Source organism: Brachypodium distachyon, chromosome 5 (genome assembly GCF_000005505.3).
Source record: "Brachypodium distachyon strain Bd21 chromosome 5, Brachypodium_distachyon_v3.0, whole genome shotgun sequence".
Classification (NCBI taxonomy): Eukaryota; Viridiplantae; Streptophyta; class Magnoliopsida; order Poales; family Poaceae; genus Brachypodium; species Brachypodium distachyon.
The window spans coordinates 6,594,710-6,649,747 of record NC_016135.3 but is presented as its reverse complement, the minus strand read 5'-3'; the positions used below and the strand labels follow the sequence as shown (position 1 = coordinate 6,649,747).

Genomic DNA, 55,038 nt, shown 5'->3' with positions numbered 1-55,038 from the left:
TTTAATTCGTGATATCTTTCTGTAGCAAGCTCCAAATCATCTGCCGTTTGATTTGTTGGAAAATATACGTGATAGGCTTCACCTTGCATCACCCGCTGCATGCTATTACACCGCATCTTCACTTTGGACTTATAGAGTTCCATAAGATGCCTGCATAACAAAATCACATAAGATAGCAGCTCTTCCTCTTTGCAAATAATATATTGGACACAATTCATAATTGAATTCACCTGATTATAATTGTTATTAAGTACTCCGATAAATAGGGTTCTAATGGTGGTATCCATGGTGATCATGTCGATATCATCCTCGCTGGACATCTCCGCCGCTCGCTGGCTTGGAAATTCTTCCGGGTCGTCATTGCGGCGGAGAACGAGCGTCGTGCACTCGTGCTCGGGCGGGGTCTCCCAAGCCTCCTTTCTTCGGGTGGACCAGGCGGAGGTGGCCGCAGGGAGGCGACGGCGCTCAACGCCCACGGGACGATTCAGGCTCGTCCTTGATGAGGTGCAGTGTCGGCGTGCACGCCACCGAGGAAGAGCGGGAGGAGGAGGACGCGCTGGACCGCGCCAACCAGCAGTGGTGACCGGGTGGCGGGGGAGGAGGCAGCGGCAAGGTCTCTAGCCGGGGCACATTGCCGGCGGCGATGTGTGCCATCACCGCCGGTAGCGTGCTGCCCGGCTTCCCCCGAGAACGCACGCCAGCCGGCGATGTTGTTCCGGGACAGGTCGTAGTCGCGCTGGTCCTCGAACCATTGCGCTCAAGCGCGGCCGCTGTGGCGGTCCCACTCCGGCCGGGGCCGCTCCTCCTCCGCCAGGCCGTCGAAGAAGTGCTCGGTGATGGCGGCCTGGCGACGTGCTCCCCACGCTCGCCTTCGCGTGGATTGAGTTCGGCCTTGGGAACACGGCTATTTTATTGCTGGAGTTGCTCCTAGGGTTTCTTTGATTCGCATGACAGGAAAATTACAGGAATCAGAAAATCGTAGGATTGCAATTTCAGGTTGGAGTGGATGGAAAATTTCCTACAAAATGTAGTGCGATGGAATCCTTAGAAAAATTTCCCATGAAATTGAATCCTACAAATCAAACAACTCATATGGAGAAAAATGAAAATCCTTTTTACTAAAGCAGCCTATGAAAGCATAGGAGTAGGAACAAGAAACTAAACATAGGAAAACATCACCAGATGTGTTTAGACGGCCGATAGGAAAAGCTTAGGAATTATGCTTGACGTGAACAATTACTCCATCAATAATTTATTTATATTATTCGCCTCAAGGATGCAGCCACGATCTTGTTTTTAATTTGGACTGCCAAACCTGATTTGTTGGAGCGAGCCCCCTTTGTCTTCCACAAAATATAAAATAAAATAAATCATGAGTTCTGGGTGGACATTTTCATTCCTATAGAATCGGTACAGTTAGGGAAAAAATCCTATGGAACACTGTGTACCTTTCTTGTAATCCCAACTGAACAATGTTACTATGAAAATCCCATAATTCCTGCAAACCGAGAAACATCTTTTGATGTGGTGGTGTCGTGGATGCATGATTCCACTCAGCAGGGTTTAACTCTTGATACTCATAATTATGCAGTAGAGGTTTCTTGTACGGTTTTTCCATTAAAAAACATCCTGGGCCCTAACTAGTCTGTGTGTGCAATGCGCAAAAACACGACCTCGATAAAATTTTGAGTTTTCTTTTTATAAAGTTGTTAATAGTTGTGCTAATTATTCATCTAACACACCAAAACACTCGCCACCCAATTGGCCCAGAAGTTAGGCCCGATGTGGAATATTTTGTGGGGGCCACATGTCAGTGTACTCTTATCCCCCTCCTCTTTTTCGTCTTTTGTGGACTCATGTTCTTGTCCTCCACTACTACTATAAAGCTCGTTGTCTTAACCAATCATCACCATCGACGATTCTTATAGGGACATGTCAGTGATAACTGTGCACAAGTCCTCTTGATAAGTCATCACTACCACGTCCCTAAAGGACCGCCAGTCTTGAAAAGTTTGTGCCACTCTCGTTAGCATACATCTGACATATTTACCTGGTCCGTGAAACAAGAACCATCGGTGTCAGCTCTGACGACTCACTGGCAACAAGGTCAGCAGTGACTGCTCGAACATTGACATGTATCCGGCCACACATCAGTGATAACTCTAGCTCGAACCACAATCCCCACTTACCTAGTGTGCGAGAGTCGCCATTGACGGGTCAAGTGTGTATGTACAGGTGTTTTCAGATGGGCAATAGGAGCTTTGCCCCCCCACCCCCCATTTAAGATTTAAAAATTGTGCTTACGTCCCTACTATTTATACTGCAAGCTAATTTTTTGTATTTTGGTCCCCTAGCCAATAATCTCTGCTTTATCCCTTCTTATAATTTTTTCCTTAGTCCGCCCTTCTTATAATTTTTCACTGCTTCTGCCCTCGAGTGTATGACCCGTCGTGAAGGCTTTGTCCTATATAAACTCATGACTTGGGTGAAATTCACCATTTCACAAGTTCCACGCCTCTCATTTAAACCAAAAGAAGCATGACAGCTAGATGACGACACATCAACCGCTCGAATGCTGGAGGTGCATGCAACACATCACAGATCATACTACGAGCATTGCGTAGCGCCTGAAGACTATTGAGCTAACATTTGCTCGTTACAATTTTTAGGATATAGCTAAATTAAGGATAAATTAACTATACATGAAACTAACTGTTAAGTCAGGATGGCACCCGTAGGGTAACGATATGGGTGGAGGCTCCTCGTATCTTTTTTTTCTTTCAAAAAGGGTCTCATGCACACAACCATTTTTATTGCAATGTGATCAAAAATCATACAATTCATTGATCAGCGATAGTCGATACAAAGATAAGCCAACGAAATAGCTCTAACAAGACGAAATTATGCATCTAGACGTCTAGTACACCGCCAGCCAGTCTGGCTGAAGATATCCCGAGTGACCATCTCCAGTCGGTTGTATCCAGTATCCAAAGGTTCCCGCAGACGCGCAGGAAGCTGGAAAGCCCACAGTCGGATCCAATGGGTTGCTCTGAAAACAACCTGCAAAAAATGTGGAACTCTGGTTCTATTAAAAACAACATCATTTCTGCAGTTCCAAATAGCCCAACAGAAAGCCGAAACTCCCATTCGAATATGAGCCTTAATTTTGTTGTCTAACCCATTAAACCAGTTGCCAAATAAATTAGTAATCGAAGTCGGTGGATGCAGATTAAAAGTAATATAAATAATGCGCCACACAATGCGAGCTAAAGGACACAAAATAAAGAGGTGATGTACAGTTTCATCGGAGTCACAAAAGCAACACTTTAAACTCCCCTCCCAGTTCCGTTTCGCAAGATTCTCTTTAGTCAAAAGAACTTTGCGGTCGAGAAACCACATAAATATCTTCACTTTTGAAGGAATTTTTAACTTCCACAGGTATTTCCGATGAAAAACCGTTTGTCCTTTCATAAAGTCTGCGTACATAGACTTTACAGTAAAAATGCCCGAGGAAGAAAGACTCCAAACAAACTTATCCGGCTCACCAGAAAATTGCACCAACATCAAACGCCGAACCAAATGCAGCCAACACGCCCATTTGTGTCCATCGAGGTTCCGTCTAAAACTTATATTCAGAGGAACCGACGCAAAGACCGTAGCAACAGAAACATTTTTGTGCTGTACAATCCAAAAGAGCGAAGGATATTGATGAGCAAGAGGTGAATTTTCTAGCCAGGTGTCCTCCCAGAAACGAATTCTGGCACCATCCCCCAGGATGAACATACCAAGGCTAAAAAAGTCATCTTTAACTTTCAGGAGCCCTTTCCAAAATGGAGAATCAGTAGGTCTAATAGACGTATGGGAAAGGGTGTCACCACGAAGGTACTTGTTCTGTAGCAGTTCTTGCCACATCCCTTCCTCATTAAGGAGCTTGAAAAGCCATTTGCTTAGCAAGCATCTATTTTTAATTTCCAACAACTCAATGCCCAAACCACCTTGGTCCTTAGGACGACAGATGATATTCCATTTGGTCAGCCTATACTTCCACCGATGCTCGTCAGACTGCCAGAAGAAACGAGATCTGTAGAAATCCAATCTCTTGCGAACCCCGACGGGTATTTCAAGAAAAGATAACATAAACATGGGCATGCTAGTAAGAACATAATTAATGAGAGTAAGTCGATCGCCGTAGGAAAGAAGCTTACCCTTCCAACACCCCAGCTTTTTCTCAAAACGATCCTCCACCGACTTCCATTCCTTATTAAGCAATTTACGGTAATGAACGGGGATCCCTAGATAACGAATTGGTAACTACCCCGACTCACACCCGAAAATGTTCTTATAGCTAGATTTCTCATCCTTAGCCTTCCCAAAACAAAAGATCTCACTTTTATGGAAGTTAATTTTAAGACCTTAGAGCTGCTCAAAAATGCTGAGTATAAGCTTCATGTTAATAGCTTTCGCTAAGTCGTGCTCCAAGAAAAGAATCGTGTCGTCAGCATATTGGAGGATGTAAACCCCTCCCTCAACCAAATGAGGAATAAGGCCTCCAACCTGACCATCCTTTTTTGCCCGAGAAATAAGGATAGCCAGCATATCGGCAACAATATTAAAAAGCAGCGGCGACAACGGATCACCCTGACGTAAGCCTTTCCGGGTCTGGAAAAAATGACCAATATCGTCATTCACCTTAATCCCCACACTTCCTCTCTGAACAAGACGAGAATCCAGTTGCACCAAATAGGATCGAAACCTTTCATTCGGAGCGACCGTTGGAGAAAAGGCCATTTAACTTTATCATAAGCCTTCTCAAAGTCAATCTTAAACAAGACTCCATCCAGCTTCTTCCGATGAAGCTCATGGATGGTCTCATGAAGCACAACCACCCCTTCCAAAATGTGCCGGCCTGGCATAAAAGCCGTCTGCTTAGGACTAATCACTTGATGGGCGATCCCCGCAATACGATTAGTAGCTACCTTAGTAAAAAATTTGAAGCTCACATTCAACAAACAAATAGGACGATATTGCTGGATCTGAATTGCATCCTCCTTCTCGGGAAGAAGAGTAATTACGCCAAAATTAAGTTTATAAAGAGGCAGCTCGCTCGACTGAAGCTGTGTGAAAAGCGCCATCAGATCAAATTTAATAACATTTCAGAAAGTTTGGTAGAACTCGGCCGGAAAGCCGTCGGGACCTGGAGCTTTGTTACGTTCCATCTGAACGATTGCATCGTGCACCTCGTCCTCCGTAAAAACAACCACCAGCATAGCATTCTCTGTCGGAGAGAGTTGAGGGATATCCTCGATCTGATCTTCCAAAAGAGAAAAAGAATTTGGGGCCGATGCACCAAACAATCTCTTGTAGTAATCGGAGATAAACAATTGAAGGTTCGCTTGTCCCGTAATTGTCCCCTCGTCCTGCTCGAGTTGGAAGATTTTTTTCTCTCCGTGCTTTCCATTAGCGATGAGGTGAAAAAACTTTGTATTATTACCTCCCTCCTGGACATACTTAACTTTAGCCCGCTGCCCCCATTTCGACTCTTCTTCCCGTCGGAGCTTAGATACGAAATCATTAGCCTCCTTCAGGGTAGACCGCTCGGCCGTCGAAAGGTCTATGGATTCAGCCTTGATATGAAGAGCGTCAATAATCTTTAAGAGGCGATCCCTTTCTTTCTTATAAACCCTACTAATATTTTTGGCCCAACCACGAAGGAAACGGCGAATGTGTCTAATCTTATTTTGCCAACGCTCAATAGGCGTGTTACCCGATGTAATAGACGCCCATTCAGTGGCGACCATCTCATAAAATCCATCCTGACTTAACCATGAGAGCTCAAATGAAAAATTAGCTTTATTACCGAGGTGAGCCTGATCGCCAGAATCAATAATCAAAGGAGTGTGGTCAGACCCTGAACGAGGCAGAGCATGAACCGACACTTGCGGAAATTTTTGCTCCCAACCAATACTAGAAAGTATGCGATCTAATTTCTCATAAGTCGGAGTCTGACGTCTACTAGCCCAAGTAAATTGGCGCCCCGACAGAGCAATTTCCCTCAAGTCTAAGCTCTCAATAATAGCATTAAAAATAAAAGGCCACCTAGCATTAAAATTATCATTATTATTTTCCTCACGACGGCGAATGATATTAAAATCACCACCAACCAACATCGGCAGGACTTCCGCCTCACAAATCCGAACTAGTTCGGCCAAAAATTCCGCCTTATGCACCACCTGGGCTGCCCCATAAACCGGAACCAAAACCCAGTCAAAACCATCCACCTTGGACCGTAGCTGGAATTTAACACAAAAATCCCCCGTGTCAACCCGATTGATTGACGTGGAGGGTTGTTGTGTTAACCCCAACGAGTATACCACCAGATCTGCCGTGCGGGGGTAAATAGTACCAAGCAAAGTCTAAACCCCTAGCCAAGTGATTCAAAAAGGGAGTCGAAAAATTGGAACGCCCTGTCTCCAAAATAGCCACAAAATCCATATGCTGCTCACGGACAATATCATGTATAAAGCGATGCTTAGCTGGGTCACGAAGACCTTCGCTATTCCAAAACATACCTTTCATCACGAATAACGTCTTATTTTTTTAATCCTAGAGCTCTGACGAACGGTTGAGAAATCGTAGACTTTCTTCTTTCGAGGGCGTGTGACTCTCACACAACGATCCGACTGATCATCCTCAATGACAACCGACTCATCATCTAAGTCTACACAGAGATCTGAAATCTTCGAGACAACTATATTGTGTAAACCATCTACATCCCCATTTGCAGTCCCAACATTCTTATGAAGTAAGGTAAGCGCTCTCTCCATCTCAACATCCTTCAGTAAATTAATCGATTCACTAACAGATGAAATAGTAGAACCTAGAGACACCCCAATACGACTAGCCCTCTCCATGATTTCAGAATCAGGTAGTTCAACAAACGAAAATTTTGAAAGTAAATTTGTACCTAAATTAAAGTTCTCGTTGCGGTCACGAGTCCGACGAGCCGCTCGCTCCAACTGGGTAGCGTCGCCATCCGGTTGGGCACAAAACCTTGCACTGGATCGCACCCCAGACGTCGCAGCTCCTGGATCCCGCCGAACGCAATCATCTCGGCCACCGTTGGAGTAGATGTCCCATTCGCATGTCCGCTGACACACGAACAGGAGCAACCGGAGCAGCGGGCGACTGCCCGAGCACAACAGCCGCCTGCTGTTGACCCCCGAACAGATGCAGCTCCCGCGTGACACCCGGCTGAGGAGACCCAGCCCGCACGGCCGGACATGGCAGGGAGGCAGCAGCTGCACCAGCCCCAACCGCAAGCTGGGGAGACGCACGCACAGCTGCAGCCCCGGCCACAGCAGCAAGCGACTGCTCTGCAACCGGCACCGATGGCCCGCGACGCAGAGAAGCAGCCACCGAGCCACCCGAAGCAGGCCCGCCTGCCGTTGCCGTCCGATCAGCAACAACAGGAGGGAGGCGACCACCACCAGCAGCAAACGGAGGAGCAGATGCCGCAAGCTCATCCTCCTCGACCATATCTGCCCACCGTCCGCTGGGCACTGCCGCTCCCACAGAAAAAGCTCCCACCGGAAAGGAACCGAAGCGAATGGAAGGCAGCAGAGAACAGGCTAACTGAGAGGTATGAGGTGACGAAACATCTCCCACGACCGGTGAAGAAGAACGACCATCAGAATTTGTTGTATGCTTGCCACTGCCATCCGACTCCTCGTGTGAAGAATTACCATTATCATTATTCCCGTCACCATCCGAATCAGAAACATCAGGCATAGTCGCATCGGCCGGCTGCTGAACCTCAAGCGGCGCCTCCACTTGGAAAAACAGCTCAAAACCTTCCCCTTTGATCAAAACAAACCTCCGAGCCGGAATGCGCTTATAATCCGCACAAGCAATACGGATACGCAAAACATTATGAAGCCGAGTATACACCATGTCTACCTCCTTTGTCACCCCAAACAATGACCCAAGACCCCACAGACCAAGAAAATCACGAAGCACCTCCGTGGGAATCCCTGAAACCAGAACCCAAACATCTTGCAGAGTCCAAACGGGTTTCACCTTTACTGTCCATTCCTCAAAAGTAAGCAAGCACGGACTACCGGGAACTTTGAAATTACCAAAACAAACCATCCGCTGAAGTTCCGCCTTGTTGGGAAAATGAACTTTAAAAACATCCTTCTCAGCCAGAGTGACATCCCAAATAAAATTCTCAGTCGGCACAAACAACTGCAATAAAGAAACCATCTCATCGAGAGATAAGCTCCCTCCTGAAATTGTGACCATCCCCACACGGCCACTGTCTAACTTGGTCCGAAACGAGCTAGTTAGCGGCATCTCAAACATGAGTAGCTCCTCATCAGCCACACGATACATAGTCATTTGAGGTTTAGGAGCATCCAGCAGAGGGCACACGACCGAAGCATGTTCTGCCGACTCACAGTGGTCACACAAAATAGTATCACAATCCATGGAAACGTGGCCTGCTAAATTGCAACGATAGCATCTAGCTCTTTTCTTTGCTTGGATCACAGCCCCACCATCTGTTGGGTTAGATGAAGTGCCCACATCAGCAGCCACAACAAACGGCAGCACTTCTGCTGCCTTTCCTTTCGCCGCAGCCAGGGCAGCCGAAGTAGGTCCTGGCCCTGCGGCGTCCTTCGCCACTGCAGGAGGCCGCGCAGAAGAGCGCCCGGTCGCCATGGCCATCGGCATCACAGGAATTGCAGACACCGCTTGCACCGATGATAGCATCCCCCCCGCAGGCGCGACCGGAGGGACAAATGCCGATGTCGAACCCACCAGTGGCGCAGCCGTGACCCCAGCACCAGGGGCCATCGAAGGCGCAGCAGCGGAGGTCACCACTGCAGCCGGAGTCGAATCGGCCGCAGCAGCCATCGTCGTTGCCGATGCCGAACCAGACGCCTGCACCGGGCCACTAGCACCGAGCGAAGAGCCCGGACCGCGCCCGCGATCCGTGGACGAACCACGACCGCGGCCGCCATCACCACGGCCAGCGCGGAACTCAAAACGGCGTCGATTGCCGGATCCAGTGCCACCCTGACGCGCATGGAAGCCACCTGCAGGCCGAGTGTTCCACCGGCCCGGATGGAAACCGCCACCACCATAACCACCTGCTCCCCGACCTCCACCACCATAACCGCCGCCACCATATCCACCGCCATAGCCACCGCCATAGCCATACCCAGGATTGAAACCTTGGTCCCCGGGACCCTCGAACTCGCCATGGCCACCATGAAAACTGCCGTCATTGAAACCACCCCCACGCCCGAAACCACCACGAGCCTCCTCGTATCCTTGCCTGCTCCCTTTGAGGTTACATGTTACACATGCCCGTACCCGCCAAATGGTATAAGTTTTTCCCATACCCATCATCCATTAGGGAAGATGCGTACTCGGGTAAAAATACTCATGTCAAAATTTGATCATATACTCGTAAACAACAACACATTTCTCAAAAACAACAGCAATGTTGTCATAAAATAACACTATATCAGCACATTGTAAATAACAACAAACACAAAAAAAACAGTATATTGTTAAAAACAGTAGACATAATGATAAAAACCGCAGCACATCCCTCTAAAATGAGCGAATCCCAAAATTGGGTGCATCTGGCTACAGGTTCACATCTAACGGTCGCTGCAGGGGTCCAGCGCCTGGGTCGTTCAACGTGAGGTCGCATAACCTAGTTTGGTTATGTATTGAAACAAACATCCAATCGAAACCCAGTTCACAACTCCACGCTACAGTCCCCGTGTCGTGCTCGACATCGACGCCGGACACCACTGGCTTCGGGACCCTCACGTGCTTCCACATCGGGAGCTGATCTCATTCGTGTCGTTTGTTTGTCGAGATGTGAAGATACGATTTCCCTTGTTGCATGCAACAAGCAACTTCAATTTTCCGGGCGTCAACGGCCAACGGATGCGCCAGCAAAGCCCGATCGATCATCCTGTCGATCTGGGACTGGGAGCACGCATCCATGTGGTGACGGCATAAACAATCCGCCATGCGCTCCATGCTACATGACCCAATCAGGCATCAACTTGCTGCCCCGTCTACGTCGTGGCCAAGAGCTGGACAAATGGAGGCCTGCAGCCAGAAGTCAACACTTAACGGCCTGTATTTTGTTTCCGGTAATCCATAGCAGCCCCCAACCGAGACTATACTGGTCACAGACTCACAGCCTCACAAAGGGCTGAGCTTGAACCCGGCCTAGATAACTCTCTGCCAACTTGCCAGTGTCCGCATCTGCACTGCACTGCCTCACAGCGCCCGGCAACGAGCAAGTTAAGTGAGCAGCAAGTCAACTGCCGGAGCTCCATAGATGGAGTCGGAGAAGAAGCCGCCACACGCGGTGTGCTTGCCGTTCCCGGCACAGGGGCACATCACGCCGATGCTGAAGGTGGCCAAGCTGCTGCACGCCAGGGGCTTCCACATCACCTTCGTCAACACCGAGTTCAACCACCGCCGCCTCCAGGGCTCGCTCGGCCCGGACGCCTTCCACGGCTGCCCGGGCTTCCGCTTCGCCGCCATCCCCGACGGCCTCCCGCCGTCCGACCCGGACGCCACGCAGGACATCCCGGCGCTCTGCTACTCCGCCATGACCACCTGCCTCCCGCACGTCGCCGCCCTCATCGCCAGCCTCAACGACGACGCCGCCGCCGCCTCCGGCGCGCCGCCGGTGACTTCCCTCGTCTGCGACGGCGTCATGTCCTTCGCCTACGCCGCCGCCAAGCAGGCCGGCCTGCCATGCGCCGCGCTCTGGACGGCCAGCGCCTGCGGCTTCATGGCCTACAACTACTACAAGGACCTCGTGGACCAAGGGCTCGTGCCGTTCAAGGACGAGGCGCAGCTCACCGACGGGTTCCTGGACGGCACGGTTCCCCACGACCCTCCGGGCTTGTGCCATGGCTTCCAGCTGCGCGACTTCCCGAGCTTCATCCGCACGACGGACCGCGGCGACATCATGCTCAACTACCTCCTCCGCGAGACGGCCCGGCTGCTGTCGCTCCCGGACGCCGTCATCGTCAACACCTTCGACGGCCTCGAGCGGCAGGTGCTCGACGAAATGCGCGCCCAGGCCCTCCCTCCGGTCTACACCCTCGGCCCTCTGCTGCTCCACGAGCGCCGCGTCGTGCCCGAGGGATCCCCGCTCGACGTCGCCGTCAGGTCCAACCTATGGAAGGAGCAGGTCGGGCTGCTGGAGTGGCTCGACGGCCGCGCGCCCCGGTCCGTGGTGTACGTCAACTACGGGAGCATCACGGTGATGACGAACGAGCAGATGCTGGAGTTCGCGTGGGGGCTGGCGAGCAGCGGCTACCCGTTCCTGTGGAACGTCCGCCCCGACCTGGTCAAGGGCGACGCGGCGGTGCTGCCGCCGGAGTTCCTGAGGGCGATCGAGGGGCGGGGGATCCTGACGACGTGGTGCCCGCAGGAGAAGGTGATCGAGCACGAGGCCGTCGGGGTGTTCCTGACGCACTCCGGGTGGAACTCCACGGTGGAGAGCCTCTGCGCCGGGGTGCCGATGCTCTGCTGGCCCTTCTTCGCGGAGCAGCAGACCAACTGCAGGTACGTGCGCACGGAGTGGGGCGTCGGGATGGAGATCGGAGGGGACGTCCGGCGGGCGGAGGTGGCGGGGAAGATACGGGAGGCCATGGAAGGGGAGCAGGGGAAGGAGATGCGCCGCCGCGCGGCGGAGTGGAAAGACATGGCCGCAAGGGCCGCTCTGCCGGGTGGGCCCGCAGAGGCCAATCTCGACGCTCTGGTCCAGGTGTTGCTCGGCAAGACGACGACGGGTCAAGCGCCTCCTCGTCTGGGAAATTAAGACTTCCCCGATGGGATTCTTTCTGCGGTCCGGCCAGAACTTCTGCGGATCCTGTTTACCTGTTTGAAGTTCAAGCGATATGATTTAGGTCCCGCAGGAAACTTCCTACCTCTGTATCAGTTTGCACTTGTATAATTGTATTCTACGACCAGCGCCAGTGGAAATCATTTTCCCTCCAAAGTATTGTTTAGATAAGCATCATATTAAAATACGAGAACACATACCGGTGCAATTCCATTGTGAATTGTAGTCTCAACTCTCAAATATGGTACTGCTGTCGTCTCAATTTACATTGTTATGAACGCGACAAGTAAGAACGAAGAACGAAAAAAAAATCACAGCACAAGAACACACGGATTTAACGTCGAAAACCCTCTCAAACAATGAGAGGAAAAAACCACACGCACCAGCCAGGGAAACTAAACTATATGGGAGTGTTTACAACGCCAGGGAGATTTCACGAACTCAACTCGTGCGAATTCTACCAAAAACGGCGGCATACAAGGGGTATATATAACAGGAACATTAGGGCAAGTCAGATCCGTAACGGGCACACCGGAAGTTCCGGTTGGAGGCCGGAAGTTCCGCATATTCTTGAATATCCGGAAGTTTCACAGCAAGTTTCACAATTTCCCGAATAGTAACAGAGAGCATCCGGAGGTTCGGCCAGAAGTTGGGCCGGAACTTCCAGCCACTGGGATTTGGATCACAATCAACAAACTCCACCTTGAGACAAATTCTTTCTTATAGCAAATTCCTCCTTGTAACATGAACATCAACAACTCTTGAAACAAAGAAAACACTTTCGGCGCCAATAGCCACTAGGGGCTAAACAGTTATACCCACTAGGGGCTAAACAGTTATGCCAATAGCCAATAGGAACAGGCTTTGTCATCATATCAGCAGGATTATCATGAGTGCTGATCTTGCATACGTCAATTTACCTTCTGCGACAATGTCGCGAACAAAATGGTATTTGACATCAATGTGCTTGGTTGTGCCTTCAAAGTAGTGATTATTTTCATGCTTTTGGCAGCAATTAACATATCATCAACATATAACAGCAAGTATGTAAATGATCCATCAACAAATTTAATGTAGACACAACTGTCATACTGAGATCTACTAAAGTCACGTGAGATCATAAATGAATCAAACCTTTTACACCACTGTTTAGGAGATTGCTTCAAACCATAAAAGGACTTCTTCAACTTGCAAACAAACTCCTCTTTACCAGGAACTATGAACCCTTCAGGTTGGTCCATGTATATTTCCTCTTCAAGCTATCCATGCAAAAATGCAGTTTTCAAATCTAATTGCTCAGCTCAAGATCATGCATAGCAACAATACCAAAGAAAGTATGGATGGAACTATGCTTACCACTGGAGAGAACACATCATTGTAATCAATACCTGCTATTTGACTGAAACCTTTTGCCACTAACCTTGCCTTAAACCTCATTGGCTCATTAGGAGACAAACTCTCCTTTCTCTTGAAAATCCATTTGCAGCGAACGGCCTTATTTTGTTTAGGCAAGGGCACAACATCCCATGTACCATTCTTCTCAAGAGATTGCATCTCCTCTTGCATGGCAGATAACCACTTCACACGGTCGCCGGAAACAACTGCTTCATTATATGTGGCCGGTTCACTATCATGCTCCACCTGTTCTGCACAACTCAAAGCATAATAAACAAGATCACACTCTTCAATTAAACGTGGGCGTGAACCTTTATTCCTCTTTGGGCGGTCAGCTGCAATAGACCGTGTGGGTTGCTGCAAAACAGGTGGTGAGGGTGGAACGATATCATCATTATTCACATCATCATTACCATGATCAACCTGAGCATCATCGTTGTCAACAATTTCATCAACGTGCTCCACCTGCACTCTAAGTCTCTCCTCTTCAATGCGAGAGGCATCAGTGGACAAAGTATCATGATACATAACTTTTTCATTAAAGACAACATTCCTGTTCAGCAAATTTTTTTAGTTTCAGGATTCCACAACCTGAAAGCTTTAACTCCAGAAGCATAGCCAAGAAAAATGCACTTAACAGCTCTAGGCTCTAGCTTTCCATTATCAACGTGAGCATAAGCGGTGCAACCGAAAACATTCAACTGTGAATAATCAGCAGGTTTACCAGACCATACCTCAATGGGAGTTTTCTTGTCAAGTGGAATAGAAGGTGACCTGTTTATGAGGTAGCATGCAGTGGAAATGCCTCAGCCCAAAAATGCTTGCCCAAACCTGCATTGGACAACATGCAACGGGCCCTTGATATGATGGTTCTATTCATGCGTTCAGCCACGCCATTTTGCTGTGGAGTACGGGCAACCGTGTATTGCCTAACCACACCATCATTGCTGCAAAACTCCTCAAACTCATCAGAAACAAATTCACCACCATTATTTGTACGCAATTTTTTACCGTCCTTTCAGTTTGCTTTTCTACCATAACTTTCCACTTCTTGAACGCACCAAAAACATCAGATTTGTGTTTCAGAAAATAACGCCAAACTTTTCTTGAGTAATCATCAATAATGGTAAGCATGTAATTAGGACCACCAATAGAAGTCTTACGGGAGGGTCCCCAAACATCAGCATGCACATAATCTAATATGCCTTTGGTGGTATGAACGGAAGAAACGAATTTAACCCTTTTGTGCTTACCATAAACGCAGTGCTCACAAAACTCAAGCTTACTCAAGTTGCAGCCATCGATCGGCTCTCTCTTGACCAACTCTGCCATCCCATGTTCACTCATATGCCCAAGACTCATATACCACAGATTCATTTTTGCACAATCATCAGAATCGTTAGGTGTAACGGCAGCAGCAAAACCAGGCAAAGTGCTACCTCTAAGAACATATAATTTGGCAGAATTCATATCACCTATCAACTGAATGAGAGAACCTCTAGATACCTTTAGAAGTCTACGCCCTCCGGCGTACTAGCACCAGTCACAATCCATAGTATTAAGTGAGATCAAATTTCTTGCCATGCTTGGTATGTGCTTCACCTGTTTCAACGTGCGTGTCATGCCATCATGGGTCTTGATCTGAACGGACCCAACGCCAACAATATGACAAGGATTGTCATTGCCCACATGCACAAAATCTCCAGTCTGCACAAACTCATAAGAATTGAACCAATCCTTGTTACAACAAATATGAAAGGAACATGCTGTATCAAGAATCCATTCATCATCACGGGAAGCACAAGCAGCAAGAACAGCGAGGCATTCACCCTCAGAGTTGTTGGTAGAAACGACAGCGGCCTTACCATTACCATCGGACTTGTCTTTCGGTTTGTAGTACCGTTCCTTTTCTCCTTGTTCTGCAGTTTATAACAATCCTCAATAGACATGCAGATCGATTCCAGTTTCAGCCACAGGGCTGCTGCAGATTTCTCCTCCAACACTTCCTGCAAAATATTATTGGACAGATAAAGTTGAATCAAAGACAAAGCCTTACGATCTTTGCGTTTCTCTTCGGCAGTCCACTCCTTTTCATCCTTCTTGCCAAAGGAATCAAGCGCTTCATCCAGATCTGAAGTTTGGGCAAGAATCGCCCGCATCTTCACTTGCCACAACGAGAATCGTGTGGTGTAGTCCAGCTGCGGCAGATCGAACTTCAAGGTAGACATGTCGCAAACCCTTGGCAGAACCTGGGGCTCTGATACCACTTGTTATAAATGCGACAAGCAAGAACGAAGAACGAAGAAGAAATCACAGCACAAGGGCACACGGATTTAACGTGGAAAACCCTCTCAAACAATGAGAGGGAAAAACAACGCACGCCAGCCAGCGAAACTTCACTATATGGGAGTGTTTACAACGCCAGGGAGATTTCATGAACTCAACTCGTGCGAACTCTACCCAAAACGGCGGCATACAAGGGGTATATATAGCAGGAACATTAGGGCAAGTCAGATCCGTAACGGGCACACCGGAAGTTCCGCATATTCTTGAATATCCGGAAGTTCCGCAATTTTCCGAAAAGTAATAGAGAGCATCCGGAGGTTCGGTCGGAAGTTTGGCCGGAACTTCTGGCGCCTGGAATGGCCGGAAGTTCAGCCGGAACTTCCGGCCACTGGGATTTGGATCACAATCAACATACATAAAAACCAAATTGTTCAGGTTTGGACATAGTAGAACAGATGAAAAATATATTCAACTACAAACAGGATTATCTCTGAAAAATCAAAGGCATCTCTGAATTGAGCAAAGGCATCACATGATTGAAATTTCTTCTGATCAGCTCCGTACCCGCAGAAACAAAAGCCTGAACACATGATTTGAGAAACGACCACAGTCAGTTGGTCACCATATATAGCCTGAACAAGAAATGCAAAGTCAATAGTATATCCTAGTAGGTTAGGAATACATAGTTTGGTTATGCTGATATGACTAGATTGTGTACTACTTATCCCTGCAAATTGATAAAAATATTTGAAAAAGTTGTTGTATGTTGTCCTTGAATTTCATTCAGAGTACCAAGTTATGCACTGTCTGGTTAGTTTAGATGATCTCAAAATTATTCCATCTCTACTCTATATTTGGCACCGTAGCTCCAATCTTTACCTTAACAGAAGATTGCTTCTTAAAGTCAATAGTCTGGAGTTGACTATTGCTATGACTTTACGGCAAAATCGGCCATTGAATTCCCAGGACGCATAAGGATTCTATTTAAATTTGGAAGTTCACATATCTATATAGTCTATAAAGTTGATCCTCACTAATTGCAATTAATGTTTGCAAGCTTCACATACAAGGTGTCCACATCACTATCCGCATCATGCACGTCATGAGCATGCAAAATGTCCACATCATGTATTGTAGATCACTAGGAATCCATTTTGATGGTCCATTCTATGATTTAATTTGACACTTAGGATTTTTCACCTTCACGTTGTATATAAATAGTTCACCAAGTACACGTATTTCATGATATGTATGTCAATCTTTCTAATATTTGCAAATAATCAGGTTGACGAAGCTTCACTTCGGTATCCCTGAAGTTGTTAATGTTCATGCACGTCAAAATTACTTATGTTGCTTTGCTGCATATGTGTTATGAATGATAAAGTCGTTTTGTCCTACAATATTCATATTTCTTTTGCATTGAATCATATTATTATCATTTGCTCCTAACATCATATCCAGATGTGCATATAGAATTTCACACGGCAACGCGCGGGGAATCACCTAGTGTGTTGGAAAGACATGGACTAGAGTAACCAATTTCATGTTTTAACATTTACTGTTTCAGTCCATCTTAAGGGGTAAATCGGACGAACTCTGTGGACTGGTCCTCTAAAGATAGGTTTGAATCGTCTCCGAATTAATTCCACCACATGTTGAAGTTTTCTAGGTATTCATCCAATTTTCATAAAGTCCCTACACATCAAAGAGGAAAAAAGGAACTTGTGAATTATTTCCAACTATTAGTAGGTTAGTATCAAAACAATACTAAAGTTGGTAAAAAACAAAGAAAACACGCTATTAGACTTCAGAAGGAATAGAGACGTTTTCAACATATCAGTGCTGTCTAATTCAGTGGAAATATTATTATTATGCCAATGTTTTTATTAGAGGAAAATGACCTAGGGTAGGTTTTCTCAAATTTATTCCTATAGGCATTACTATTAAATTATTTATAATGAAGTTCAGGTCAACAAATTCATTGCTGTTCTCAACTAACTGTCTAGGAGAGTATTATCAACACAAGACTTTCTAGAGAGGATTGTCATGATTAAATCAAAGTTATCACTGTTCTACCTCCTCAATAGAATGTAATTATTTAAATAAAGTGAGATCTCTCTCATTATGTCATTGCCCATGGTTGAATATTAGCATATTATCTCCTTTGGACCCATCACTGGTGACCTTTGCTGCTGAAACTAGATTTATGTCAAAGTAAACACTGATGGGTACTTGATGGTCCGTAAATGGGATGGATAAACAGAAGGTGTTTCTAAGGTAGATGGGTTTTTGTGCATCATTTTGATGCAGAGGCCGGAGGTTTCATCCTCCTTTTCGAAAAAAAGATGGGTTTTTGTGCTAAGTGGTCCTAGTGACATTGGACCCAGTGCGAAGTTAGTTTGGCAAATGCCCAATAGAAAATATTGAATGGTATTTTAGGCAACGGTTTTGGAAAATCCATGTCACTGGTCTCAAAGGGTAGTTATTCACAATGTTACTGAGAGTTCTATTGAAGGCAACGGTAACATGTAACCACCCTGAACCTCGCTCTGATACCATCAGTCCGAAAATCAGAGTAGTGAGATACTGAAGGATTTAGTCACGATGTACGTTGCTAACTAAATCCTTGAGTATCTCACTATGGATGCTCCTTCACATTGATACCATCTACAATAATGCACCATGCCACTCAGGGGAAGACACATGACATGCCACTGGCTCCCTTGGAATGGGGATTGGAGAAAGTGGAGTTGTGCAGTGGAGGTGGGTGGATATTTTTCCCATAGATAAATCATTGATACATGTGGTAGATCATGAGAATGATGCGTGCTTGCGTGAGCTCGGACAAAAACGAGTTGGCACACAGATTTTTCGTATGTTTTTTTTGAAAAAAATTGAACTTATTTTTATGGAGTTTGCACAATTTGCAACGTAGAGGTGGTTTTCACCTGATATGCCGTCTTCATTAGATATATATATCTTTTGCTATAAGGTTTGTCTCTAAAAAACTGACGGTCAACAAAAATTTATTAACGGAAGGAGTAAGAACTTGCACGTCGCATCGAATGACAGGGGTTGAGGTATATGTAGTTCAAAGGCTTTCCATGGTTAGGTTCCCTTGTTCTACGCCGATTTTTCCTATCCTAATTTAAGTAGCAAACTCAGTGGTAGAGATTCCTTACGGTTAGCTAGGGATAACATAAGCATCTTGTATGCGTGGAGGTAGTAAAAGGCATGCATGTGGAATAATGAAACGGGGTTACAATCCTATTTTTGGAGTGTTCTCCTTCCATCCCTCCTTCATATGAAAACAGAATCACCATCCTCTCTCGTCTTCCCAACAGTCCCAATTTCCCCTCTCCTTCCTCCACACGGCGACACCACGCCGTCCTTTGGGGGAGGGAAGGAAACGTTAACGGCAGCGCATTCGATAGCCAACACGTTCACCGACTCACACTAGAATGGCCAACAATGGCAGAGAGCAGAAACGTGGCGTTCCACGTCCACCACCATTGTCGCTCTTCATCGCCAAGGAGCAAGAAGAGGTCGTCTCTACGACACCACGCATGACGCGGACAAATTCGGTCATCGGCAGCAGCAACAACAAGAAGAGGACGCTGTCCAAGCAGCTTTCCATGAAGGAGACCACCCGGGAGGTCAAGTGGGAGAAGCGGCGGCGCCAGATACAACGGCAAAGGAGTAACATGAGTGATGCTGCTGACCATGTTTGCACCGTGCATGCCAATGCAAAGGGCGTGACTGATGAAGACCTTGATGAGCTCAAGGGATCCATGGAGCTTGGTTTCGGCTTTAATGAGGAGAACGGAGGCCAGAACCTTTGTGACACGCTCCCCGCCCTCGACCTCTATTTCGCTGTCAACCGGCAATTCTCAAACCCCAAGATGTGGGCGTCCAGCTCCAACAAGTCATTGCCTTCCCTTTCTTTGCCGACGAGGTCCACTTCCACATTCTCTGCCACTTCGAGCCCAGCGGGTAGTCCTACAGCCCAACCATCGCTCCTGGACTCATTGCAGATTTGCAGCCCAGGTAAATAAGTACTAATTGATGTTTATTTTGTTGATTACTTGGAACTTTTTTATTTTGAGGGGATTTTGTTCGGTTGTTGTGATGCCATGCATAGGTGAAAACCCTAAGCTTATGAAGACAAGACTTAGGCAGTGGGCTCAAGTCGTGGCTTGTTCCGTGAAGCATTCAAGCTGAGACCGCTAGCTGCAATTAAAGATATCTCCCAGCAGAACAATGGTTCCTCTATGAGGGATGCATTGGATGGAGAATGAGAGGACATGACCGGTGGTACCTACTAACATGTGGCCGTTACCTCATTGCTCTCATGATGCCCATGGTTGTTGTGCATAGTTCAGTGTGTGTACATGTGTTGGCAACATTTATGTGCCGTTCCTGCATTGACACAGGACAACATTTGATCCAAGGACATTCTTCTCATGGATCGACTTCTTTAGATGCTTAGCTCTTGCTAATCAATTCATTAACTACTCAGAAATTCACACTTGCAAAAAATGCATTCAGCAAAGAGGTGAATCGGAAAAAAAAAACAGTTTTGTAACTTCTGCCGACAGTGGCAGGGAAATTTTGAGGAATAACTTTTTAGGAAAATAACACTACTACAGAACAGTTGACCATTGACGGTCCTTAAAACGTCACCTCTAATGGCCGGCAGCCATAACTGACATGCATGTTGTCAATGGTCAGGCGGAGGCAGGAAAAAAAAAATAGGGCGGGATAGAATAGAAGGATGATTTATTGGCAAAGCATAAGAATGTGAAGGTTATGATTAAATTACAAAGGTTATGCATAGACTTAATTAGAAATACGAAATCATAGTAACATCGACATCGTTGACGGGTCCACAATCGTCAGAGGTGATACAAGACCACACTAATGGGCCTGCCAGCAAGATCCGTTAGCGGTGCATTTTTCTTGACCATGCAGCTAGAAGTGTCTACGTTCATGTCGGGGCCCATCAGTCTCCAAACCCGGGTTTGCATCACCTCCTTGTGAGCTCGTGGGAGAACTCTGTCTTCACATCTTCAGTATTGATATCGGGTTCTTCCTAAAATTCGAGGTTGGATGCAGCACCGATGAAGGTAGAAATAACCCTAACCCAGGTAACTCCTGATTGAAGCACCAAGGTCAGGCTCTCGAGGACGACTTTAACAACCATCTTCTCTGGCTCTTTTGAGGACTCGGTCCTATTGGTCCTGATCTATTGTGGATTCGATCCCCATGCACTCAGGCAGGGATATGGCTTGGGGTTCGAGTAGTAGAACCATTCCTTAAATCACAACGCACCTCATTGATATCCTGCGTTTTCACCCTAGTGAAAGATTGATATGGTTAGCTAGAGGGGGGTGAATAGACGACTAAAAGATTTTAAATTTTTCTTTTCTTTTCTTGAAAGAAACAAAGCATTTAAACTTAAGGCTCACTAGATTCTTTAAAGTGAATGCAACCCTAGTATGAAGTGCAATAGCCGAAGCAACAATAGATAGCAAGAATGTAAAGAGTGAAAATGATACCACACGCGGAGACGAAGATTTCACCGGAGTTCCACCTATTGGGATCGGTGTACGTCTCTGTTTGGAGGAGTGCTCTACCACAAAGGTAGAGACGCCACAAAGGCTCACTCTATTTTCCAACTCACCACACCACAAAGGTGGGATGAGCTCTTACAACACCACAAAGGTGCGGTGAGTTCCACTAGTGGCTTCCTTGGGGGTGAAGTCCAAATCATTACAAACTTGACCGGGGCTAGCTCCACAACTCAATTGGAATCTCCCAATCCAATCCCCGAGCTCCTCACACCAAAGGAGAGCTCAAGGCAACGGCTTCCGTCTAGGGCACCCAAATGCCCAAGAGAAAGGAAATCCACAAGAGAAACAAGGCGAATCAACTTTGTGACTTGGTGAAACCCTAGATGAAAGGGCATTTCGATCCCTAATGAGTTTTGGTGTTAATGACAATATAACTTGTGGACTAATCGTGCGCCAAGTGTTTTCAGATTTGATAACTAGTGTTGTGACATGATTCATCGCTCTCAAAAAGGAAAGAAGCGTATAAGGATTTGCGTCTTTTTATTTTATTGAGTTGTAGAAAAATCCGTACTATAAAGAGTGAGTCCCTTTGGGAAAGCTTTGGGTGAATCAACTTCACGTACACAAATCTACTAGATTGCACCCACATAAAGCCTAAACCCAGTTTTGAGTTGAGAGTTGCTTTAATCCTGCGAAGTCTGTCAGACAATTTCAGTTTTAGCCGGTACTACCGCCTAATTAAGAGGAGGTTCCGGTGGGCAGAACTTCTGCCCAGGTACTGGTCAGGTACTGAAATGCTACTGGAATCCAGCTGCGTATAGCGGTAGGAGGCCGGTAGCAGGGCAGAAGTTCTACCCCCTAGAACTTCTGGTCTGCCTCCGCCCAGGTACTGGTCTAACTGAAATTGGTCGTAACGGTTGGATTTTGAAGGGCTATAAAAGGGGATTCGTCCCCAACGGGTTTCTTCACCAAGCACAGCCAAGAAAAGCCCCTCTCTCTCCCCAAGAACACAAGAGCTTCATTTCCCTTGATCTCCCTCCCTAGTTCCCCCTTTTGATTCATCTTTTGAGGATTGGAGGAGAAAGATCAAAATCTAGGGTTTCACCAAAGCAAAAAGTTGATTCCCCTTGTTTCCTTTGTGGATTTTGTTACTCTTGGGATTTTGGGATCCCTAGCCGGAAGGTGTCTCCTCAAGACCACTAATATTGTGAGGTGGTGCTCGTGGATTCCGGAAGGAGTCTCCAGTTAAGTTGTGGAGACGTGCCCTTCTCCTCGGATTGGGAGCCTCCAATTAAGTTGTGGAGAGAGCACCGGTCAAGTTTGTAAGGGTTGGCATTCGCCCTCAAGGAAGCCACTTAGTGGAACTCACCTCACTTTTGTGGTGTTGGGAGAGCTGATCCCACCTTTGTGGTGTGGTGAGTTGGACAATAGAGTGAGCCTTTGTGGCATCTCTACCTTTGTGGTAGAGCACTCCTCCAAACGGAGACGTACACCTCCCCAAAAGGTGGAACTCCGGAGTCAAATCTTCATCTCCGCGTGTGGTATCATTCTTACCCCTTTACTTACTTGCAAATCTTAATTATTTATCTTGTTGCTTTGGCTATTGCATCATACTAGGGGTGTTCATCATTTAGACGTTTTATTGAACCCATGTATTGATGCTTGTATCCTTAAAAGTGAAAAGAAAAGGTAAAATTTGTTAGTCGCCTATTCACCCCCCCTTTAGTTGACCATACCGATCTTTCAATTGGTATCAGAGCCTCGTTTTAGGTTCGGCAGGGGCGTCGGGGATCGCTCCGGCGATCGCCGGCGTGGCCGATGGCGTATGCAAACTGCAAAGTGATACACCCAGAATGCATGCAAGCTAAGGACACATGCATGCACGTTTTTACGTTCGGGCAACCCGAAGGTGTAAAACCTTACGTCCTGCTTGTCTGAGCTTGTATTACCACGAAACCAAGTGTTTACATGTTGCCGGGTGGGTTCCCGGGCACTCTCTCCTTTCTGGCCAAGTGTTCCTTACCCTGCTCTACTAAAGCTAGAAGCTAACTGTGAGCTGATCGAGCTGAACCCAAAGAATAGCCTATTGGAACCAACTAGGATTCAAGGAACCCTTCGACCGTCGGCGGGGGTCCTCCTTTTATAGCCAAGGGGATACCACAGGTGCCACGGTGCATGGATTACAAGTGGCGAGCAGGGAGGCTGGGCAACTCCCCCTCGGCGCGCTGGTGGCATGCATGAGTGCCAACTTCTCAGCTAGGGGCCTAAGGCCTAAGAACTAGCCCTGGACAACCACTGTTTACCTGACTAGACGGGTAACTTCCCTCCTGTCGGCTCATTAAATGCGCCGTGCGCTTCACTCCTCGCCCTGGCGGAGCTGCGCACCGGATGCCTGGCGCGCGCCCACGTGGCGCCGCTGCTCTGCCTGCTTGGCCCTGCCCTCACGGCGGGAGCCTGCGCCCGGGAACCCCCCTCCCGGCAAGTGACTTCCCGGGAGGCGGACAGGCGGGAATATTCCCCGAAGCCCCGCTAGCCCTCCCGGGCTAGTGGCTTGCCTGGCAGCACGTTAACTGCTTCCCAGGATGATGCCTTCTCGGGAACTCTGTGATGCGACCCACGCATCGCGCAACGGTGGTACCCCGGGTGTGGGCCGGCAACACCTGTTCTCGGACGAGTTCTTCCCCTGGCCGGTTGCCGGGCTACGCCCCAACCGACGCGTCTCTTCGCTGCCCCTAGCACCTTGCCGGTTCTAACGGAGTAGTGGGCGCGTGATTTCCGCCATAACCTCCCCCCTTAAACAAGGAAGTTAAGGCCACTCCCTGCATTACTCCTTTTAATTAGGAGTTATCCCCGCGCACCCGTAGGGTACGGAACCGGCCGTTACCAAACAGCCGGGCGCTATAAAGTTTTTATTGTTGCCATAAGGGGAAAACACTCTGCTTCCCAGAGCCTTCGCCTCCAACCTCCTTCGCATCTCGCGCCCAAGTGTTCTTGCTAGCTTCCACCCCCGTTCCCCATGGCGCCCCCCACCACCAAGACAGGAAAAGAGGTGTAGGCCCCGAAGAGAGCGGCGGCCAGCAGGAGCGAGGCGGCAACCAAGGCAGCCGCCGACAAAGACCAGAGGAAGCGGGAGATGCGGGCCACACTCGCCTTCTACCGGCTTGGCTACAACGGCGAGGCGCTGGCCAAGATCCTGATCTTCCCCGCGGGCGCCGAGCACCGGGACAAGGACTTCCGGGTGTTCGGGCGCTTCTTCCTCATCGGGCTGGTGCCGCCGTTCTCGCTATTCCTCCACGCGCTGATGGAGTCGTACCAGCTGCGGGTGGCGCAGCTCCATCCCACGTCGCTCTTCCTCCTCGCCACCTTCCAGTTCCTCTGCGAAGCATTCGTGGGGGTGATGCCATCGGTGGCGCTCTTCCGTCACTATTTCTACCCCCGGATTGACAGCGCGAAAGCGATGTCGTCGGGGGTGGTGTTCCGTGCCCGCGACCAGATGAAGTCCGAGTTCATCATCCGGTCGGGGAAGAAGATTGAGAAGGAGTGGCGGGGCGACTGGTGCTGGGTCCGAGTGGAAGACCCCCAAGAGTTCATCCTTTCGCCCACGGAGCTGCCGCAACCCCACAGCGGCTGGCAGGACAGGTACCACTGCGACGCCGATCTCCTCCCCATTGTGGAGAACATCAAGGCGGTGCGACTAGCGGGGCTCACCGACGTGGACGTGGCGCGTACCTTCATCAACCGGCGCATTGCGCCGCTCCAACTGCGCTCCCGGCCAGCGTGGATGTACATGGGTCCCGGGGACAGGACACGCCTCCACCAGGACGGCGTGGATTTGGAAACCCTCAAGGTGTGGGTGAGGGGAATCTCCGGCAAAACCCTCCAATCAACGAGGTTCCCGCCGGGGGTCTTTTCCCTCCATGCCAGAGTTGCGGCGCTCAACGACATCGTCGCCGCCTTCCCGCCCTGCAATGAGTGGCGGTTGATGGACGATACCCCCACCCGGACCCCCGCGCTCCCCTGCTAGCACCACGCGGGAAGCAGGTGCTCGAGGAGAGCGGGGGCGAGTCGGAGATCAACTGGCCCTCCTTCCAGTCCCTGGATGACGAGGCGGGCCAGGCTGCAGCGTCCCCGGGAGTCATCCCCGTGCATGACGACGATGAGGATAGCGACGATGCGCCCCTGGTCGTTCGGAGATCAAGGACGTATGCAGCAGCTGCGGCTATCTCCCCGGTAGCTGCGGTGGCATCTTCCCCAGCAGCGACATCCGCCCCGGCAGCGGCCGCCAGCCCCGCGGCGACAGCCGCCTCAAGGGCGCCCGTCGGTACTTCGACGGCGACCACGTCCGCAGGGGTCGCCGGAGCCTCGGCGGTGACATCCGCCCCAGCGGGGGCCGCCAGCACCGCGGCGGCGGCCATCTCAAGGGCACCCGCTGGTACCTCGGCAGCGCACACGTTCGCGGGGGTCACCGGGGCCACGGCGGCGGCATCCGCGCTGGCAGCGACCGCCAGCACCGCGGTGGCAGCTACCCCAGGGGCATCTGCCGATGCCTCGGCGGGGACCATCCGCGACCCGGCAACGGCTTCAGCAGCAACAGCTGCCAGGGCCGCAGCGGCAGCCCTCCCAGGGTCGGCCCCTGACATCGCGGCGACCTCGCGGGCACCCACGGTGCCGCCCGCTCGGGGGGTCTTTCGGGGCTTCGCACTCCGGCGCAACCCCCCGAAGACTGTCTCGCCGGCGTGCGCCAGCAAGAGGGGGAGGAGCGACTCCCCGCCTGCCACGCCAAGCAAGAGGGCGCACGAGGACGCCGGCGGTGCCGCTGACCCGACTGACACAGGGGCTAGTGGCGCTGTCATCGCTCCTGCCAACGACCTAGCCCCAACGGGGGCGGGGCCGGCGAATGGTACGGCTTCTCCGCTCCTCCTTTGCTGCATTTTTCAGTTGCCAGTTAACCATACAAAGTACCTTCTTTTTCGGCAAGCGGCAGCTCACCCGCGGCAAGCCTCTCGGAGGCTCCCGCCAGCACGGGTGAGGCGGGGGAATCCCCCCTCGTAAGTCCATCTGCCTTGCAAGGTAACGGCCCTGGCTACCCTTGTCCGCTTCGGATAACTCTTTTACTTGTCGATCCTCACACTCCTTGTTGTTGTAGGCATAAGCACGCCCGCACCGGGAGCGGGCGCTACCGTGGTTGATCTTGACCCTGACGTCGAGATCGCGGGGGCGGCGCAGGAGCCGGCATCGGCTCCTGCACCAAGCCCTGCCGCGCCGGCCACGGCGGCAGCGGTGGCCACCGTCACCACCGGGACGGCGCTTGGCATTTTGCGCCGTTTGAACAATTATTTTTCCATTAGATTATGTAATTGTTCAACACTTAGTTAATTTCTTGTTCCTTGTTCTCAGGGCTGCCTCGCGGGGCGGCTCCCTTAGCCTTTGCGTGTTTTGCCTTGTGTTGCCGGGGACTCGCGCGCCTCACCCTTGACCAGACCAGGGACCCGGGACGGACCCGCAGTGCCGACCTGGGGTCAAGCGGTTGCGGAGAGCCACTCCACTTGCGGGGTAACTACTCCAAGCCGTGCCCCCCCCCCCCCCGGGACAGACCTGGGAAGCCGCACGGGGAGCGCACTCCCCCTGCAAGTGTCCTTCTAACACTCCAGCCACGCGCAGGTTCCGAGGCAACGTTCAATTACGTTCAGTTCTTAGTGGGTTTGCCATTTAGGTGTCAGTACTTAGCTTTTCGTTCAGTCTTGCGCCCGAAGCATTCGCCGGAGGTGCACTCCTGGTTTGCCGCCCTTGTAAACGCATGATAGAGGGATGCGGCGGGAATGCCGCGGCAGGATCGCCGCCGGCGTCAAGCGCCGACTACGATGCCACCGCCGCGTCGCCACGGCAGCCCTCGCCCTCGGAAGAGCCTGTTCCGAGGGATGCGGCAGGGACGCCGTGACTTCCTCAGCACCGCTGCTGACCGCGGGCGACGAGGACGTCACGGCGTCCCCACAGCAGCCCTCGCTGCTTGGGGAAAATCCGTCTTAGGGCCGCAGCAGGGACATCGTAGCTTCCTTGCCACCGCCGCCGAAGGCGGGCGGCCAGGACGCCCTGATGTTCCCGCAGCAACCCTCGCCGCCTGGGGGCAAAACTGCTCGAGGGCCGTGGCACAGACGTGGTGATGGGCCAGAACGAACGGCGAACGCCGGCACCGGCTGTAACATCCCAAAATTTCAAACCTTTACATGTGCATTGCATCCATGAGCATCATGCCACAATTGCATGTTTGAATTCAAATTTGAATCTCAAAAGTCTTTAAAAGATTTGGTTTACACCCATTTGAGGTTTGGATCTTCAAACCATTAAGATTCAAGTATAAAAGGGGTTTATTTCAAATATGAGCTACCCCATAATTTTTGGATAATTATTTGGAGTTGAAAAAGTATTTTATTTTAAATAGATATATGGCCCTAAAGGCATTTATAGGGCAAATGTATTTTTACATATTTTATTTTGAAGAGAAACTACTTCCAAAAGTTGTATCTTGGTAGAACATGATTTTACAAATTTTTTGGAATTTGTTTGGACCAATTTGGAGTTCAAACACAAAAAAGATCAAAGAAATGAGAAAAACAGAAAAAGAAAAGGCCAAAAAGAAAAAAAAAGGGGGTAAACCGGACCGGCCCGGCCAAAATGGGCCGAACCGGCCCAGTCCGACCGCGCCCGACCGGTGGGGGCGCGTCCCTCATGTGGTTTGGGGGAATATGTTCTGAAAATTCCTGTAATCGATGCCGTTGCTACTCTATTCTGAGGACAGTAAGGGATTAACACGTCGATTTCTTGTGGGTAAAGTGTACCACCTCTCGAGAGTGTCAAACTAAGTACTTAGCCGTGTCCCCGGTTACGGACAATTATGAGCAACTAGATATTGGAGCTGTAAGGAAAGTCTCACTCATTCAAATTTCCTAATAAAATGAATGGTTTGAACTGGGTACGAGCATTGATGTTTCTACTCAATGTGCCTAGGTTAATAGGAGCATGGGTGTTTCTACCCCGTGTCCAATAGAATTCAAAACTATTTGTCTAAAAATGATAGGGTTTGAATAATGATGCTTTTATGCAAAATAGCCAACCCCCCCCCCCCCTAGCCGAACTATGCATATACTTGGTAGGTCCTTTATAACTCTAGTGAGCTTGCCAATACATTCAAATGTATTGACCACGTAGTGGCTGCAATTAATAATGCAGGTGGATCCGACGATGAGTGAGGTTCGTCGTTTTGTCATGGGTCATGTGCTTACATTCCAACATGCTCTCACCTTGGAGTAGTGTGGCCCTTATGTTCTACTTTTTTTCCGCTGCAGTATTTTGAAACATTGTCTTATGATGATGAAACAGTATTTGTTTATGCTGGCCCAAGAGGTCATGCGAGGTTGTAAGTACTATTTAAATTCTGGATGATGCGATGTAATAAAGTACTTTTGACATTTGTTTCTGTATACTTCATCATGAAACTGTGTGTGCTAGTGAGTCGATCCAGGGACTAGCACAGTAAGCACAGACATCGAACCCTAGTAAGGGGGAGGGTCGCTTCACCGGCGCCATCACAGTATCCTCGCGACGAGCCCTGCCTATAGAGGCACTCTCTAGGGAAATGCGGCAGGGACACTATGGTAGTGCACCCGTCGGCGCTGAGCGCCGATGGCATGCACCACCACCGTGTCTCCGCGGCATCCCTCGGAGCGGACTCGATGGAGTGACGCGGCAAGGGCACGATGGCAGTGCACCCATCGCGCCTCTACGGCCCCACTCCCTTGCCTTTCCCTAGTTGCGCTCTAGGCCGTTCCATGGCCGAGGCGCCCTTTTTATAGGCGTGGGGGGAGGGCTTTGCCACCACGCGCGATGGATCAACGCAGCACCCGTGGCGCCCCACCACTCGGAGTGCGGCACGGTCTTCGCCACCCCACATGCCAAGTCACTGTGGCACACGTGGCGGCCTCCTCCGCAATCAATTACCTCAGAGTGCGGTGAGTCCCTCGTGGTGCGGTCACTCCACACCACAGGACACCACTACGCGCCACAGCCCGTGGACGACCCACGAGCATTACAGTGCGCGAGATTCCAGCTTTGCCCTGCACGTTAGATTCTTACCAAACCCGACGTGCTGCAATTTTTTTTCGAAATTCACAAAAATACAGAGCTGCAGTATGGTTAACCACAATCTCCTGCCTCCCAGCCCCCAGTCACGGAATGGTTGATGCCAAACTTGGATGTGAGCAATTCATTTCCCAGATGCAGCAGCTGCGTGGTGCACGTTGCGGGAAGCTTGGCAACTGCATGTCCTATGAAGCACGTTGCGGGAAGCCCGGCAACTGCATGTCCCGTGCCAGAGAGATCCGGCAACAGGTTTTTGTTTTCGAGGCTCCAGCAGCACCCTGCTCACAACCAAGTATGGTAAGACACTTTCGTGCGCCCAATGCAGAAGGCAGAAGAAAGAGGATCATGCAAATAAACAAGGCAACCTTAAAATTCAGGGAAAAACACTTATCTTTATTCACAATAACTAGTGGTTTACACACGGGGGCTGCCCGGCTACACTAGTTCGAGAGGTATGCATCGGCGGCATCACCTGAGGGTCGGGCTCCGCCGCTTCACGGGTAGAACTTGCGCAAGTGCTCAATATTCCAACTATTTTGCACTGGCAAGCCATCTTCGGTTTCCAGCCGGACGGCCCCCGGCCTGGTCACCTGGGCTACCTGGAAGGGCCCCTCCCATTTCGGAGTCAACTTGTTCCCGGCCTTCGTTCCGTGTATCTGGCGCAGGACAAGGTCTCCGTTCTCGAGCCCCCCGGGACGGACTCGCCTGTTGTGGTAACGACGGAGTCCCTGCTGGTAGCGCGCGGCTCGCATAGCAGCCCGACATCGAAGCTCTTCGATGAAGTTTAGATCGTCCACCCTTTGCTCGTGTTGGCTGGTGTCGCCGTACGCGCGTACTCGGGGAGATCCGTGCTTGAGCTCGAGGGGCAGCACCGCTTCTGCCCCGTAGACAAGGGCGAAAGGAGTTTCGCCCGTTGCCCGACTAGGTGTGGTCCTGATTGACCACAGCACGGGCTGGAATTCTTCAACCCAGTGTTTCCCGTGGCCTTTGAGGTTGTCAAAGGTTCTCGTCTTGAGGCCCCGCAGCACTTCTGCGTTAGCTCGCTCCGGCTACCCGTTACTCCTCGGATGAGCAACGGACGCGAAGTGCAACTTGGTGCCCATGCCCCCGCAGTAGGCTTGAAACACCGCGCTCGTGAATTGCGTGCCATTGTCGGTGATGATGCCATTAGGCACACCAAACCGGCACACAATATTCTTGTAAAACTTGATGGCTGCCTGGGCGGTCACCTTGCGCACTGGTTCAACTTCCACCCATTTAGAGAACTTGTCGATGGCCACAAACAGGTACTCGTAGCCACCGACCGCCCTCGGCAACTTGCCGACGATGTCCAGCCCCCAGACCGCAAACGGCCAGGAGGCTGGGATGACATGCAAGGCCTGCGCCGGCTGGTTGCTTTTCTTCGAGTGGAACTGGCATGCTTCGCACGTCTTCACCAGCCGCTCCGCGTCGGCCAGGGTCGTGGGCCAGTAGAAACCGTGCCGAAACGCCTTGCCGGCTAAAGCCTGAGAGGCCACATGGTGTGAGCATCTGCCTCGATGTATCTCCTCCAACAGCACGCGCACTTCGTCTTGCGGCACGCAGATGAGCTTGACCCCATTTGCACGCCTGCGGTAGAGGTTTCCATCCACCACAGTGTACATTTTGGCTTGCCGCGCTACTCGCTCCGCGATAACGTCATCTTCCAGGAGAGCCTCCCCATTCAAGTAGCGGGCGATTTGCACCGCCCAGGGAGGGGTATCCCTGCCAACGCATGCCGCTATGTCAGCGGCATGGACCCCTGTTGTTGCGGGGTTTCCTTCGGTTGCCGGAGGGGCGTCCCCGGCAACCGGCTCAGGGGCGACTAAAGGAGCCGCTTGCTTCTGGCAGAACATCCCCGCCGGGGGCTTCCGGCGCTCTGCTGCCATCTTGGACAGCTCGTCAGCCGCGAAGTTGTCCTTCCGCTTGACGTGCTCGACTCGCAAACCTTTGAACTTGCGTTCTAGCTTGCAGACTTCCTCCACGTACAGCGCCATCTGCGGGCAGTTGTAGTCCTTGTTCACCTGGTTGATCACGAGCTGGGAGTCCCCGCGAACAACCAGGCACTTGATGTCGAGGGCGATGGCTGCCCGTAACCCGGCGAGCAAGCCCTCGTACTCTGCCGTGTTGTTGGTGGAGTTCGGGAAATCGAGCTGGACAGCGAACCTCAGCTGGTCCCCTGTCGGTGACTCGATGACGACCCGACGCCAGCTCCTTGGAGACCGAACGCGCCGTCGAAGTAGAGGACCCAGTGGTTTTCGTCCAGCTTGCCGGGTAGGCTGGTCTCTGGCTCATGCTCTTCCACGCTCGCCGATGTCCATTCCACAACGAAGTCCGCCAGGGCAGCACTCTTGATGCTCTTGGAGTTGGCGAAGTGGAGGTCAAACTCTGACAGCTCCATCCTCCATTCGGCCACCCTCCCGGTGGCTTCACGGTTGGTGAGGGCTCGCTCAAGGCAGCCTGGAAATGGTGGCGCAGCTTGCGGGACGCAAGGAGAATCCCCAAGAGGAGCTTCTGCATTTGCGGGTACCTCGTTCGCGCGTCGCACAACACCATGCTGACGAATTACACCGGGTGCTGCACTAATCTCTTACGCGGTGCCAGGGTTGCCGGCTCGGGGGTGGTCCCCGGGTCTGAGGCGGTTGCGGGGGGCTGCTCAACCCCCTGCCGTGCCGCCTCAGTCCTCTCGGCAAACAGCACCGAGCTGACCACCTGGTCAGTCGCTGCTAGGTAGAGTAGCAGCGGCTCGCCCGGCTTGGGAGCGACGAGGATGGGCGGCGACCTCAGGTACTGCTTGAGTTCCCGAAACGCCGCTTCGGCCTCGGGGGTCCAGTCAACAGGACCCTTCTTCTTCATTACCTTGAAGAAAGGCAGGGCGCGTTCGCCCAGCCTGGAGATGAAGCGGCCCAACGCGGCAACGCAGCCGTTGAGGCGCTGGACGTCCTTCACCTTGCGTGGAGCCTCCATCTTCTCGATGGCTTCTATCTTGCTTGGGTTGGCTTGTATCCCCCTGTGTGAAACCAAGAAACCCAGAAGCTGACCCGAGCCTACACCGAAGGTGCACTTCTCGGGGTTCAGTTTGAGCTTGATCCTACGGAGGTTATCAAATGTTTCCCGCAGGTCATCAATCAGCGAGTCCCCGCGCTTCGATTTGATGACGATGTCGTCCATGTAGGCCTCCGCGTTCCGGCCTAGCTGGGGTCCCAAACATTCGCGCAGCGCGCGCTGGAATGTTGAGCCCGCGTTCTTCAACCCGAAAGGCATGCATGTATAACAATAGCAGCCAACCGGGGTGACGAACGCTGTTTTTTCCTCGTCTTCGCCCGCCATCTTAATTTGATGGTAGCCGGAAAAAGCATCTAGAAAACTCAGCAAGTCACAGCCAGCGGTAGAATCAACTATTTGATCGATACGGGGTACAAGGAAGGGATCCTTGGGACATGCACGGTTTAGATCAGTAAATCTACGCACATGCGAAGCTTATTCTCTGCTTTAGGCACTACTACAGGGTTAGTTAACGAAGTGGGATACAGAACTTCCCTAATTGCCCCGGCGGCCTGGAGTTTGTCCACCTCCTATTTGATGAAATCTTTGCGCTCCTGTGCTTGCCATCGAACCTTCTGCTTGACGGGGCGGGCGTCCGGACGCACCGCGAGCCGATGCTCAATCACCTCCCTAGGGACTCCGGGAAGGTCCGAAGGCTCCCAAGCGAACATGTCGGCATTCTCCTGGAGGAAAGTGACGAGGGCGCTTTCCTATTCGGCAATAAGGTTCGCACCGACGGTGACGATGCGTTCCTTGTTGCCGGCTTGGAGGGACAACTTCTTCACCTTGGCGGCCTCCTCCCGGAGCTTCTGTCCCTTGCCGAGGCATGAGCTCGAGCCGGTGCTTCCCCCAGCAAGCTCTTGCGGGGTAGCACGGGCCTTCTTCATTGCCGGGCCGTCGCTTGGCGAGCCTTCGTTTCCGGCAACGTCTTCGTCACTGGAGTCGGCTGCGGCGGCGGCCCTGATGACCTCACCGACGCACCAGGCCGCATCCCTGAGGTCGCACCTGATGGAGAGAACTCCATATACGGACGGCATCTTCATCACGCCATAGGCACAATGCGTAGCCGCCATGAACTTGATCAGCGCTGGCCGACCAAGGATCCCGTTGTAGGGCAACGGGGTGTGTCCCACGTCGAACACTATATGTTCGGTCCTGAATGCTTCCCGGGACCCGAAGATCACCGGCAGCGTGATGCGCCCTAGGGGGCACACGATCCCGGGGTTTACTCCCCGGAACGGCTCGGTGGGCTTCAGCTGTTCCACCGGCAGTTGGAGTTTCTCCACCAGCCTGGCGGACAGGCAGTTGACCCCCGCTCCGTTGTCCACCAGTACCTTGGTCACTGTCATGTTGCTGATGATCGGTGAGACGACGAAGGGTATTACCCCTGAACTCAGGTGCCGCGCTGGGTGATCGTCAGCGCTGAAGGTGATCGGCACATGCGACCACCTCAGCGGCTGTTGCGGCTCCGCGTCCGGCAACAACGCGCACCCGTCACGGGTGAGGCGCTTCACCGCGGCATGGGATGGGAGAGCATAGGCTCCCCCATGGATGCAGGCGACGCCGCGAGGCTCCTGGAAGCCTGGCTCGTCGCCACTAGTGCAGTCGGACTCGAGCTGCTCCTCAGCGCGAGCCCTGTCGCGTCCCCGGGGAGGGCATTCTCTGCCGGCGCGGGGCTGGCCACGTCCCCCCTAGGGTTCGTCTCTGCCGGCAGCGCTGCCGGCAGGCCTCGGCCCCGCTCTAGGGTCGTTCGGGCAATCTCGGGAGAGATGTCCGATGTCGCCGAAGTTGAAGTAGCCGCCAGCAGCCCGGCACTCCTCGTGGCGCTGCTCCCGCCGCTGCTTGATCCCCTGCAGGATGCGGCAGTCCTGCGCGTCGTGGGTGGAGTTGTTGTGGATGGGGCAGCGGGGCGCGTCACCCTGCTTGCCCCAGACCCGCCACCCGGCGAGGCCTTCTTTGCAGGCCTCGCAACAGGAGCCCCCGAGTCCGCAACGAGAACCTGCTTCCCGCTGCGCTTGCGGGAACCCTTCTTCTGCGAACCCTCGCCAGGGCTCGCGGCAGCCTTGGCTGCTAGCTCGGGCGCTAAGCGCCCTTCCTCGGCCATGGCGCACTACTGCGCCAGGGCGTATGGATCCTGCGTCATCCGGATCCAATGCGTGCTCAGTTTCTCGCGCATCTTGAGGTCGCGGACGTTGATGGCGAAGGTGTTGACGATGGCAGCCGCCTCCACCTCCGGGATAGAGTAGGAGAGGTTGGAGAAGCGGTTGACGAAGCTCCGCAACGTCTCCCCCGGCCTCTGCACGATGGTGTGCAGTTCCACCATGGTTCTGGGGCACTTGTAGCCGCCCTGGAACGCGCTCACAAAATGCTCACGCAGGTCTGCCCAAGTGGTGATGGACCCGGCGGGCAGGTGGAGCAGCCAGGTTCTCGCTGATCCTTTCAGGACCATTGGGAACCAGTTGGCCCTGACCACTGGGTCCTCTACTTCGACGGCGCATTCAGTCTCCAAGGAGCTGGCGCCGGAGTTGTCATCGAATCTCTTTATTGCAACGATGTCGATCGATTACAAAAGATCCGAGAAGAACTGAGATGACACCGCCAACGAATCTCTTTATTGCAACGATGTCGATCGATTACAAAAGATGCAACCATGCATCAAAGAGCTCTCCAAGAATTGATCTAGATCCAAAGCTCTGAGTTCCCTCACGTCCTTGCTCAAACCTGAAAATTCGCGACCCTAAACCGAGTCCGAATCCAACACGAACTCATCTGTCCCGGTCGGTATTCTGCCCGTGGGGCCGGCATACGACCTCGGATTGAGATGACTCCAAAAGTAAAGTTGTTCATCCCGACGATGCTCACAACTTTCATGTGGACCACTTTTCGTCAGACGCCATCTTGATGATGCTACTGTTTAATCTTTAAACAGCTCTCATCCAGCCACGGCTGGACCTACATGTCTTCACGTCGATGCCACTCCATGCCATCAACTCTTCTTGTGATGTCTTCAAAACTCAACCATCACGTGTCGAATATCTCCAATACCGTACATCTCGGTATAAACAACGTATGACAAACCGGTGCCCTCCGGGATCGTCGTAGACTTCACTTCCATTGTTCCTTCGCACGAACGTCCCGCATGACCTCGATCCTTGACCTCAGCTTCTCCGAAGCTTCTTCCCTCGATCCCGTCATCAACCACATTCCTCTAGCTCCGGCAACACCTGAAAGCGAGCACACAAATAACCAATACGAGCACAAGTCCACGACTTGACTCAGGGTAAGTTCCACACAACTCATGCCATGTTTTCACATAAGAAACTAATGGATCAACACACCACTAGCAAAGCACTAAGTCCAAACAAGATACATGTCATCAGATAAGTATCCATATGATCGAAAGTATCCACATCAATTTTTCATCTAAAACATTTGCCAATGTTACACATCATCTATGATTTCACATGTTCACATCATGCTTTTGTCTCTTTGTGTTGAGCCCTAAAGGTACATGAAGCATTCGAAGATCCGAATTGGCTTAATGCCATGCATGAAGAATTGAACAACTTCGAGCACAACGAATTAAGTGTGGTCATTGGTTGAGAAGCCAAAGGATTGCAAGAATGTCATATGGACCAAATGGATATTCAAGAACAAACAACATGCCTTTGGGCAAATCATTCGTAACAAGGCAAGATTGGTGGCTCAAGTTTTCTACCAAGTCGCGTGTATCGATTACGGTGAAACTTTTGCTCCCGTAGCTCGCCGTGATTCAATTCATATCTTGCTTGGATATGCATCTCACCATAACTTCAAAGTGTTACAACAATTGGTTGTTAAAAGTGCATTTCTCTTTGTTCCACTAAATGATTTGGTGTATGTCAAAGAACCACTGGGATTTAAGAATCCTAAATTTCCTAAGCACATCTATAAACTTGATAAGGCGCTCGATTGACTTATGAAAGCTCCACGTGCGTGGGATGAGCACGTTAGAGAGTTGTTAGTGGATTGTGGGTTTGAAATAGGGCTAATTGATCCCACTCTTTTTACTAAGAGATTTTGTGGTAATTTGTCTCTATGCCAACTATATATGGATGGCATTATATATATTTGGTTATTCTAACAATGCTTTGAGTGATCAATTTGCTAAGCTAATGACCGATAAGATTGAGATGTGTATGATGGGTGAATTGGAGTTCTTCCTTGGATTCAAAATCAAGCAATTGAGAGGAGGGATTTTCATTAATTAAGCTACATATACCCAAGACATGCTCAAGAGATTCAAGATGGATATTGCTTAGAGTGCAAGGACTCCAATGCCAACATGAAGATCTTGATCTCGATCCCAATGGTAATATGTGGATCAAAAGGTATATTGTCCTATGTTTGGATCTTTAATCTACCTTTGTGCATCTAGACCGGATTTTATGTTGAGTGTGGGTGTTTGTGCAAGATGTCAATCCGCACCAAAAGATTGTCACTTAGTGGCGGTCAAAAGAATCTTTCGATATTTGGTTCATACGTCAAACTTTGGATTATGGTATCCTAAAGAATCAAGGTTCAAGCTTATTGCATATTCGTATTTGGATTGGCTGGGAGACAAAGTGGATAGGAAGTCCACATCCGGGGCTTGCCAATCTATTGGTAGGTCTTGGTGTGTTGGTTTTCTAAGAAGCAAATTGTGTGTCTCTATCTACCTCTGAAGCCGAGTACGTCGCAGCCGCAAGTTGTTGTGCACAATTGTGATGGATGAGACAAACCTTATTGGAGTTTGGAATCACTTGTGAAAGTGTGCCTCTTTTGTGTGACAATGGGAATGCTATCAAGATTGTCCACAACCCTGTGCAACATAGCAAGATGAAGCATATTGAGATTCGTCATCATCTCTTTTGAGTGCATGTGGAACGTGGTGATATATATTGAGCTCTCATTTGTAGCCATCAGCAAGCAACTAGCGGATATTTTCATGAAGCTACTTGACGAAGCAAGATTATGTGAATTGAGGTGTGAGCTAAATATCATAAGATTCAAGTAATGTGGTATGATGAACTTGCACACCTACCCATGGTTGACATTTATCTTGTTTTGGTGTAGGCATGAATGTAGGGGGAGCATAGCTCTATTCATGGGCAAATGCTACTTCTACTATGCATAAATTGTTTTATTTACTTTGTGCTTAAATGTGAGTTTTGGTTCTTGAGCCCAAGAACTATCTTCGCGCTGTCAAGATCATATATACTCAAACTTGGTGGCTTAGGCCACCACCTCCTCATGTGAGGAGTTGGTTCTTATTTGGAATTCATTCATATCTAGACAATATGTCATTATATGATTATCTATGAAAAAACACTCATAGTTGGTTTTAATTTGCAACTTGCAATTTGAGTGTGTATTGCCATATTATATCCTTTGTGTGCATCTTATCCTCAGCCTTTAATCTTACTTTGAAACCATCTATTCTCAAAGCACAAGTTCCATGTGTTTGAAACTAGGAGGTTCTGCCATTCCAGGGCGGTACTACCGCTCCTCCCAAGGCGGTACTACCGGTCGGTGGTACAACCACCCTTCACAGGGCGATACAACCACCGACAGTGGATTTCTAAAGAGTGAATGGGCTGGGGCTGGTCGAGTGAGAGTTTTCTTCCTTCTCCATCCGTGCCCCCAACCCTATAGTTCCTTCACTCTCTTCTTTGGCGAACTCCCCAAGCTAATGCTTGGATCCAGCGGTTATCCGGTCCTCCCAAAGATCTATTCCAAGGAAACTGTTTCCCTTCATCTCCTCTACCATGAATACCAATAATGTTTCAATTCTCCATTCTCTAGAGTTCTGTTTTTGGAACCCTAAGTGTGGTTGGCGAGAATTTGCAATTTCTAGTGGTGGAATCTAGTCTTGGAGTAGCTTTGTTTCTGGGAGTTTGTGTGCTTATCTATTTCCTCATATCTAGAGATCTTTCACAGGTGCTAGCTCAAGCAAGGCTATGGAAAGAAAGTGACCAAAAAAGAGAGATCTTAGAATTGAAGAAGCTTGCCGAGTCGAGGTTTAGTTTTGAAGGTGACTTGGGTGATTGTGATGATTGTGTTTTTGACACATAGAGGCCCAAGCAAAGATGAGTATTTGTTTGGAAAAATGGGAAAGGAAAATGAAGAAAGTGTTGTGTATCCAACAAGCCAATGAAGTCAAGATGTATGAAGCCCACAAGAATGCAAAGATCATCCATTTCAATCAAAAGAACATGTTAGCACTCAATGTGGATGTTGCTAGTGGAAGCAAATCAAATTTGATACCCTTGAAGAATGGAAATCAATTTATGGAGTTTGAGATGAAGATGAAGTTTTCCACCTCAACCTCCAACCCAATATGAAGAAGATGACCCCCAAGACAAAGAAGAAGATGGAGCCTCCGTAGCCTCCGGTTGATCTCCTTTTTGGGACGTTCTTCCCTTTTTGGTGTCTTGATGCCAAAGGGGGAGAGGTTTGGAGAAGTCTAGGAGAGATTAAGGGAGAGTGGTGAGGTTTTAGATTGCTAGACTTGCGGGGATTTGCAAGGGTTTTTAAGTCACAAGATTGGTTCTTTATGCTTTTCATTTGATGGTGCTTGTGAACTTTATTTCTGTGTGGTTTGATCGATACATATATTTATGCCATTTGTGTCATTGCTTTGAACTAATGGTGACCTTTTTAGGTCCTTATGCTTTTATACAATGTGTGTAAGACATGTTAATTTATATGCTTGAGATGCAATAGCTAGTCATGTGCTTAATATTCACTTTGTGATATGCTTTATGCCTATTGTGACTTGCTATATCTCATATGTGCTTTATATCTATGTCATGTCTTACTAATCACGTGTGGAGATGCTTTTAGTTTTGCCTTTGTAGAATTTTCTCCATCACATGATCTATTTGGCAAAGGTATGCCCTTCGTGGGATTGTTTTTGAGACATGGTTACTTTTATATGCATGAGTCTTTATGGCTTAAGTCATTTGGTGTTATTATGTTTTACTCTATACCTATGACGTGCTATGTTTTTATGGCCTATACTTTCATGCATATTTGCTCTATGTCTATATCATGTCTTACTAATTGTGTTGTGGAGATGTTTTTAATTTTGCCCTTCTAGAATTGCTCCATGGCGTGATCTCATTGCAAAAGGTATGATTTCAATTGTTGGATGTATCTAACCCATTATGTTTCATCGAAGCATTGCTCCATATATATTTTTGGATAAGTCCATGTAGGGTTCATTCACTTTTGTTATGCCTCTTGAAGGTATGCTATGCTCTGTATCTTATATGAATGAATCTTACATATCTTTGTGAAGCTCTCATTGAAATATCTTTGATCCTTTGCAATTGACTATTCGCTTATAAAGTTTAGGGGGAGCGTTGATCCTAGCATATATGTGCACTTTGCATTCCAAAAGCAAATTCAAAATAGTGCATATAGCTAGGGGGAGCCCGTCTATATTTTATTCACTTGTGTTAAGCTTATTGCATATCTTTACTAAGCTTCATTGTTACATATTATTTGTAAATCGTTGTGTTGTCATCGAGCACCAAAAAGGGGGAGATTGAAAGGTCATTTCGATCCCTAATGAGTTTTGGTGTTAATGATAACATAACTTGTGGACTAATCGTGCGCCAAGTGTTTTCATATTTGATAACTAGTGTTGTGACACGATTCATCGCTCTCAAAAAGGAAAGAAACGTATCAGGATTTGCGCCTTTTTATTTTATCGAGTCGTAGGAAAATCCGTACTATAAAGAGTGAGTCCATTTGGGAAAGCTTTGGGTGAATCAACTTCACGTACACAAATCTACTAGATTGCACCCACATAAAGCCTAAACCCAGTTTTGAGTTGAGAGTTACTTTAATCCTGCGAAATCTGTCAAACAATTTCAGTTTTAGCCGGTACTACCGCCTAATTAAGGGGAGGTTCCGGTGGGCAGAACTTCTGCCCAGGTACTGGTTCAGTACTCAAATGCTACTGGAATCCAGCTGCGTATACCGGTAGTCTAGTTTGCCTCCGCCCAGGTACCGGTCTGACTGAAATTGGTCATAACGATTGGATTTTGAACAGCTATAAAAGGGGCTTCGTCCTCAACCCTCCCAAGCAAAAATAAAAAACGTCATGAGCAGCCCCGAAAGGTCAACTTTCCGTTTTTAGACCGGCGGTGTGTTTCAGCAAATGGCCACAAAATTGTAATGGTAACCAGCAAATTCACATTCGGGCGGTGTGTTTGATCGAAAACCACAAAATAACGGTGTCCCCTAACCAATTTCCCCTTTATAAAAAGATGATTCCACATGTGAAAACAAAAGGAGAAAACTGTGCTAAAAGCAGCGATCCAACATGAGTTCAGAACTAAATCATGAGCAAAGTGATTGGAAAAGTGTGTTTTTGATGTATATATTTAAATATGAAAAATGATTTGTAAATCCTATCCCTTATGGGTATGTGATGGAAAATTACGTGGGAATTGATGAGAAAATTATATTCCTGTTTGCTTTGAGTTCATCGGGTGTTAACTTTGGAACATTACATAAGTTATTATGATAAACGGACGAGATTATTTTCGGCAATCAATTCTCTTCGAATTTCTATCTCAGTGGTGTTTTTTTAAATGTTGGAATGTTTCTCAACTCCCTGACATAATTAATCCTAAACTTCCGTTATCACGAAACAACAAATGTTTTAACACACGGTGCCTCTCAAGTTGCCATTCTCTCTGATTCCCTTTGCCAAAAAACAATCATATTGTTTGTTTTACCATGTGGAAATATCTGACACACGATAGATATCACAGGAACGAGTATTCTGTTTGATGGGATAAAGACGAAGAGGCACTCGTGGTCCCGGCACCAGGAAACGGAGTAGTACTGGTACATGTGCGAGATTAGCAAATGAATTAAAGAAATGGCGCACGTTGTGCTCGCGCGGGCGGGCCAGCAGGAGTAGTGGGTTGGCTTGGCTTGCGCGTGCGCGACAGTGGCCGTGGCTGTATTTCCCCACGTTTTCCGCCTGGTCGTCACGCGGACACGGCGACCTGAGCGCGTCCGCGTCACCTGCCAGCTCGCTATAAAACGGCTCGAGAGCCGCAACTGAGCGAGCACCTGCACAAAGAGTGAGCCAAAGATTTGAAAACCAAACCAACAGTCGCGAAAGCAGAGCAGCAGCAAGCGAGGAAACAGAGGAAGACATGGAGTCGGACATGGGCGACAGCTTCGCCTACTACTGGGAGACGCAGCGGTACCTCGAGTCGGAGGAGCTCGTCGACAGCATCTTGGCCGGGGCGACGGAGGACGCCATGTCCTACTACGACTCGAGCTCGCCCGACGGGTCCCACTCGTCCTCGGCGCCGGCGGGGGCTGCCACCATGGCCCCCGGGGCTGGGACGGCGACGGGGACGGGCGGGGCGAACAAGAACATCCTCATGGAGCGCGACCGCCGCCGCAAGCTCAACGAGAAGCTCTACGCGCTCCGCAGCGTCGTGCCCAACATCACCAAGGTGAGCAGAGCAGAGCACGGAACAGAGCCGCCGTCCGTGGTTGCAATCGGCATTGCCCGAGAGCAGCATTCTGAATTTCTGATGGTTGTGGGTTGCAGATGGACAAGGCGTCGATCATCAAGGACGCGATCGAGTACATCCAGAAGCTGCAGGCGGAGGAGCGGCGGATGGCGGCAGAGGTGGAGTCGGAGGAGTACGGCGGCGGCGGCGGCGTCATGGAGGAGCAGGTGTGCTCGGCGAAGAAGGTGAAGCGGGCGCTGTCGGTGTCGTCCCTGAACGACGCGCTGTTCACCGCGCCCTCGCCGTCGCCGCCCGTGGAGGTGCTGGAGGTGCGCGTGTCGGAGGTCGGGGAGAAGGTGCTGGTGGTGAGCGTGACGTGCAGCAAGCAGCGGGACGCCATGCCCAAAGTGTGCCGCCTGCTCGAGGAGCTCCGACTCAGGGTCATCACCGCCAACATCACCTCCGTCTCCGGATGCCTCATGCACACGCTCTTCATCGAGGTACACCAATTCACTGTTGCAGCAACAATTCCACTGTCCGTGAGATTGCTCTGTTTTCCATTCTTTGATGTCAAGATGACGTGGGGCGCCCTGACGTCACGGACTCGACTCAACTCTCTGGTGGGGGTTGATTCTTGCTGAATTTGACTTTTACCATCGCACTCTACCACTTTAAACGTCCTCTTTTGGGCAGACTTACTCATGTTTCTAGTCAAAAGGAAGTTGCTCTGTTGCATTTACGGCTACGGACGCCACATCATCCCCGATCCACACAGCAGCAGGGCTTCCAGTTTTGGTCCCGCGTGATCTGTCTCGTTTTGTTTTAAGTATCCACAACACTAGCACATGTCAATCATTAAGCACGGGATGGATGCATCGGCCTCAGCACCACGATGTTGACATACATGATCGGCACGTGGTTTTGATGCCAATTGTCGCGGAAGCATCAACATCAACGTGCTGCTTGGGGGAGCAGCCGTGGAGAACGACTTGCACGTGCTCCCGCTCGCTGGAAGATGCTTTTGTCTGCTTTCCATCCATCCACAGATATTTTTGCTTTCTAAATTTGATTGATAACGAGATGCCTGCTTCCCAAAAGAACCGCACGTGGTTCTTCTCCACTCGTTTGCTATCTCGAAGCGCCATCGTCTCGGCTCACACGACCTCACGCCCTGGACTGGCTCAGGGCAGGTCCATTTAAGAGCAGGCTCCACGGCAAAAATCAATACTACGGAGTAGAAAACTTAGATTTGGACTACATTTAAATATAAGAATCACACACAATATATAAACTTTGGATTCCAATTTGTGTGGTTTCAAACCATAGAAAGATCTCGTATATGATTTTGAATTTCGTTTCCGAGATTTGATTTTAGGATGATATGCGCTACAGTGATTTATTTATGCAGGGACCTTAGTTGGCATGTACTAAGCACTAGTGTCACCTGACACCAGTGGAATTAGGAAAATCTTTCAATAAATTAATACCGACACATGTTTATCTACAGTATAAAAGATGAATCAATTATAATGAAGATGACCAATAGTCTTTGTTTTCTATCATCATCCTTGTATTTATATCTAAATCAGTATTAGCTCTCTTGACTTAAGTTACCTCGTTTCTCTCAGGTGGATGATATGGACCGCTTCCAGACAAAGGAGATGATCGAGGCTGCTCTCTCTCAGCTTGATGCTATCCGAAGCCCGACACTTAGTTCGATGAGCTATTAGGAAAACGATGTTATGTTCGTCAGTCACCTATTTCGAATCACCTAGTGTCTTTTGCATGGTCTATCTTATGTATGTCATAATTTTGCCGCCCTTTTTTTTGCAACACCCCTTTTATAGATGTGGATGGAGGTGATTGTTTTAGTATGAGGCAGTACCACAAGCGATAGGTATGTACTGTAATAGAACGGTTTGGACTTCGTGTAAAGGTCTTCATGACCAAGGGATGATATATTTCTCTACTAAAACATATTTGTAGTGATAAATAACAAGGTGACTGCTATAAAAGTTTCTTTGCGGTTTGTGGAGTTGATATGGAACTGTGGGGAATAGGGACATCAATAAAGCAAATCACAATCCCCTCAACTTGCAATGAATTTTGAGGATAGTTTCAACCAACAAGTAAGCAGCGGAATAAATACAATCAACATGCACAAGTGACACAAGGATTTAATGTGGAAAAACCTCCTCAACGTGAGGAGTAAAAAAACCTCCTCATTTGCACATAGTGGATGTGCAAATGAGTATAAGAGTCTCTCTAAAACATCTAGAGATGTACAACACACTCAGCACATTACCAACCGGTAATCACAATAACAACCATGAGAGGTAGAACCACAACAAAGCAGACTTGACACAGCTTTTGTCCCCTTCGGTATTCTATCAACTGTTCTTAAACCGCTGATTCAGACAGCACCAAATTCTGCAGACAAGTAGATCCACGAGTCCTCAAAAAGCCTTCCAAATTTCAGCTCAATCGGACACAGTTTGCCTACATAACTGTTCGTCTACCAAAACTACTCTGTTTTGAAACTGCAGTCACCAAGCTGACGAAACCACTCTCAAATCTGATGCTACTCTGACCCAACACTCAAACCGGCCAACCAGATCGAAGTTCTCAAAGTAAGGAACAAGCTCACCAAGTTTGGAGCCAATCCAAACACGTTTGAGTCCTCAACCACCAGCTTGAAGACAACCGGTATGGAGTCACCGATCTAGACAGAAATCAGCTCTAGCTACTTCTTCCTCTCTTCTCATAGGTTGTGTTCTTTGTGTTGCGCTCTCTTGCCCTCACAATGGCAGCCACACTCTCAGGACTAAGGTTCTTTTTGGTGGCTAGGGTTTCCTTCTTCTCCTTATATACAACAAGAAGAGCAATCTTAGCCGTTGGATGGGGTTGAGATCAACGGTTCACAAGCACTAGGCTTGTGGCTGTTTGATGGGCTGAAAGTTCACCTCCATGTAGAGGGTGGCCCAACAGTAACTATTAGCAAAACACAATATTTTTTTTCCAAGAAGGTGGGGAACCCCATCATTTGCATGAATGGATACATGCGCATTAGTATAAAACGTCTCTAGCGTGTCAATTACCTCCTAGGAGACATCACATTTGATGCTATCCTCTCAAAAAGGTTAATGATTTGCGGAAAACTTTAGATCTAGCCATTATTGCACCAGGTGAAGGCCGTACTTCACGCTTCATTGGCCTTCATGAAGATCATCTAGACCGAAATTGGATAATGTGGATAGTGGCTACCCAAATGTTGTGGACCTGAATTCCACCATGATGTACCTTGAATCGCTACTTCTGGAGGAGACGGTGGCTGCAATGGATTTCCATGTGCCCACAGAAACACTTCTATTCGACTTAATTGCTCGCTGATCGTCATCATTGGTTGTTGAATTCCTTCCACGGGAGTGTTCAGATTTTCTGTTTTGATTCCCTCTTTTTTTTTAGAGATGGGGGGTCGTGGAATTTCCACATGAATATATTCCCAAAAGGAAGCCCGAGGGGCAATACACCTTGTCAGAACAGGGAACACTGGAAAGACTAAAAAATCAGTACATGACTACATTTTTGTTTTTAGGGAAAACAATGGATCAATGATCCACTGCAAATATATTATATATGAAAATAAAATATTTACAAGGCCAATAATGAAAAATTATCGAGCCAGCAGTGAAATGTCATCTAAATCTATCAATCCAATCTTTGAAATTAGAGTAAGTCTTTCTTTTGGCTCTATGAAAGACAAGATTAAGCTCTCCCTTGAAGATATGCCGGCACCGATAAAAGGACGGCCTAATATTGTTGAAGATGCAGTCATTCCTGGTCCTCCAAATGCTCCAACAAACCAGGGCAACAATGTCCATATGGAACGGAACATCCAGATGTCTCTTGAGCTCCATGACGTTACGATGCACATTGAGTTGTGGAGTGAATGCGGGGCATATGTATCTCCAGCACGCGATGGAGAACTGGCAATGGAAGAAAAGGTGATCCCTGGTTTCCAGATGCACGCCATTGCAGAGAACACAAGTGTAATCAGAGTAAGCCTCTGATGAAGCATGGCCCTGGTGTTGAGCCTATCAATGATCATAAGATATAAGAAGAATTTATGATTAAGTTGACAACAAGAATTCCAGATCCACATAAAAGTAGCAGGAATGTCAATGTGATCAATGAGTCTGTCGTAGGCTTTGGCAGTGGAGAAACCAATAGCAACCCCTCTAAGTGCCCAGCCATCCTGCTGCTGAGAGACTGGAATTTGATCAATAAGGTCAGTAAGTTGGTTGAACTGATCAAAAGCAACAGCTGACATAGGAAGTACAAACAGTCCAATCCTGTCCTGAGAGGTAAGGATATCATGCACAGAAATGTCCTGATCATGTGCAAATGAGAACGGCTGAGGCCATCTCTCAAAAAGGATGTTATCAGACCATCTATCTTTCCAAAAACTGACAGATTTTCTAGAGAAGACAGTACATGTGGCCAAGTTCTTGCAGCAGTCCAAGGTTTTCAAGATATCTCTCCACCAAAAAGAGGCATTTGGGGATTTGAAAGATCGAGTACGTCACGGGGGGGTGAATGTGACCAGTTTTAAGTTTTCTTCAAAAGTGAAGACTGAAGACTGAAGACAGTCACAGTGCTTCAACAACAAAGATTTTACTTAGCAATTTTAGAGTAGCAGCGGAATGAAGAAAGATGAACAAGTTTAAGCAATAGCAGTGAAGACAAGAACAGTAAGAACAATTTGTACTTCAACAGAAAGTATGAGATTGAGGAACGATATCACCAGGACATGAAGACACGGGGATTTGTTTTCCGAAGTTCAGATTGTTGGCACAATCCTACGTCTGCATTGAGGGGGCTGATTCACACAAGACTCGCGGACACACAAGTCCACCCAATCCTCCTGAGCTAAGACCTAAGACTCGCCCAGTTACTCGTGGTAGATCTTGAGGTGATCTTTGGACCTTCACAGACTGGTTGATGGCGAATCACAAGCTTCGATTACTCTTCAACACTGACTCCAAGCCGTCTAGGTGATGCCAATCACCAAGAGTAACACGTTTCAAGTGCTCGGCTAGAGAGGGGATTCCATTTTTCATGCTCAGTTCAGCTCTAAGGGTTTTCTCAGGTGTTCTTCAAAATAACTATCTGAGGATCACCACCGAACCCGTTCGGGGTGGGTCGTCTTATATAGCCTTGGCCACGGCCGATCTAGCCGTTGTGACTCGTTGGATAAAGTGATCTCTGAGACTCCAGCTCACACTTTATCTCTTTGTCTCACAACGGTTAGATTACGTGGTCAAAGCGTAACACGACAAAGATTTTCAAACACATTTGAAATCAGAGTGAAGACTTCACGCGGAAGTTTCTGTGAAGCCTGAAATGCTTCATTCTTCACTCCGACAAAAAACACTCAGATAGAAAATGGTTTTCGCCTAAGCTGAACATGAAGAATAGGTTTCACCTGAACCAGCTCCACACTTCAAACCCCCCTTAATAGTACGGCGTTCCTATACTCGAGTGAAGAAAAAGCTACGAAAAGACTTATGAAGAAAGCTACGCTTCATGTTCTTCACCGTTCTTCACTGAGTTCTTCATACTTCAAGTCAGTACCTGTACTTCAATTTTTAGGGGTCGTCGATGCTGGTTAAACCAACTCTTCTAAGTAACTAAAACCAGAAACACTCCGTGTAACTCATTTGTTCCCCAACCATGTTGTCATCATTCATCAAAACCCATATAGGGGCAAGGTTTCCCTTTCAATCTTCCCCTTTTTGGTGTTTGATGAAAACACTGGTTAAAGCTTCAAAGATGAGAAAAATAAGTGTGAAGGTTTTAGCTTCTGAGTTATATGAAGACTCTCCCTGAAGATATGCACTATTTAAGAATGCAAGTGCAAAGAGCTTTTGGAGTGTGAGGAAATCTTCATATTCTTCAGAAGCAAGGGTGTGCATTGTGTGCAAGGTTAGAGCAGCAATAATAAGAATTCATACATGCTCATAAATTGAAGTAAACGGATGCAGCACCAACAAGTATTGAAGTAAACATGCATGCATGAGGAACGAAAATGTATGAAGATTAAATTTATTACAGGCATTGCAGAATCCTCATGCAAGAGGCAATATTAATTATACTTCAACACAACCAAAAGTTTCAAACTACGGACGGATAGGACTGTAGGACTTAAAGTTTTCAAATGGCGAAGAAACGAAGAAAGCTACGGAAAGACCTATGAAGAAAGCTACGCTTCACATTCTTCACCGTTCTTCACTGAGTTCTTCATACTTCAAGCCAGTACCTGTACTTCAATTTTTAGGGGTCGTCGATGCTGGCTAAACCAACTCTTCTGAGGAACTAAAACCTGAAACACTCCGTGTAACTCATTAGTTCCTCAACCATGTTGTCATCATTCATCAAAACCCATACAGGGGCAAGGTTTCCCTTTCAGGATTGGATCATAGGGTTGCCATGGGGATAATGCAGCTCGCAAACAAGATGAACCCAAGGCAAGTCAAAATGGTTGAGGAATTTGTGGGCATTCTTCATGAGGAGAGCTTTATTTTGTGTCATCAGGTTCTTGACACCAAGGCCACCTTCCTTCTTAGGTCTACATACCAATTCCCATGCAGCTAATGGGGTTTTTTTCTTGGTAAGATCTTGCCCGCGCCAAAGACAATGTCTTCTGTATTTATCAATCTGTGAGATCACTCCAGCAGGAAGAAGGAAATTGCTCATAAAGTAGGATGGTAGGGCAGATAATACAGAATTTACAAGTTGTAGTCTTCCCCCATATGACAACATAGATGAAAAGCAAGTGAGCCTCTTCTCAACTCTTTGGATTAGTGGGAGAAATTCCACAATTTTAGGATTGGTATTACCCATCGGAAGACCAAGATATGTAAAAGGAAGTGCCCCAATTTGACAACCAAATATAGCAGCAAGTTCCATAGCCTTGTCAGTTTGAAGGTTGATGGGAATAAGACTAGATTTCTCAAGGTTGACTCTTAGGCCTGTAGAAGCATGGAATTGAAGCAGTATATCTTGTAGCAGAAGCAGTTGTGAGGTGTCAGCCTGCATGATGATGAGGGTGTCATCAGCATACTGAATAACAGGGAAATCAGGACATTCAGTAGTGGGAATAGGCTTGGCAATCTGACCATGTAACATGGCATAGTTCAGAATAGTTTGCAGGAGATCAGCAACTAACACAAAAAGCAGTGGTGACAGTGGATCTCCTTGTCTTACACCTCTTTTATAGTGGATCATCTTCCTAGGAATGCCATTGAGGAGAACTTGTGAAGTAGCTGAGTCCAGAATACACTTGATCCAACTACAACATTTACTTCCAAAACCCTTGGCCTGCAGGATTTGTAAAATGGCAGCATGCTCTACTTTGTCAAAGGCCTTTTCAAAGTCCAGCTTAAGGATGATAATTTCCTCACCAGATTTATGACATGCATGGATGTATTCAAATGCCCAGGCAAGGCAATCTTGTATAGTTCTGCACTTGATAAAGCCATATTGATTTTGATGAATGAGTTGCATGATGGAGTCCCGAAGCCTATTGGCAAGGAGCTTAGTTAGAAGCTTAAGTGTGCAGTTAAGCATGGAGATTGGCCTGAACTCATTCACACTCATGGCATTGTTATTCTTAGGGATGAGAGAAATGAACCAGGTGTTAATACTGTCCAACGTAAGCTCCCCCTTGTGGAACTGGTGACATAGGTCATAGAAATCATCTTTAATTATGGGCCAACATCTCTTCATGAATTCATTACTGAATCCATCAGGACCAGGGGATTTATTAATTGGGAGGTTCTGAACCACCTGATAAATCTCATCATGTGAAAAGTGTGCCTCAAGCAGGCTGAGGTCCTGAGCATTCTAGAAAAGTTCATCGAGAGGGAACATCATATGCTGACCATCCGATTTACCCAGCCTGTCCCTGAAAGCATACCAGAACAGTGAGGCCTTGCCATCGTGTTCATATTCCAATGAATCATCATCACGTTTGATCACAGAAATTTTGTTCATACGGTTCTGAATAGTGGCCAAGGAGTGGAAGAACTTAGAGTTTTCATCTCCAAGTTTTGCCCACTTGATTTTGCCTCTCTGTCTCTAGTAGGATTTTTGTGTATCAAGAAAATTCTGAAGATGATTCTTACAATCACTCCTAAGTTTAGCTTCTCTATCGATGAGTTGCCTGACTTCCTCAATATGGTCCAACGGAAGAATGAGATCATTAAGCTCATCAATCTGGGTATGAAGATCAGATTTGATTTTGGTCCAATTCTTCATGATCTTTTTGAGCTCTTCCAGTTTAGAAGCAATTCTTTTGTCAGCAGCAGTGATAAAAGAAGGTTTGTTCCATTCATCAGCAACAAGCTGGAAGAAACCAAGGATATTCATCCAATGGTTTTCAAATCTGAAGATCTGAGATTTTGGTGAATTCGTACCAATTTTAACAACATATGGGACATGGTCAGATGTCGTTTTAGCAAGTGAGAAGGCGTCAGTCATAGGGATGTTATGAACGCGACAAGCAAGAACGAAGAAAAAATCACAGCACAAGGACACACAGATTTAACGTGGAAAACCCTCTCAAACAACGAGAGGGAAAAACCACGGGCGCCAGCCAGCGAAACTTCACTATATGGGAGTGTTTACAACGCCTGGGAGATTTCACGAACTCAACTCCTCCCAAAACGGCAGCATACAAGGGGCATATATAGCAGGAGCATTAGGGCAAGTCAGATCCGTAACGGGCACACCGGAAGTTCCGGTTGGAGGCCGGAAGTTCCGCATATTCTTGAATATCTGGAAGTTCCGCAATTTCCCGAAAAGTAACAAAGAGCGGCCGGAGGTTCGGCCGGAAGTTGGACCAGAAGTTCCGGTGCTTGAAATGGCCGGAAGTTGGGCCGGAACTTCCGGCCACTGGGATTTGGATCACAAGCCAACAAACTCCACCTTGAGACAAATTCCTTCTTATAGTAAATTCCTCCTTGTAGCATGAACAACAACAAAGAAAACACTTTCGGCGCCAACAACCACTAGGGGCTAAATAGTTATACCAACTAAACTTGAGCATAGCTCAAACTTAGCAATAGGAACAGGCTTTGTCATCATATCAGCAGGATTATCATGAGTGTTGATCTTGCTTACCTTCAATTTACCTTATGCAACAATGTCGTGAACACAATGGTACTTGACATCAATGTCTTGGTTCTCTCATGGAGCATCTGATCCTTAGTAAGGTAAATAGCACTTTGACTGTCACAAATAGGTTAATGCAAGAAACATCTTGACAAAGCTCAGCATATAAACTCTTCAACCAAACAGACTCTTTGCAAGCTTCAGCAATAGCCATATATTCTGCTTCGGTTGTAGATTGAGTAACAATTGGTTGCAATGTTGCCTTCCAACTCACAGCACATCCACCTACCGTGAACACATAACCTGTGAGGGATCTCCTCTTATCCAAGTCGGCAGCAAAATCTGAATCCACATAGCCAGCTAGTCCCTCATCAGTCTTGCCAAACTTCAAGCATTGGATGTGCCACGGAGGTACCTGAAAATCCACTGAACAGCTTTCCAATGTTCTTTACCGGGATTAGCCATGTAACGACTGACCAAACTCATAGCATATGATAAATCAGGACGTGAACAAACCATGGCATACATCAAGCAACCAACAGCACTAGAATAGGGAACTCGTGACATGTACTCAATATCTTCATTAGAAGTAGGACATTGCAACGCTAACAACTTGAAATGAGAAGCAATAGGAGTACTAACACACTTTGCATCATGCATATTAAAACGATGAATTACTTTCTCAATGTAATTTTGCTGACTAAGAAATAGCAACCTAGATTTTCTGTCCCTTTTAATTTCCATACCTAGGATTTTCTTAGCAGCACCAAGATCCTTCATCTCAAATTCACTACTTAGTTGTGCTTTCAAAGTAGTGATTACTTTGATGCTCTTGGCAGCAATTAACATGTCATCAACATATAACAGTAAGTATATAGGTGATCCATCAACAAATTTAATGTAGTCACAAGTAACATATTGAGATCTACTGAAGCCACGTGAGATCATAAATGAATCAAACCTTTTATACCACTGTCTAGGAGATTGTTTCAAACCATAAAAGGACTTTTTCAACTTGCAAACAAACTTCTCTTTACCAGGAACTATGAACACTTCAGGTTGGTACATGTATATTTCCTCCTCAAGCTCTCCATGCAAAAATGCAGTCTTCACATCTAACTGCTCAAGCTCAAGATCATGCATAGCAACTGTTGTAGTAAAATAAAACCCTTATATGGGCCAGGCCGCAAATCCTACGACGCGGCGACTTAGTCAATATTTCCCAAGATTGGTCAAAATGCCAACATGACATTGTCAAGCCAACTAGGCGCGGTCAAAGGAAGTCAAGCCTCCCATGCCATGGTCAAAAGTGTGGAAAGAGGTGGAGTAGGGCCAAGAAAGGTGTTGGGATGAGGCTTTTGGTCCATGGTGGGCCATGGACAAACCCTTACTTTCTTCCACATGGTGCACACAAAAGTTATGGACCAAAGAGCTACTTTTACCATTTTGTACACACTTTTCTCTCTCCCTTAAGGGTAACCATGGTCTTTTGTCATGGACCCCTAGGCTATAAATACCCCCATGTGGGCATGTATCATTCACTCTCACTTGAATAAACTCAAGGGGAAAGGGCTAGAGTGCTCCCTCTAAGGTTCGCTCTCGCGCGCCGTTCTCGACTGAAAGTCGATCGGCCTCAAGGAAGCCTTCTAGGGGACTCTAGTTTCGAGGCTCCGAGCTAACCTTGGTTGGCACGGGCTTGAAGGAGAAAGGGTTGGGTTAGAGTTCCGAGGGTATCCTAACCTCGATACTTGGAAAGACGCATTCAGTCCAAGTACGAGGCGGCCCCGACGGATCTCTCGCTAAAAGGTGTCTTGGGAAGATCCGCTCGGCCCAAGCCCTTCGCTAACACCCCCCTCGAAGACTTTCCTAACATAGGATTAAGTCGCACCCGTAGGGTCGACCGAACCTATTAAAAAAATATCGACGTGTCAACTTGTCCAAGCGTACGGTGACCTTCGCTATAAGGTATGCGTACACGCCCTACCTTTATACCCGCACTTGTGCCATCGAGCATTGGCACCCCTTACTCTAATTGTTGTCGAGAACAACAACAGTGGCATCGACCGTGGGGAACCCTCGCCGCAATTGAAGATTGAATGGCCCCGACGAAGCCTACTTCATCGGGTCCCCAACTTGCCACGAAGTCTACACGGTTGCAAACAAAGAAAGCAAGTGCCTCGAGGGCTCCCGAGGAAGAAGGAATCCTCACCAATTCGGACGTCGCCGCAAGCATGGTCGCCCAGACGGAAGTCGTGGTCGCCCCTTCGCTACCGGCCATCCCGGAAGGAACCGAGGTGCTCGAAACCGTGGTGGCAAGGATCGGTGAGCTGCCTACGGTTGTTGCCCCAGCAGGGGATACGGAACTCGGCATGCCTCGCTTGATGGGCTTCACGTCACCTTCCCTACAATCGGTAGTGACCTTGCCCTCGGAACCTACAAGCGGAAACAATGTGGCATCGAGAGGATCCACGCCGGAAAACCAAGGAGTCCCAGCCTACGACCCCTCCAACCGGGATTGCCTCCGCTGGCGCTCGTCGCGATCGCCCATGGAGCTCCTTGGTATCATCTCTATTGGGGGCTGCCGCTGCAAGGCACTCTCCAAGTCGCACACGCTCAGCATCAACCTCGCTTTGCGAGTGCACCACAAGCGCCCCTCGCTCCCCTCGCCGGGGTCGAGCAAGGTGGCAACCAGGTACCGCCTCAAGCCGCGCCTCGCGGGGAACGAGACCCCAGCGTGCATGGGAACGAGCAAGTGGCGGAGTCTGGAGCCCGTGCCGGCGGCTAAAGGAATTCCCGTCGATGCTCCGACCCCCCAAGAAGACGCCGAGATCATTCTCCGAGCGACCCCTCTAGCGATGAAAGCGACGAGGGAGGACCTCGCCACCGAAGGAACCAAAAGAATCGGCTGACTTGCAACCCGCTCACGCGGGAGATCCAAGACGCTCCTTTTCCGCCAAGGTTCAAGCCGCCTACAATACGGCCGTATGACGGGGAATTAAATCCTCTTCAATTCTTGGATGTCTACCTCCACCGCAATACGGGCCGCCGGTGGAGGTCCCGTCGAGATGTGCAACCTCTTTCCACTCGCGCTCACCGGGATGGCGCAAACCTGGTTTTATAACCTAGGGATGAACTCCGTGCAATCGTGGGAGCGCCTCCAAGAGGTCTTCATCGCCAACTTTCAAGGAAACTTCAAAGAACCCGTGCAGGCTCATGAGCTGTACGCCGTGAAACAAAAGCCGGGGGAATCACTCCGAAGCTTCTTCCATCGCTTTGCGAAGGTGCGAAGCCAAATTGCCAACCCGCCATCGACCATCGTGATCGACGCATGCATGCAAGGCCTTCTCCAAGGAGAAGTGAATCGGGCCCTAAGTCGTAACCCACTGAAGACGACCGAGGAGCTCTATCGAATCTTGCAAGAATACGCCCGGGGCGAAGACGGGGACATCACCAAAAAGGACGTGCCGCGCGCCACTCCCGAGGAGCTCCCTCGTCCGACAAACCCCCTGCGCCTGCTTCATCTTCCAAGAAGAAGAGGAGGTGGGGGAAAAAGGCCCCCGGCGACCAAGCCCGGAAGATCTTCGCCATCGAAGGACAAACACCATCCCAAAAGACTTGGCAACCCAAGAAGCCACCTCGCCCCGCCGAGGGAGGAACTAGGAGATGCCTCATCCACAACTCGGCAAGCCAAAGCATCGAAGAGTGCAACACTCTCATCGCGGCTCGCGAAGAGTTCCAGGCACGAATGCTGCCCGGCGCAAGGATGAGAAGACACCCGAGGCTCCACGCCCCGCCAACGTCCTTGTCACTGACCCAGCACCCAAGGAGAATAACCTCCAATTCCAGGAACCCGCACATCACGTCGGAGTAATACTCTAGGGCTCCGCCACAGGATGGGGATCAAAGCGGCAATGCAAGGAGTATGCTCGCGAAGTCAACATCGTGGGAACTTTCACCCCGACACCACCACCCAAGTGAGCGAGCGTGCCAATTGCCTTCACCGAAGAAGATG

The 55,038-nt window shown here is 48.8% G+C and overlaps 4 protein-coding genes and 1 pseudogene across 4 annotated transcripts; 3 read left to right on the top strand and 2 right to left on the bottom strand.

The window, feature by feature from the left end:
• Window positions 1-2,901: 2,901 nt before the first annotated feature.
• LOC112269365 lies at window positions 2,902-9,263 on the bottom strand (annotated as a pseudogene).
• Window positions 9,264-9,873: 610 nt separating this feature from the next.
• LOC100842202 (7-deoxyloganetin glucosyltransferase-like) lies at window positions 9,874-12,130 on the top strand. The gene has a single exon (XM_024455483.1). It carries the CDS (start codon window positions 10,367-10,369, stop codon window positions 11,864-11,866), a length of 1,500 nt encoding a protein of 499 aa, XP_024311251.1. The 5' UTR covers window positions 9,874-10,366; the 3' UTR covers window positions 11,867-12,130.
• A 6,778-nt stretch (window positions 12,131-18,908) lies between these two features.
• On the top strand, window positions 18,909-20,074 carry LOC100835369. The gene is made up of 2 exons (XM_003579491.3): window positions 18,909-19,618; window positions 19,713-20,074. The coding sequence occupies exons 1-2, from the start codon at window positions 19,033-19,035 to the stop codon at window positions 19,790-19,792; spliced, it is 666 nt and encodes a 221-aa protein (XP_003579539.1). The 5' UTR covers window positions 18,909-19,032; the 3' UTR covers window positions 19,793-20,074.
• Window positions 20,075-25,079: 5,005 nt separating this feature from the next.
• LOC104585531 (angiomotin-like) lies at window positions 25,080-25,784 on the bottom strand. Its single transcript, XM_010242454.1, has one exon. It carries the CDS (start codon window positions 25,782-25,784, stop codon window positions 25,080-25,082), a length of 705 nt encoding a protein of 234 aa, XP_010240756.1.
• A 15,654-nt stretch (window positions 25,785-41,438) lies between these two features.
• On the top strand, window positions 41,439-43,882 carry LOC100821159 (transcription factor bHLH35). The gene is made up of 3 exons (XM_003579453.4): window positions 41,439-41,852; window positions 41,951-42,352; window positions 43,481-43,882. The coding sequence occupies exons 1-3, from the start codon at window positions 41,544-41,546 to the stop codon at window positions 43,580-43,582; spliced, it is 813 nt and encodes a 270-aa protein (XP_003579501.1). The 5' UTR covers window positions 41,439-41,543; the 3' UTR covers window positions 43,583-43,882.
• Window positions 43,883-55,038: the final 11,156 nt, after the last annotated feature.

What these genes read in the sequence shown, in the direction of transcription:
- LOC104585531 (XM_010242454.1), bottom strand. Translation starts at nt 25,784, where the DNA reads ATGTCAGGGGCCGACCCTGGGAGGGCTGCCGCTGCGGCCCTGGCAGCT.
- LOC100842202 (XM_024455483.1), top strand. Translation starts at nt 10,367, where the DNA reads ATGGAGTCGGAGAAGAAGCCGCCACACGCGGTGTGCTTGCCGTTCCCG.
- LOC100835369 (XM_003579491.3), top strand. Translation starts at nt 19,033, where the DNA reads ATGGCCAACAATGGCAGAGAGCAGAAACGTGGCGTTCCACGTCCACCA. An exon ending in ATTGCAGATTTGCAGCCCAG is followed by an intron (nt 19,619 to 19,712) that starts GTAAATAAGTAC and finishes TGCCATGCATAG; the next exon opens with GTGAAAACCCTAAGCTTATG.
- LOC100821159 (XM_003579453.4), top strand. Translation starts at nt 41,544, where the DNA reads ATGGAGTCGGACATGGGCGACAGCTTCGCCTACTACTGGGAGACGCAG. An exon ending in TCGTGCCCAACATCACCAAG is followed by an intron (nt 41,853 to 41,950) that starts GTGAGCAGAGCA and finishes TGTGGGTTGCAG; the next exon opens with ATGGACAAGGCGTCGATCAT. An exon ending in TGCACACGCTCTTCATCGAG is followed by an intron (nt 42,353 to 43,480) that starts GTACACCAATTC and finishes CGTTTCTCTCAG; the next exon opens with GTGGATGATATGGACCGCTT.